At 26.8% G+C, this 58526-nt stretch overlaps 2 protein-coding genes across 2 annotated transcripts; one reads left to right on the top strand and one right to left on the bottom strand.

Moving 5' to 3' along the window:
* The first annotated feature begins 380 nt into the window (after positions 1 to 380).
* On the top strand, positions 381 to 770 carry LOC135926794 (uncharacterized). The gene has a single exon (XM_065462725.1). The coding sequence runs from the start codon at positions 381 to 383 to the stop codon at positions 768 to 770; it is 390 nt and encodes a 129-aa protein (XP_065318797.1).
* Positions 771 to 12316: 11546 nt separating this feature from the next.
* On the bottom strand, positions 12317 to 57398 carry LOC135927527 (arrestin red cell-like). Its single transcript, XM_065463554.1, has 14 exons — positions 57335 to 57398; positions 36517 to 36856; positions 24128 to 24158; positions 23315 to 23411; positions 20133 to 20242; positions 19812 to 19910; positions 19561 to 19688; positions 19129 to 19273; positions 16103 to 16187; positions 15823 to 15895; positions 14958 to 15101; positions 14464 to 14571; positions 13549 to 13839; positions 12317 to 13021 (listed from the first exon to the last, which is right to left on the bottom strand). Exons 2-14 carry the CDS (start codon positions 36822 to 36824, stop codon positions 12901 to 12903), a joined length of 1740 nt encoding a protein of 579 aa, XP_065319626.1. The 5' UTR covers positions 36825 to 36856; positions 57335 to 57398; the 3' UTR covers positions 12317 to 12900.
* Between the last annotated feature and the right edge of the window lie 1128 nt (positions 57399 to 58526).

Here is a 58526-nt window from a genome sequence, read left to right on the forward strand (position 1 = left end):
TTAATCCCCACATACTACATCTAGACGAACACTCCACGTTTTAAAATTTGTACAACCTATAACAGAACAAAAAAAAATCACATGCCTCAAGTATGAAAAACAACAAAGCTAGAGGTCCAATAGAAAGCCTTAAAGCACTAGGAGATGATGGAATACATCTCCTCACAAATCTGTACAATAAAATACTTGAAAATGAAGAGGTTCCCCAAATATAGAGGCATAGCTATCTAGTTCCTATCTTCAAAAATAAAGGGGATCCACACAATTGTCAAAATTACAGGGGCATAAAACTAATGTCACACTGTCTAAAACTATACGAAAAAATAATAGAAAAAAGATTAAGAGACATAATCGAAATAGGAGAGACTCTGTTTGGCTTTATGCCTGGAAGATCAACAAATGATGCTATCCACGCAATTAGGCAAATTAGTGAAAACAGTGAAAATAACAAAAAGCTACATATGGTCTTTCTCAATCTAGAAAAGGCCTTCGATAGAATCCTAAGAAAACTTTACTGGTGGGCGCTACGCGACAAAAAGGTTCCCGATATAAGAATAATACAGGTTACGTATATGGGTCATACAACAATGGTCCGTAGCACAACAGGTACTTCAGCAGGCTTCACAATAGCCGAAGAAGTTTATCATAGGTCGGTTCTCAGCCAACTTCTCTTCATTACAGTAATAAATGTATTAGCACAGTCTATACCTCAATTAGTTCAGTGGAATATGATATTTGCAGATGATATTGTGATACTTGCCGAATCCTAGGATGAAATGAAAGAAAGGTTAGTGAGTTGGATAAATATCCTAGAAAAGCACGGACTAAAAGTAAATAGAGAAAAGACGGAGTATATGGTGATAGGAGGAGATGAAACAGAGAGTATTGATATAAATGAATGGCAGATATCGGCAATTGAAAGCTGCAAATATTTGGGCTCCACTATACAAAACGGCACAATAGAAAAAGAGATAAAGAGTAAAATTAATTAAGGGTGGTTAAAGTGGAGATCTTTATCTGGAGTGCTATTTGACAAAAGAATCCCACAAAAATTAAAGGGGAAAATTTACAGTTCCATAGTACAGCCAACTATTCTATATAGTTTGGAAACATGGCCAACCAAGGAATCAGACGAGAGAAGTCTACAAACTATGGAGATGAGAATGCTGAGGATGATTGCTGGGGTAACAAGAAAGGATAAAGTGCGCAGTACAAGAATACTAAGTAGTTTAAAGGTAGTGCCCATTAAGACTAAGTTAATGGTAAACAGACTTAGGTAGTATGGGCACACAATGAGAAGGTCTATGAACTACATAGGAAATAAGGTTGAGAGTTAAGTGATGGGTAAACGTAAAAGTGGAAGGCCAAAACTTCAATGGGGCCATAAAGTTAGAGCCAATATAAAGAAGTATAAATTAGATAAAAGAGATTGTATGAATAACATAAAGTGGAGAGAGATGTTGAAGGAGCTTACCACCAGAAAAGGTAAAAGCTAAAGAGAAAAAAAAATAGATGAAATTAATTATTTTTATTAAGTATCTATGAATAATATACAAAAATTTTTTTAAATATATTATTCGAAAATATGAGTAATATATTTTCGAACATAAGTGGATTCATAATTGTTTGTTGTGGCGATAACACAAATTTTAGCCCTTAAAAGACCCTTTCAACAGAAACTCGTGTAGAGGGAACCGCAAGTACTATAAGATTAAGTTTATATAATTCAGAATTTTCAAACTTTTTTGATCAATATATAAAAACTGATGATTAGATTAATTGACTGAATCAAAAATTGGTTATTTAAATATTTCGCATACTAAAATATAGAAAATAGGAATATGTCTCTAATGTTATAAGAAATAAATACAAAAAAATTATGAGATCAAAGCAGACAAATATTGTAAAATTATGATATTAATAAATTAATTAATCTAACTCCCCAAAAAGCATCACGGGTACGTAAACGCCTAAAAATTTCCAAGATTTTTTAGTTGATAGCAAACTAGAATTCGATTGTGAAAAAGACTATCATCAATTTATAAAGACACATCATATGGATATTATTGGTTTAAGAATTTACATTCCCTCACACCTAAAAAATAATATTAAAAACAGATTTGAACAAACTTGCATTTCAAGACCACAAAATCTATTATTAATAATAAAGGCTATACTACTAATGCTATAAAATTTACTCAAGTGCCAAAATCTATAAATAATATATAAAATTAAAACCTTATAAATTTGGTCATTTTAAATTATATGGGAAGATCCTTCTATCAAACTAGGGAAATGGTTATATTATACTTAAATTAAGTAAATAAATGCAACTAAAGAGAATGATCTAATACTATATGAAGCAGTTATTTGAATTAATTTAAGTCATAGTTAAAAATTAACATACTTCTTATGGATATTAAAAAAAATTTGATCATTTAATAATTATAAATAACGACACAGATATTGTAAAATATGAAATACACCAAAAGGAAAAGAATGTAAAATTATTTATTTTATTTTGGTTGAAACCAGTTTAAATTTTTTTTTATAAAGGTTCTTTTTACTCCTTCAAAAATTAATTATATCGGTTCAGTTAAGGTTCAGACATTTATAAAGGTTTATAATGGTTTAACGATCGTTACTTCACTCCGGGTCCCTGAAATAAATAAAGTAGAATTTTTAACACGGGAGAGTTAAAATGTATTACCCTAGCCTCTGTTCCATTATGCCAATAAATATTTATAAAAATATAATTAAATTACAACTTTAATTAATTATTACTTAAGGTTGTAAATTTAAATTAATAAAAAGAGATTTTATAGGAGCCAAAAACAATAGATGTTGTGAGTTTTTAAAAAATAAAAAACTACGGGTTATAAAAGGATACCTAAAATATAAGGGTTATATAAAGAATGAGGTGGGAGATATGCCCTAATACTAGTATACAATATTAACATGTTTTAAAAGTGATAATGGGGTATGGGATCTTGTTTTAAAACGCGTTTTATTTTTTTTTTAAAATTTATTATTATTTACTTTCAAAGTTATTTTTTCTTGGGCTTATAAAGTAGATATATCCAAATTGGTATCAATCGATAGCAATAAAAAGATCTATCCAGTTGGAGGCCAACTTCTTACTCCTAATAGGTAAGTGAAGGCGGCCAGGTTTTTTCAACACAAAATATTGATATGGGTATCAAATAAAAAATATTTAAAATATTCTTTGACTAAATAATACTATTCACTCTTGGTCTTAATAGGTGGGACTTGGTATGAGGGCTATAATGTAAATTTGATATGGGTATCAAATAAAAATAATTTTGATTGTGGGTCAGGAATTTCTCTCTTTATAACAAATTTTCAATATAGGTATAAAATAAAAATTAAAAATATCATTTATTTTCACATTTGGTCTGGGAATAGGGGGAGGGGGGGGGTTAGAGTTCAAAACATAAAAATTAAGTTCTAGGTAATAATATTTTGATTTTAAGTCTAATTATCACACTAAGTGAGCGGTTCTTGACCTTGGGGGGGGGGGTCTGGAATTTAAAATAAATATGAAATAAATACTCATATTGGTATTAAATGAAAGCTAATTAAAAAAATCATCTTAAATATGTTAATATTTTATGGATATTCCAAGGCAACAAAAAATAAAATTTATCTCGGGGTCAACAATTAAATTATTATGATTCTAGGAAAATCTTAGATATAATATGTCATAATTCTTATACTCAAGCGAGCATCATAATTTGAGACATAATTAGTTTGTGATGAAGATCAGAAATGTGAAGCGATAAAATATTTTGTAACGAATAGAAAATTTTCCCAGGACCATGAGCTCATCTAGCGATTATCTAAACATTAATAGCAATAATAATTGTCATTATTAGCCTCTTTCATAATTAAAAAGAATTACATTTTGTCAGGTTAAAATGTATTTATAAAATTTAATTATTATATTTTAATGCTAATTAACTTAAAAATTAGAAAGAATATAACTGTACTATCATGCTAAACTGGCAGATAAAAATGATAACAAAAGATTTTTTTTAAACTAAATTGCTTGATGAATAAACAAGCTTTATTTCTGCTCAAATTAAATTCAAATTTTATGATATAATATTTTGATAGCTAGCAGAATTTAATTATTGTAATATTATATATAATATAATTAATTATAATATTTGTGATATTTAATAAATTCTTCCATTGTATAATAATATTATAATTTTTGTAATATCGAATAAATTCTTCCATTATACAATTTTGCACGCGTAAAATTACATTTATTTTATTAAATTATTCTTGGGAGAAGTTAATAATCCATTAAATGAATATAATATTTAATTATATTCTAATTAAATTAAGATAATTTAATTAACTATGTCAAAATTTTCTGGTAAGACAATTTTATAAATAAATATTCCATTATTAAAAAAATAATATATATATTGAACAGTTATGAAGAAGTTTGAGTATATGATATATTACATTATATTACTAATTCTATTGCTCCTAATATAATTAAAGGTCTTATCTTTAAAAGCCAGTTTGAAATTTTCCCTATAACATTTATTGAAGATGATATTCACATAAAATGTAACAACAACGTACATGGATTCTAACAAATATAGGCTATACCAAACATTAATATCTATTCCTTTTACTGATTGCAAATTTAATATGTACAACATGTTATCTATAGATATGGGTAGAAGTAAAATCAAAAATTCTATAAGTAATATAAAGAGAAGTTTAAAATTTTTGCGTGTTTCTAATTTTTTACGAATTGCCTTTTCTTCCAACACCCTATTAGTAGATAGAATGGCATGATCACTACAAGTATCACCATGAATAATATTTCCTTGTGAACTAGAATATACCTGTGATAGGTGTGGATTATTGTTATTATCATTGTGTTTTACTGAATGATTTAATATATTAGATTCACTACTAGCTATGGCTTGATTGTGGATTAGTTGAGAGGCTAAGAACAAGTTTAATTCATTTATATTTCTTTTATTTTTATCGTGATTAATAAATTCTGGCTCTTTTGTTACGTTCCAAAGAAACAAATGCTTGGTACGCTCAATAACAATTAGCTTAAGTATAACTGTTATCCCAAAAGGTAAGTATTTTGTAAAAATTTCCCTGCTTACGAAAATCCAACGTATTTTAGGCCATTTTTGTATTTTAGAAAATAAATATATTTCAATCAATCCTAGCCTGTCCTGACCAATGGACCCAGTATCATGCGATATAATTAGAGAAGTAAAAGGTATCGACCATAAAGTGCAATAAAGTATCACCATCAGCAAAGCCCATTTAGCGCAAATTGGAGAACACATTTTTTTATAAAAAAAGGGGTAAGATATAGCTATCATATGATACATGCAAAATAAGAAAGATACGAGAAAACTGCTTAATCTTAAGATTTTGGACAGTGGTAAATGTATTTGGAATAAGTATATACTCCAAGCGTAATTTCTATTGGCATAATTTTGCTTAGAAATCAGAAAATCAATTAATGGCCAGGGAATCATCAAAATGCAATTAACTAAATTTATTCCGAATAGATATTTCATTAATATTCCGTTGATTGAGTTATGTGGCTCGAAAATAGGATGGGAGGCTACAACATAGCCTAAGCTGTTTCCGATTAATCCAAAAATAAAAATTAAAACATTCGCATAATGGAAGATAATATTTCCTCTGAGTTTAAGATATAATATGTTTTCCAAATTTACAATTTGATTAAATTGTGTTAAAGTAAAATTACCTATAGTATAATCATGATTGGTTACTCCATATATATCACTAGCTAAAGGATTGTTAGTTATTGTATAATATTGTGATATGTTGTGAGTAAAATTATGAGCCATAAAATACCTGGATAATATTTTGTTGAAATCAGTATAAAAATATCTTTTGAAATAATGTCTTCATTCAATTGATTTGATGAAATCTAAACGTAATCAAAAAATTTATGCTTATAAATTTAGATATTGTATTTACGAATTTCTAATGTATATTGAAAAATGAGCAATAAAATTTAGGATTGATAATGTTTTAAAAAATCGTATTTTAATTAGTAAAAAAAATCATTATCATCTATCACCTTAATTACTATTAAATAATGCCTATTTTTACATACAAGAAAATAATTTAAAAAATCAATATGCAATTAACCAATTATCTTTATTTTGACAAAATTTATAAAAAAATATATATATTGTATAATGAATACAATATTCACAATCTAGGATTTGATTTACAACTATATAATGTATATTTTTATTTAAAATTATGAGTTCAAAGTTTTTATTATACCACCATAATCAAGGCTGAGAACCTGAAAGCCAGGATTTATATATCTTAATATCATCGCTAAATTTGGCGGCGGAATATTTCTAAGAACTAATTGTAAATTATATTAATATTTCTTGCTTTTTTTAGTAGCAATTGAGTACTTAGACCAATATAGTAGCCAGTAAAAGGAAATAATGTTGGCAAACCTATGATTTATTATGCTACTGAAATAATTTACTCCAAAAATTTTATCGATGTTCCATATTAATTATAATTTTAATCCGTTTTTATTAGCAAAATTTGAAAAAATGGCCAAATTTGGCATCATGCATGATAGAATGGAAAATAGCAGATTTGCGCTATATTTATTAATTCTTCAATCATTTTTTTCACATACAAAAAGGTAAACCGTACTATAAGACAAATAAAATATATATCACGCATTAAGCTTAAAATCAACAAAATTTCTGGAAGTATTAAATCTAGAACTTATATCAATAATTGATACATTGATTCTTCAATTCGTTTGGTATATAGTTTAAAGAAAAACGCATTACGACAAAATAAGATAAAATTGCCAAGATTGGATACATGCGAAAACAAATATTATGGAAGCACTATTTTTGGGAGAGCTCATCAGTTTTTCTAGTCAATAAAAAAAACTAGTTAAATAACAAACCTTTAAATGTAACCAAAAAGTTATTAGAATTACTAAAATTTGTATCAAATTTAAGATTGAACAAAGAATCTAAAGAAAGCAATTATAATAAAAAAAAATATCTAAAAAAAATATTACCATCATTTATAAAATCAACTTTTTATCCTAATTTTAAAATTTGAGGATTTAACTAAAAAGTCTAACTCGATATTTTAGCCAAAAGAAAATTATACAAACTTGGAAACATATCTGACAGGACATAACTTGCGGCATCTTTGGAAATGTTATATCAAAATGGTTTGGTTATGGTAAAATTTAAAACCATAGAAGTATAATTTTTTAATGCGTGTTATTGTTTAGTAAAGTAATTCGCTTAACCTCTCCTAGAAGCGTTCCGTTTTATAATTGTCATTTGTAAAAAAACATTGTGAAAATTTGATTATAAAATAAAATGATTTGTTTTTAAATTTCTGAGATTATTTTATTTAGAAAAATATTGAGGGGGTTTTATCAATTTAAAAGAAAATTTTCATCTATATATCAATATAAAAGTATTATGAGAAAACAAAAATTTTATTTGATCATATTTCACAGGGAGGGGGGTTTAGCCTTTGCCCCTTGTCTACGCCACTGGTCAGAACACTTATGTAACAACGATTTTATAAACTGTAAAATCCAAACTGATATGATTATTCTTATCATATTCTCCCTAATTAATAATAAATCGATTTTAATTACGGATTTAAGCATTTAAATTATTTCATCTAAAACCGCATACAATTAAATTAAAGCCTAGATAGGGTTCTTCTAATTAGTCTTCGAAGAATGATTTTAAAATTATTGGTGGATGTTTTAGAGAAAATAACTTAAAATGTTTGTATGTCTTTCTACATAGGAACAAATTAAAGGCATAGACATTTCTTCCGTAAATTTCTTAAATAAACTAGTTTTTATAAAAAATATTTAAGATTTATGACTATTTAGCGGAATTTTATAATTTTCTTAATGTCGCGGGATGATATTTAATTAGTCAACAAAATAGAAATAATTTAAAAAATATAACAAAAACAAATGATGCATTGTAATTTTTTTTACATTGTTATCAAATCAAATGAGTAATATATTAAAAAAGTTAACCAAATGCCAAAAAATTATGAACCTTTAACGACATGCTCTATTATATCTTATTTATTTAAATAATATTATTACACAAATAAATTGTAAATGTCCTGAAACACTTTTTCGCGAATATTTTTTTACTGTGGATGTTGTTTATCGCTAAGGAATTTTAAAGCTATATAATATTGCAAATTCAACCGATATTTTTTTCACAAACTTTTATAGCTAGGACAATGTCGCGTAACTTGAAATGCTAACTGGAGTGCAGGGACTTCTACCTGGGGAGGGGGGGGGTAGATCAATCAAGATCACCATTGAAATTAGAGGATGTAGTTAGTTATAAAATAATTATCATTATTGGATAGGGATGAATGGTATATTCTTTTTTTTATTATTTTAGTTTGGTAGAAGGTGATTAAACGTTTTGAGAGGGTTGTTATCATTTATATATGGGTATACAAACCCCTGTTAAAGTGAATACATTATAATCTTCAGTCCTTTTCTTATAAAAGTTAAAATAGGAAATGGCATAGTAAAGTCTAGATCCTTTTATATTTTTTGATATCTAATTTATATAGAGAATTAATAACCTTACAAAATAAATTTAATTGTAAAATTTAAAAAAAAAAATTTTTTTTTTATTGAATATGTGAACGAAAAAGAACATAGCCATATCATAGTCTAAACCAATAAAGTTTATTTGTTAAATATATAACAGAGGTGAATAATAGTTTTGAAAGAATCATAGAGCAAATATGACTTGGACAAAAAGACCCAGACGAAGATTCTACGGACAAAAAGACTGGTTAAAAATAACCATAGATAAAAAAGACATCGGACAAAAATACCCCAATTATAGAAAAATTTCACATGTTATAATAAAAGTAGAATGCAATTTCCTCGTTTTAAACGTTGCCCTTACAGTAGGATGAAATTTGTCCCACATAAAAAAGGACCTTTAATACACGGTGGGACATATTTCATCCGGAATGATTTTCTTATTTTATTTATTATACAGATGTTATGAATATATCCCATATAAAAAATAATATTATTTAGTCCAAACTTAAACTCCAGGACATATATAGTGATGGGTAATTTTAATAGCACTAAAAATCATTTTATTGACTTTCATTTGATAACCTTGTCTAGATAAAAAAGGTTCCCTCATCCCCCTACCTTTCATGACATTAACATGATTAATTTTAAAACTGAAAAAATAATGCTTATGCACTTTAAATTCAATTGAAGAAAATTAAAATTTTTACTTAAAATCATCTTTTGGGAATTCAGTGAAAATTTCTTTAAGTGGTTTTAATTTTGAATAATTATGGTGGAAAAAAAATATGCACCAACCTACTTGTATTGTTATGAAGCATTACATATTGGCTTAAAGCTTCAGAATTAGTGCTTGTCAAGGTTTGGCAAACCTCGTTCTTAAGGCTACATCATAATATATGATTTAGATTCCTATTTATTTTTTGAAAATAAACTAATATTTTATATTTAAATAAAAAGAAAAGATATCTGTAAAGATCTTAAAATAATAAGATTCAAAAATATTTTGAATTGGGGAAATCCCTTATTTCACTTAAATGTAATTTATTTTTGAATTGCCATCCAAAATTGACACTCTAAGCAGTAATGTTGTAGACTTTATTTGGCTTCTCTGTTTTTGGTCAGTGACTGCCAAAACCAGGGTTGTGCATTTAACCGATCAAATATGGTCAAATTCAAATAAATATTTTTTTATATTGAATATCATTATTTTCGTTAATATTTTTTAATCAATTTCTCTTTTAGTAAGATTATCAGCCGAAACAGACCAATTTATTTCTGAAGAAGAAGTAGATCTAGGAATTGTTAGTAAATGCCACTTCTCTTAATGACCATGGTGGTTAAAGCTTATTCAATTGCTTGAGGTTGGAATCTGATTGTGGAAGTTATTGCTTTCCCCATAATTTTCTAATGCCGCTTTTACATCTAAAATTTGAAATATTTTGATCATCACCACCTTGTATGACTAATTCTTGAATTATATCACCTGCTTCATTAAATTCAATATGAGTAAGATGCTCCCCAATATTAGGGACACAATAAATAAGAGCCTTGTGATTACATGTATTTATATCGCTTTTTCTTTTTCAAACATATTTTTATCTTCATTTTCTAGAATATTTGACCAGGTCAAATATTCCTCCGTTCAATTGACTAAATTTTACCGGTCAATTGGCCGACTTGCCAAAATTGATTGATGAATTCATAAATATTAAATCATCAGACAATAAACATTAATGCAACCCAGATCAAGATTTAACTAATAAACTCAATGATTAACATATTGATAAAGCTGAGTTCCTCGTGCGCGATTCTTATGAGATAAGAAGAAAAGCATAGGACAGGATCACAAAAAAAGTATATTCCATTAATAAATTTTATAAACCAGATCTAAATTCATTAATCATTATATAAATTTATTATTAAAAAATTACAAACTCTATCATTAAATCAATCTTCCACCTATTTTTAAAAAAAATATTATTCAATAAATGTTTCAAAATAAATTAGTCATTATTAGGAATTATCGCGATATTAAAATCGCTATATATATTTCGCGAAATAATTGTCGTTATATTGTCTTCACGATAATAACTTGACTAATTTTCGCGAAAATGGTTTAGCGGTAATGTATTCGCTTTAAAGGTTTCGCTATAAAAAATTCGCGATACTGTCTTCGTGATAAAAATTTCGCTATAAATTCCATTCGTGAATAAAAGTTTAACCACCATATAGTTTTATGATTTGGATTGGTCTTTTATAATCTCTTCTTCAAGAATTGTGGTTAGACCTATAAATTTTTCCTTATTAGTCCATTCTATAAATCATTGTCTTAAATGGTAACAGAAATTTATATTAGTTTCATGACCTTTTCTCAATGCAAATTGCTAAGAATTATATTATATTATGTGGTCTTTAAAAACCATTATCAATTGAGGCATATGTATGAATTAATTAACCTTTTTTATCACTTGTAATTCTTTAGAAGCAAAATTTTTTATATCAGCAATAGAAAATATTATATATTGTAATAAATAGATTTTGTATTAAAAAATATTATTTTAGAAATGTCATTGTTTTTATTATTTATATGCTAGTTTATTTTGTATGCATAATATAATAAATGAAAAATTTTAAATTCGGAATAATTGCTCAGAGTTAGCAAATTTTAAAAAAAGTAGAATATAATAATATAAAACCCGGCTGAAGGCCGGGCAATAGTGGGCCGAAGACCTGCAATAGGGGGTATGGGGGTGAAGCCTCCATAAATATTTTTTTTAGTTGAGCCCCCTTAGATTGTAAAGGCTAGCGAAGACGCCCCTGTTTGCGATACTGCTCAACTTCTCTTTAGAATCAACTAAGTACATTCTAAATACCATTTTATTTTCTTCTGATCATAATCGAATATCACATATTTCAATTTTATTATTTGTAGGAATATCTGATTCTGACTTATATTTCTAATTTTTTAAGGTTTTGGGCTCAGATATGGTTCTAAAAAGGTTTCAAATTTATCTATATGAATTAAAAATGAATTAGCAGCTACATTAATCAGTACAAAATGAATATTAAATTTATTTAATGCATGAGCGATATCAATATAATCAATCAGCGAGAACCAAATAACTTATTTTTAGATTCTTGCCCACGATTTACTCGCCTCTTAAGGTTCCATTGTTTAAGATTTCAGAAAACTTGAGATTTCTTTTCAACAATGAATCTTCATTTATAATTTTCATTTTAAACAAAGGTATTCACATTTTTATAGAGAAATAAAAAAGAAATTCTATAATTTCAAGCTGTTTTTAATAAATATTTTAAGTTGTTTTTTTGATGGTCTCTAAATTTTTGTTCTCAATCAAAATGTAACCAGAAAAATGTCTAAGAGCCCATGTTATATTTACACACTTCTTAATATGCAAAATGTTATATTAATTCTTATGAAAAATCCTAGGAGAATATTAAACATCAATTTAAAGGTTTTTATATCTGCAGTATTTCGTTAGAGGGTTATTATAATTCCCTCTTTTATTTTTCAATTAATTAAAATAAATATAATAAATAAATATTACTTTAAAAAATTATATAAATTTTAAAAAAATAGCTAAAAAATATTGAATATTCATGTTTTGTACTTTTCTAAAATATTTACAATTTAAAAACAATGGCAATGGAATACTAAAATTGAAACTCTAAAAATTCTCTTTAGCAGTAAAAAAACCCCTAACTTATATAATGTAAGTTTAAAAATAATATTTGGCACAAGAGTCTAAAAGATTGATTAAAATTATAATAACATTAGTGGTGTGATTTTTAAAAAAATAGCTAAAAATTAAGTAAAGGGTCAAGAATTAATAAAGAAAATACAAAGGATATTTTATTTATACTCTACTACAAAGACAATTAAAAGATACATGCAATTCATTTTGTCAAGATATGGTTATAAAATAAAAATAAATTCTGAATGTATAATTCTTTTAGGCATCAAGATTTATCTAATTCTATGTATTGAATGTGCGGCTGAGGTTACAACTGTAATACTTAATTCATCCCTGGGTGATAAGAAGGAAGAATTGGTGTATAAAATAAATTTGAAAAATCAAAAAATTTATTTAAAAGGGATTAAGATATATAAATTTGAAAAGGATATTTTAATGATGTGCTATTACAATAAATATATTCTATTTACAATATATATTATTTTTAAAAAACGTTTTCTGAAAAGAGGAGAAAAATAAATATTCGATTTTTCATTCGTTATTTGGATCTTTATTTTGAACTTCTTTTTCTTTTGCGTTTAAATCATTTAAAATGTCATTTTGTAAACGAAGGCGGGAAAAATCTTCGAAAATTATATCATCATGAACAAGGCTTTGAGAAAAAAGGTTTAATTTATTTTAAAAAAAGAAGATATTATTTTCATATTTATAGGTTCATAATCATAGTAAAATCAAATATAATTATGATCATGAAAAAAGGAACATTTTAAATAGTTATCTATATCTAAAACTGTAAATGTTAATTCAAGACATATATGACCGGTTGGTTTTCCCTTTTCTCCTGGCTCATTCTACTTTCAAATAAGTTTAAGAAAGTTGAGGCAGAGATATCTTCGCATTAAAAATAAAGTGAATATGCTTATAAACTTTAATTAAATTTGATCGATTATATGAACAAGCTTTAATTCGCATTAAAAAAATAAAGTGTATATGCTTATAAACTTTAATGATTGATTATATGAACGAGCTTTAATTAAGAATTTCATGCCATTTCGATTATATGGCTCAGCTTTAGTTAAGAATTTCATGTCGTTAAAAACTTAAATAGATTAACAATATATTCAATCATAAAATTGACATTACATAAAAAATTGAATATATTTATATTTTCCCCCAAACCTCTTTTGATCTAATCGTTTTTCTTCTTCTCCTAGCTCTATAAGATCTGGCTCTTCAATTAACTTGGAAACTTGGTTCTGCTCATTGGTTCGTATTGGTTTATTTGATGATATTTCATTTCCGTCGGTAAGACTTTTCGTATTTTTAGAATATTTACTGTCATAGTTAGTAACTTGCAGTGAATCAGCAGGCTCTGTTTCCTCCACCGGTTTGGGATGAGTCAAGACAAAGCCCACCTCCGCGCTAACATCTTGGCCGAAAGAAACTATCAATTTAACTTTCACAGCATAACTAAGTGTTTCAAGTCATATATATTTAAAAAAAGAAGAGTAAATAATTAATCCATAATGAAGAACAGAAGGCAATTGAGGAATAATATATGATCAAAGTAATTAAACTTTTTGAAGATGACCATTTCTTTACTAATTCAATCTAAAAATTTGCAGGTGTAAAAATATAAGGATGATTTATGACAATTATTCCCTTTTTTGTAGAATTATATTTATTAAAAAGATAGGGTTTGGAAAAATTAATGTTTAACAAGAAATAAAAGTTGACAAGATTTTATCGCAAGTATAACTTATAACATTAAAGAAAATATATAATGTAAGGAAAACATGAAAATAAATTCCCGAATTGTATAGTATATTGAGTTGATACTAAAAAAGAAACTACACCATAGTCTTAACTTTAATTTTAACCAAGATTAAAACCTTAGAGGACATCTAAGGATATAAAATGTCGGGGAAATCAAAAAAATATCTTTAAAAAAATACTATATAAATATTTATTTAATAAAAAAAATCAAATTTTTTGTTGGATATTTTAAATACACCCCAATAAATTACAAAAAAATTACTTTCTGGCATCGAAAATATCGAAATGATAAATAAAAAAGATTTTTAAAAGAAAAACTTGACAATAATCCCCAAATTCTCCTTTTCCTTGGCTCGATTATTGTTTCCATTATTTTCATTGCTATTTTGGTCATTATGGGTATTAAAAGCCCTTTCGTCTTTGAATCTTGAAATAAAAAAAAGTATTCATAAAAATATTAAATTTTTTGATGATTGCACAAGGAGTCTTTTTAAAAATAAATTTAATTTCTATCCCTAACTAAAGATATTCATCCTAGAAAACTAGAATAACCTAGCTAAAAATATTTGAACAAATATCATTATTATATAAAATGAATGTAGGTTAAAAAAAACCCGCTTATTAAAATATTTTAGAAGAACTTAATTCAACTGATATATTAATTTTAAATTTCTTTCTTTTCTTCTTTAACCTCTCCCCGTTCAATCGTTTCTTAAAACCTTATAAACTTCTAACATTCAAAAAAAACCCCAGAAATTACATTTATAAATGAAAATAAATGCTGGCTCAATGCTATGCTTATATAATTATACATGGTAGAGGAGGCCAAATTTGTGTCTTCATGTTTTAGCTTGCCGTCTAGAGCTAATCCTCTCTTGTCCCTATTCTCGCTTAGCAAAGGGGTTAAATAGTAAACCTTGGAAAGATTACAACATGGCCCTAAGGGAAAACCGTCGCTGTGTGTATGATAGAATAATTTATAATTTATGGGCCTATCGTAAAATATTTTATTATAGATTAAAGGAATTGTATTATATAAAATAAAAATTACCCCAATAAATTTAAATGATATATTAGCTACGATTTATAAACCCTCCAGAGAAAATTATCGAATATTAAAAAATAAATTATAACAAGATAGAAAGAGATAAATTGCGTAAACCCAATAAAAATTGAGAGATATGGTTTAGGGTGATTTACATTAATAATTTGCGTGAATAAAATCCACAAATGCATTATCACGAATGCAATGCAACGCTATTCCCCCATCCTAAATGTTTACTGCTAGGGTGCGGTGCGTCAGTCAAAATTTTATTTTAAAATTAATTTATTATTGAAATTTATGAAATAGAGTTTGGACGCAAAATACATAAAAGCTTTCAAAAATATTTTTTGACTTTAGATGCACTCTTAGTATAAAAGACTGGCAAATCTATTAAAATAATGAAAAAAATATATTTATATTTACTAAAAAATTTATACTTAACTATATGATTTTTTATATTTATTGGTAAAAATAAAATAAAACACAGACGATTCTGTTATTATAAATTATACTTATAAAAAAATATATTTAAAATACTGACAATTTTGAATAAAATACTGAAGAGCCTTTATTAAACATATTCCATTCTTCCATTACTTCAAATACTCTGAGAAAAAAATTATAAATCGTACTCGCTTTCAAGTTCTGCTACGTTACACTTGTATTGAGCTGTCGAAAATAAGCAAATATCGGCATATTGTCGCACTTTACAAAAATATCATAAAAATTTTTTTTTTCATTTCTAAGAAAGAATAAAGTAGGAAATCAATAAAAACTACTTTTAGTTGTTTTTAAATGATTTTGTGGTCTTTATCAAACCTATGCTCTTTCAATTTAATTAATGTTTAGGTTTGAAAAAGAAAAGTATGAGAATAAAAATTTTTTATAATAAAGATTGATTGTTTTTCAAACCTGCTATTTTAATCTTTTTGACCGTTTTGTTAGAGTTGTTGGTTATTTGAACGTTTACAGCTAGGGGTTCCCCGTGGTAATATTTCTATTATTTTATATTCAAGCATTAATTCTTTTTATAAAAGGTTCCAAAGCAATGATATAAAAACATATGTATTTAATAAAATAGAGTCCTTTATCCAACTCAACTATATAATTAAATTGAATGATAAAATATTCTTTATTGTCACGTATTTTATTAATTCAATCCCGATTATAAGTTTTTATTAGATCTTATTATGTAATATTTATCTATTTTTATTCAGTCGAAAAAAATTAAGTCCATCAGATTATTAAAATTTCAATAGTCTTAATTCGCATGTATAAAAGGGGGGAAGCTAAGGTAGTTAGCCTGGCGAATGCCAATGGCCAACCATTTTATTTAATTAGTAGGAGTTTTTTGGTTTCCATGTTCTAGTAATAGGCATTCTTAGCTCCTTTAAAAATACCATACCATCCGAAGGTCGATAATGGTGTTACAATTATTGGCAGGAATATGGGAGCTATATTTGTCACGCTTATACACATACTTCCTTTAGATTACACCTATCAAAGTTTGTAAGGTTGCGAGAAATGTTTTCATATTAAAAATAATAAAAGTTATTCTATTCGGGCGTTTGTTGTGCACATATATCTATCCAAGGGGTTCCAAAGTCGATGGGATTCCCTAGAATTTAAACCTCTTTGAATGGTGTCATTGCATGTACCTGGCTTTAGTATTTGAGAGTTTGAAGTAAGGGAGACATGTTTAGCAGTGCTATTAAGCAATTCAATCTAATTTTAGAAGAAACTAAGGTAAACTTTAATCAAGACTCCAATTTTTAAAAGGGATTATATTAGTGCTCGAATCTATTGTAAAAAGTTAAGGAAAGAAGGATCAAAGAAATGGTCCCACAAGTCTCGTACCGAGACTAAGAGGGTAGTTGTCGGTCGTCCCGAAAAGATAAATGTACTAATGGATTGGAAAATTAGTTTTTTATTCATAAGAGTCATGCGAATCGGCTAAAAGTCGGGTTCAACATTTTTTTCAAATAGGGCCAAGCATTTAATAACATATAATAATGGTTTCCAGTTTTATTATAATAAAACGATATATAAAACATTTCGATTAAGTGATTAAACATAAAGGGACTACTAGTACACATCCATACTGTCCTATGGGGACTATCTTTAGTATTACAATGTGAATCACGTGTAGATTTGTCTCCAATGGACAAATTTTACATATAATTGTAATTAAAATATAGGGTTTGTTCCATTTTTTAAAATAAGATTTCATTACCTTTCTTTTACTGGAAGCTCATTTTTGCTATTAAAAATTTCAAGAGATATAATATATCTACGAAATTCTTTATAGCAATTAATTTCCATTGCCACCAATTTTTATAAATAACGTATGAGTTAGCGGCTTCAATAAAATAAAATAACAAAAGATTACACCATGTTTTATTCAACTATTTATATGATAGCACTTTATATGTATAAAGAGAACACCACACATAGCATTGTTATAATAGTTAATCAATCTAGGGATGAGTATTTTCATTGATACCCCCAGCTTGTTCTTCCTGGAGGAAATTTTGTCACCAGGCTAATGATAGTTTTTTGATATAAAATGTATAGATTTATTATCTTCCCATTTGAGGCACACTATATTATTCATAAATAACTTTGAATTCATCAACCCTAATCATTTTTTTATCATTATAACTTTTGGTAATAAATTTCTTTGTGCATTGAATGCGCCACATCCATATCTAAGTTATATAAATCTTCAACAAAGGATAGCGTAAAATAATTATCAAAAAATAATCTGTGAAATTTGTTTTTCATTCCTCCAATCATATTTTACATCGACTTCCCGGTTTTCAATAGTGCAATCTCTTTTTCCTGTGTAAATTTGGAATTTGCTTGTATAACTATTTTAACAAATAATCATAGTTACAATAATATTATTTTATATCTAGTCTTGGCAGCGGTAGCCCAGATTTTGCAACTTTTTTTAAGTGTTTTGGGGAAATACCGCTTTATTGCACTTCGTTCTATGAAAAGACAATATGCATAGTTATAAAAATCCATGAACTTGATCTTAGATTCACATATTGAAAAAGCCAATAAAATCTTTGGCATGACATTAGATTCGATATATAATGCACTTGGGAATTCTTCTTGAGATTTTTTATTCAAATTATTTGTGATTATCAATTAAAATATCAAAAAATATACTCAAAAAAAGGTAATCGGAAAGGGTTAAAAAGAACTATCCTTTAATGAAGAAAATAGATAATCACTAATAATAGGTACTATGGGGGGGGCAGGGGGATTTTGTTGTAATTTATAGATTCCTATTTAAAATATTATGTGGAGTTGGTCAAGTTTATTTATTATTTATGAATAATTAGAATCGAGCCTTAAAGCATTGAGTTGTTGAGATAATATAAATGGTAAGAATTGGAATTTTAAGTTTATGTTAAGAGAGTCGATTGAATATCATGCCTAAGGAATTGCAGAATTGTGTCTTAAAATATTGAATTTAATAGATATGAAAGTTATGCATTTGAATTTTAGGCTAATTTAGGCATCTTTTACTTGGTAGGATGAATTTGTTTTATCTCATTATTTGTGAATTTTTGGATGAGTTTTAGGGATTGTGGTAGACATATGAATTCTAAGTTAATGTAATGTAGGATGTTGTGTTAAACAATGAATTTATTCGTTTATATGAATGGTAAGCATTTAAGTCTTGCATTATATGCTGCTGGATACGATAAATTTGTTTTTGTGGATTGTAGGATAATGAGTCTTAGTAGGATATTGAATTGTGTTTGAATAATGTATTTATAATGAGTTATAAGTTTATATTAAGCAGGAAAGTGTGAATTAGTTATAAGAAATTAATGTATATTATGAATGTATTCAGCTTGTTTAATTAGCACCATCCAAAATTTAACCCCAATAATAAGGTTTATAAAAATTATTATAAATACCTTTTTATCCAAACAAATCTCCATGTGCAAAGGGCCGGGGCTCATCATAAAATCTTTGGACACTTCAGTGTGAGGCTGAATTCCCGTATAAAATTTGTTGTCAGGAGCGTATATCACTTTTCTGATGGCTAATCTTACGGTTGATCTTGTAAGATATAAAAGAAAAAACTCTCAAAATAAAAGCCTTCATGCATGATATTTAATTTAATATTAAAAACAGCTATTAAAATGCCTATTTGAAATGATGATTAAATTTCCCATTGTATAGATATATTTTATCTAAATTAGAACTACAAGATAACTCATTATCTCTTTATGATTTTAACTTAAAACGATTTTTATACTTAGACTAAGACAAATAATTAACAAATTATTCATATAGCTCTCCTCATTTCCCCTTCCAAACTTCACTTAATCATTTCCTTAAAATACTTTTTAAGCGGTTTCTCTTCCAAACTAGGTGAAACAAAACATTTGAGCTCGTAATCAACACCACAAGGTTTGCCCGTGTCATTGGGAGCTGGTTGGAGTATTACAGAGGCCGGGGCTAATGAAGGGATCTAACAAAAAATGAATATTCAGTTCATACTTTCAAATTTAATATAGGTTAAGACTTTTGCAAATTTTTGGCATAATGGATGTAGCTTAAAATAAAATTACAATCCTTATTTCATTATTTTAACCTCGAAGAAAAACGGATAAGCATCGGGTCCTAATTTCTTGAGTAATCTTTCCTGAAGACGGGTTAGATTTTTATTGTAATCTGCTACCGGAGGATAAACCTATCCACAAAAAAATGTATTCAAAAAACAGATTGATTGTTCAAATTATTTTCAAAAAATTAATAACATATACTCTATCTATCTAATAAAAAAACCATTAATATCGCTCAACACAATTTTAAAATAAATTTATTTCGACCTCCATTATATGAGCTAATCATATAAAGCATACTTTTTGCTATTTTGAGTGATAATAGAGGAATATGATAAAGCAATTTATACCTGAGCAACAGCTAAGTATAAATCTTTGCGAAATGTTAAGCCCAATACGTCCAGATCCTCTCTACCGTATCTAAAAGCGGCCAATATAGATGCCCATACTTTGCAGTTACCTTTATAAATATATACATGATAGATACCAGAAATCTGTGTGGCCCGGCCTAATTCAGACTGGGTATGTGCAAAATATTTTTCGAGCGAGTAAATTGATTACCGAGTAGAGTTAATTTTTTTTAATTTTGAGAAATGCAAATTTATGAACTTTCCTTCATAAAATTTTTATTGGTAGGTCGGGTAACTAGCATAAAATTATATCAAGGGGTGGGCTTATAAAAAAAATTTTTCATAAATTTCTGGAGTTTAGACTGCTAATTTTTAAGTATATTTTCTATAAATAACTATTTCGTCGACCTCGACATTTTTTCAGGTTATAATAAAATATCAATAAATATAAATATAATTAAATATTTATTTTAAAAAAAACCAGAAATTTAATTAATATCTTATTTTTTTAAGCTTGTTAGAGTATGTGAAATATAATTCAATATGATGTAATATAAATTAGAATAGTTAATTTCAGATATTCTTTATAATAATTTAGAGCCCTGCGCGATCTGCTCGCAGAATTCAATCTGAACGAACTCGCGTCGGTCTAACTTGGGCAGACATTCTCTCGAACTTTGACCTTATATTTTTTATTTTCATTTCTCATTATAAGATATTCACTTTAAACTAATTCTAATTGATAAATTCTAACTTTTGTAATTAATTTACAATACTGATTAGCTAAGTTTTTCGTTTAAAAAACTAAGTTACATATTTAAGTTGAGACTCAACTTAATGATGAAGACAACTTTTTAGTATATAAAACAAGGCTTACCTTTTTGGAGATGGTCAAAGTTAGGTGATTTAACAAAACTAAAATGGCGGAGCTACTATTGGGTGGGTCTTTCCCCATAAATTTTATTGGAGGGAGTCAGGCCGGTTTATTGAAGATCTTTGGCCAGGTGCCTTAAAAATAATATGGATTTAATATTTTCTAAAGATTTTTATAATAGTCATTATTTTTTTTAAAAAATATATTTTATAGGGATGTACCGATATTTTTTATCAGACCGGATCGGGCCGGTATTTCGCCCATTTTAAAATATCGGTTATCGGCCAAAATTATAAAATTTCCCAATCCGATCTGATAAAAAATGGCGTTTTTAATAAAAATAAAATGTTATAAAATTTTTAAAAAGTTATATCTAAAAAACAATTTATTTTTATAAATAAAATCGAAATTCATTTTTAAGTTAATTTTTTTAATAATAATAATTTTGCCATATTGATATTTTTTGGGCATTCTGTTAATAAAAGTGTGCGATAATCTCTTCAGAATCTGTTTTTAGTGAAACTGGTGATATTGACAGTCCTCATCGCCGCCGGCTGACCTTTGATAAATTGGAAATTTTGGTATTTCTAAAAAGAAATCTTCGATATATTAATTTTAAATATTCATTTAAATATTTATTTCAAATTTCATAATATATATGTTTATTAACTTATTATATAAATTAGTGATTTATCAATAAAAATAATTTATATCAAAATTGCAATTGAATTAAATATAAACTATAACTGATCATTATAATATATTTAAATGATATATATGTTATGGTATAGTTAAATTATAGATGTTATACTAATAAATAGTATATTAAAAATTAAAACCATTGGTATCTTTACAGAATACAAAATTAGATATGATATCGGATAGGTAATCGGCCGATATCAATTTAATATCAGGAATATCGGATCGGCCTCCAAAAAGTGGTATCGGTAAACCTTTAATCTGTATATGCAAAATCTTCAAGCAGGCGTAATATTTTTTGGCCAAAATCTTGAGTCACTCTTTTAAAAAATAAAATAAATCGAGCCATTTAGCAACACTAGCCGATACTCGAGTTTTTAGTTGAAAAAAGGACTCCGACTTGCGAGCAAATACCTGAGCTCATTTCTTAAAAATTACAAATATGTATTTTTTATGACAAAATTAATGGTATAAAAAGGAATATGAAACATTTATTAAATAAAATGAAACTGATATAAACCAAAATTATGAAAAAATATCAAGCATCTTCATCTAAAACTTGCAGATGAAAGATTTTGTTTGTAAGTCAACTCAAAGAGCTCATGAGCCGACTAATGAGTTTGAGTTGCTGGTCAACCTTCTCAGTTCATTTGTCCAAAAAAACCAATTATTTTTATTATAAATGTTAATTTAATTCACCCAAATAATTTGCTATTGATTTGACCCGACTCCATCCGAATTTGACTCATAAGATTTTATTAGGTTCGGTGTAACTTGATCTCTGTCGAAGCGGATGCCGAGTATTAAATTTAAGATAAAAAAATTAAGTTAAAAGAACTATATTAAAAATATATTTGTTTGAATTGAGTCGGAGTTTATTTTTCTAAAAAATAGTCTCGAGTAGCTGTTAAGTCTAATCGATTTAGCTTTTCCAATTTATATTCTATTCTTCCTTTCTCCGTATTTGAATATTACGATTAAAAATGAATTAAAATTTAAAAAATTAGGTGGTGTCAAGTGACAAGAAGAAACCAAAAAAGTTATTTTTCAATGAATTCTTCGTCTGGTAGAGAGCTAAATTTTTAAAATTTGGGCAGCATTTTAGGAGAAAGAAGTATGCGTCTAAATCCTGATATATAAGATTCTTTATATTTACACCATAAATATAATTTCATTAAACTTAATAAATATTTTATATTCCTTTTCATATATATTTTTAATAAATCGAAAAAATAGATAAACAAATTACAAACTATCTAAGATTGTAAAAAATATATTTCAAAATATTATTGCTAAAGATATGAGTCCCCTCAGAAGTCTGGCTCATTAATTGGTTCATTGAGCCGTTAAAGTCTCAGCCATTTTTACCAGTCTGATAAAGTATGGAGTGGTATAAACTCGATTATTTAACAACACCATTTAAGCCTATGCATAGTATATAAGATTTTGCAATTATGTACATTTTTTAGCCAATTCTTTATCTTAATATAAAAATCAAAGATGATATTTTTAAGAAAATTTCAACCCTCTTTAATCTTAAAATCTTCTAAAAAATAAGGTGATCTAAAATTTAACTTTGTATAATGTGATAATTTATATTATAGATGACCTGTAATGTATTCAGGATCAATTAAAATAACGCCATCTACCGGATCAGTGTGCGTCAAATGATCGACAAAATCTCTTTTACCTAAATAAGCTGTTATCTAATTTTTTTTTTAAATAAAGAATTATATAGATTTGAATATAGAAATTTATATAATTATTTATAAGATATATTTTCGATACAATTTTTAAAAACATAAAAAATGGGAATTCATTTTTAAGTCTAAAATTTTGTGATGAATATCTTGGTTTTTCATAGAAATTGTCATTTGAGATTAATTAAAAATACTTAAACTATAATTTCCCGTATAAAATTTTCCATTTTTTTAGGAAAAATAATAATAATTTTATTATAACTTTTTTCACAGGGCCTCGAAAAAAGAATCTAGATACAGATTGTTTATAAAAAGGGGATCTTAGATGAAGATACTAATGAAAGTATATTAATAGAAGAATTTTTTATAAAATGAACATTATGCATTAGCTATTAAATTAGAATAATTAAGTATAAAATAATATTTTATATAATTTATGATTCAATATTTTTAATATAACAAAAACCGTAAAATGAATTGTATCAGAAAATGTATCAATTATTCGATACATATAGCTATAAATGTATCTAGGTAACAGATACCCTTTATAAATAATATCTTTATAGATACAGCTTTTAGGCATCTATATATATTAACAACTCTATGTAAGGCCAAATGATAGTTAACAATTAATCATGTTGTATTCGGCTGTATTAAAAATGATAGCAAAAAATTATGTCAATTTTCTTAAGGGAATATATATAGGAATATGTATAACATACTTTATTGTTAGGACTTGATTTCTTGAATACTCTTTAAAAAAATAACGATATAAATGAATAAGGTGAATATATTAAAACAATCTCCAATTTCAAATCTTATTAAAATATGAACAAAGTTTGCAGTTCTAGATCTTTCACTTAAACATTTTTTATAGCCTTTGAAAAATGTAAAATGGCATGTCTGGGGAGCGGAAAGCGTGATCAGCATGTCTAAATGTAAATAGAACATGGATAAAAAAAATATTACATTAAAATAAAATGGTAGGAAGGAAAATTCCCAGGAAAAAATTATGGGAATTTATATAATGCTCATTAAGGATGTACTGATTTTTTTTAATCGGATCGGGCCGATTAATCTTTTATTTTAAATTTTAGTTATCAGCCGATATTACATTTTTTTAATGTGTCTTAATTTAATTCAGCAGTGATATTTAATTTTTATAAAAAAATATTTATTAAGTTAAGAACATGAACTAATAATTAAAAATATGATAAAAAGATAAATAATACAATTTATTTTTATAAGGATATTTATGATTTTAAAGCTAAATAAATAATTTCTAAAAAAATGAAACAATTTGATCATGAATAGACTAAATGGACTATTTTCTACATGATAGAAAGACATTTGGAATAAAAAAGGTTGCAACGATTTTACTATATAAAATATTAGGTTAATTAAAATTTGATAATAAAAATATGCTAAAATGTCATAAAAGCAGAGATGTGATCATATGTGATTTAAATATTTTTACATTAATAATTAAACATTTGAAACTAGGATGAGAACAAAGAAGGGTGCTATTATTATACCAATTATGAGCCAAAAGATGCAATATGTGGTTGTAGCAATGTATAAAAGGAACTTTTTTATTCATTTATTTTGAAGTAGGGTTTGCACTCCTCCATTTCGGTTTATCATATTCGTTGAATTAATATTACTTTCAGCAGAAAGACACTGTAAATTAAAACTCCCTATTAAATTTTCTTGGACTTCTCCAGAAAAAATATAAATAATTATGCTTAGATTTTCACAACCTGATGCATCTTTTGTCACATCAGCCTAAAGACAAAAAAAGGCATCTCACTTTTGTTATATTTATCTGAAATATAATCAAGCACCATATCTACCATAATAGATATTACTCCGTTTTGAATCTGGGTGATGTAAATCGAGTATTTTTGTATATAAATTTCGTAATTTTATTTAATTCAAGATCTTTTTGGATGGTGTATAAAAACATTGGCATAAATAATCCAGAAAGAATTAATTATGTTTTCTACATTTGCAGCATCCGTAATTTTTGTTGAATCAGTCCCACGGAAAGATAGCTCTTGTATGTTAAAAAAGATTTAAGATCGTAAAGATTACTGTTAATTTATGGGGTTACCAAATTTGTTGTCATCTCACTATTTTATTTATAATGCTAAAATATTCACCGCTGTTTTGTTATATATGGCTTAGATAATATTATTTTGTCTATTATCTTAATCAAATTATTTTTAAAAATCGGCCCAAATCGAGCTGTTTACCCTGAATTCATAGTGGCACGATTGCGATTTAGCCGCGATCATATCGCATTCATAATTACCGATCGCGCGATTTAAATCGCGAAAGCAGATCGCTGCGATTTTTTGAAAACACAAATCATTTTGTATTTATCGCGTTTATTTTGAAATATTGCTTTGTTAAATACATATTTTGGTGAATTTATCTCAAAATTTTAGATTTAGCGCTATTTTTAAATTATTTGAAATGAATTCAATGGCTACATTTTTTGATGATGTAAAATCAAAGAATCCTCAGGTTAAAATTATGATTTAAATTAAAAAAATTTTTTAGAAAATAGATGAAACAGTTTTTAAAGTATCAGTTAAAGAATATGAATGTTTGTATACTAAACATAATAATTTATATATAAATATTTACAAGAATAATATTTGGGAATTATTAGCCCACCAGTATAATATGCCTAGTAATAATTTTGCATATATATATTATATTTATAAACCTTTTTAGGTTCATCTCTCAAAGCTCTTTGGAAAAATCTAAGAGATTGTTTCTTAAAAGAGTGAAACAAGCTTCACAAACTTAAAAGTGGGTCAGAGGCTGGCCATCATATTTCATGGCCATTCTACCAGGATATGCTATTCTTGGTAGATACTGTAACACCAAGGTTACAGCAGTCCTCTTTAGATAAAGTGGACTCTACTCCTACAAATGTCAATGAGATATTAAATGAAATATGAGGGGAGTTATATGAATGTAAAATATAGAATTTTAATTGATAATGTATTTATTATTTAGGTGATCTCATTGACAACGAGAATATAATAGATGATAAACTTATTCCCAAACGTCCTGTAGAACTAAACCTTAATGATTCTGGTAATTAATAATATCTAAAAATAAATATTATTTATATTGAAGAATCTATCTCCTCTGTTGTATCACCTCGTTCATATTATAATTGTCGTAAGAGAAAGAAAAATGATTTTGGTAATTTTATTATTTGATTTATAGAAAATTTTTAAATAGATGACTTTAAGAAACTAATAAAATTAGAAGAAGAAAAAACATTAATAACCATGGAAATGCTTAGAAATAAACCAACTACATATGGAATATGTCTTATGTTTAAAGAAAAATTAGATGGTTGTACAAATAAGAAATGGATTCAACTATAATATTTGATGCTATAAAAGATTTTAAATGTATAAAAGATTTGAATTGAAAAAAATTTTTTGTATATATTTATGTTATATGAAATAGATATTTTTATGTATTTGTATTATTTGAAATATATATTTTGTATGTATATTATTTATAGATATCTTATTTATTTAAAATAAATTACACAAATTAGCCTTCTTAGTGATATATTTCTACACATATAATTTATAATGAATTTAGACTTTATTAAAACTAAATTTATTTTTATTAAAATATATGAAAAATACAAGATAAAATATAATTTAATTTATATAAAAAAAATTATATATATTTATAATATAGGATTTTGATATAAATAAAGCATAATAAATTTCTATTATATTTTGCAATATTATATGTAGATTTAATTGATTGTTGATTAAATAAATTATTTAAAGGGGTTGATTTTTTTGAGGGTTAAAAGGAATATATTTTTCCTTATCAATAATAATGTTATTGAGTAAGGTACATGTTTTTATTATATCTTCTGTTAGCTCTAATTTGGTATCCATTGGTCATCCAAAGATCATCCATTTAGCTCTTAGAATACCAAATGTGCATTCCACTTGTATTCTAGCCCTAAATATTCTATAATTAAGGCCTCCTGTTGGAGTGAAAGTTTACCTTAAGATAATATTGAAAACAAATTTTATTATATATAAAAAATTAATAATTCATGATTATTAAGATACTGGCCATTTCAATTAAGTTAATATTAGCCAAAATAATTGCTTTAATATATTATATAAATAATTCAATATATACTATATACCCTTATAAGGTTTTAAAATATAGGACTTCAAAGGATAAGCATCATCACCCACAAAATAATGTGGGAAAATAAGGCTGGAATTGGGCAATTTTTTTGCAGGAGGCAATTTAATCTCTCCACTTTCTATCATTTTATATATTTTGGAGTTAGCAAAAACTCCTCCATCAGATTCACTGTCAACATCAACAGTTATAAATTTTCCATTAGCATACACAATTCCTTGTTTTTACAATATTTAAATAATATATTTTTTTAAAAATTATATTTTTGTAATTATCAAGTTTTCATTGCAATCTTTAATTAATGCAGAAATATTTATTTAGCATAAATAAAAAACAAATTCACAAACTTTGTAAAACAACAGAGAAAAAATGTTTGTAATTATAAATTCCACTGCCAGAATGAGGTGGTTCTTATTCTGCAGTGTTTACCATCAATACTACCTATACAATTTGGTAGATTCCACTTTACTTCAAAGTCCTTTTAAATAATAATTAACATAAATATAATATTAACTATATTATACCTTCACTATTGTCTCAAAATCAGAGAGAATAGGTGGTGGCATATGTTGGCTTACCTAAGCTTGCCATATAGCTTTGGTAGTTCTCTTAACAATTTGTTGGATAGTAGATATACCCCTTTTGAAAGAATAAGCTAGGGTAGGATACCTACATCCTGTTGCTAAATACCTAAATAAAAAATATATTTAAATAATCAATTGCTTTACTATAAACAAATCATAAGCTTTTCTTCAAAAGTAATAGGATCCTTTATAAAATTTGATGATGTTGTAGGCAATATAGATTTTATATGCTTAATCATATAATAAAAGATTTCCTAAATTAAAATGAATTATAGATAAAATAGAATAAAATTACTTTTGTCATTCTCATATAGTTGTAAAATTTAGGATCATTTTTTAAGAGTTTAAGAAAGAGGACATAAAATTCGCCCTCTTTTCTTTTATTAATATCAAGAGTGTTTAATCTTCTCCTCTTCAAGATCATTTTGTATAAAAATAATAATTTGAGGATAGTTACCATTTTGAATCAATAAAATCGCTTTGCACTATGAATGAAAATCGCTGCAATCGATCCTGCGATATCGCGGTGAAATCGCAATCGCTCTTCACTATGAATTCAAGGTCACTCTTAATATTAATAAAAAAAAAGAGGGCGAATTTTATGTCCTCTTTCTTAAACTCTTAAAAAATGATCCTAAATTTTACAACTATATGAGAATGATAAAAGTAATTTTATTCTATTTTGTCTATAATTCATTTTAATTTAGGAGACCTTTTATTATATGATTAAGCATATAAAATCTATATTGCCTACAACACTCAAATTCTATAAAGGATCCTATTACTTTTGAAGAAAAGCTTATGATTTGTTTATAGTAAAGCAATTAATAATTTAAATATATTTTTTATTTAGGTATTTAGCAACAGGATGTAGGTATCCTACCCTAGCTTATTCTTTCAAAAGGGGTATATCTACTATCCAACAAATTGTTAAGAGAACTACCAAAGCTATATGGCAAGCTTAGGTAAGCCAACATATGCCACCACCTATTCTCTCTGATTTTGAGACAATAGTGAAGGTATAATATAGTTAATATTATATTTATGTTAATTATTATTTAAAAGGACTTTGAAGTAAAGTGGAATCTACCAAATTGTATAGGTAGTATTGATGGTAAACACTGCAGAATAAGAACCACCTCATTCTGGCAGTGGAATTTATAATTACAAACATTTTTTCTCTGTTGTTTTACAAAGTTTGTGAATTTGTTTTTTATTTATGCTAAATAAATATTTCTGCATTAATTAAAGATTGCAATGAAAACTTGATAATTACAAAAATATAATTTTTGAAAAAATATATTATTTAAATATTGTAAAAACAAGGAATTGTGGATGCTAATGGAAAATTTATAACTGTTGATGTTGACAGTGAATCTGATGGAGGAGTTTTTGCTAACTCCAAAATATATAAAATGATAGAAAGTGGAGAGATTAAATTGCCTCCTGCAAAAAAATTGCCCAATTCCAGCCTTATTTTCCCACATTATTTTGTGGGTGATGATGCTTATCCTTTGAAGTCCTATATTTTAAAACCTTATAAGGGTATATAGTATATATTGAATTATTTATATAATATATTAAAGCAATTATTTTGGCTAATATTAACTTAATTGAAATGGACAGTATCTTAATAATCATGAATTATTAATTTTTTATATATAATAAAATTTGTTTTCAATATTATCTTAAGGTAAACTTTCACTCCAACAGGAGGCCTTAATTATAGAATATTTAGGGCTAGAATACAAGTGGAATGCACATTTGGTATTCTAAGAGCTAAATGGATGATCTTTGGATGACCAATGGATACCAAATTAGAGCTAACAGAAGATATAATAAAAACATGTACCTTACTCAATAACATTATTATTGATAAGGAAAAATATATTCCTTTTAACCCTCAAAAAAATCAACCCCTTTAAATAATTTATTTAATCAACAATCAATTAAATCTAAATATAATAGAAATTTATTATGCTTTATTTATATCAAAATCCTATATTATAAATATATATAATTTTTTTTATATAAATTAAATTATATTTTATCTTGTATTTTTCATATATTTTAATAAAAATAAATTTAGTTTTAATAAAGTCTAAATTCATTATAAATTATATGTGTAGAAATATATCACTAAGAAGGCTAATTTGTGTAATTTATTTTAAATAAATAAGATATCTATAAATAATATACATACAAAATATATATTTCAAATAATACAAATACATAAAAATATCTATTTCATATAACATAAATATATACAAAAAATTTTTTTCAATTCAAATCTTTTATACATTTAAAATCTTTTATAGCATCAAATATTATAGTTGAATCCATTTCTTATTTGTACAACCATCTAATTTTTCTTTAAACATAAGACATATTCCATATGTAGTTGGTTTATTTCTAAGCATTTCCATGGTTATTAATGTTTTTTCTTCTTCTAATTTTATTAGTTTCTTAAAGTCATCTATTTAAAAATTTTCTATAAATCAAATAATAAAATTACCAAAATCATTTTTCTTTCTCTTACGACAATTATAATATGAACGAGGTGATACAACAGAGGAGATAGATTCTTCAATATAAATAATATTTATTTTTAGATATTATTAATTACCAGAATCATTAAGGTTTAGTTCTACAGGACGTTTGGGAATAAGTTTATCATCTATTATATTCTCGTTGTCAATGAGATCACCTAAATAATAAATACATTATCAATTAAAATTCTATATTTTACATTCATATAACTCCCCTCATATTTCATTTAATATCTCATTGACATTTGTAGGAGTAGAGTCCACTTTATCTAAAGAGGACTGCTGTAACCTTGGTGTTACAGTATCTACCAAGAATAGCATATCCTGGTAGAATGGCCATGAAATATGATGGCCAACCTCTGACCCACTTTTAAGTTTGAGAAGCTTGTTTCGCTCTTTTAAGAAACAATCTCTTAGATTTTTCCAAAGAGCTTTGAGAGATGAACCTAAAAAGGTTTATAAATATAATATATATGCAAAATTATTACTAGGCATATTATACTGGTGGGCTAATAATTCCCAAATATTATTCTTGTATATAATATTTTTATATAAATTATTATGTTTATTATACAAACATTCATATTCTTTAACTGATATTTTAAAAGCTGTTTTATCTATTTTCTAAAAAAAATTTTTAATTTAAATCATAATTTTAATTTGATGATTCTTTTATTTTACATCATCAAAAAATGTAGCTATTTAATTCATTTCAAATAATTTAAAAAAATCTAAAATTTTAAGATAAATTCACCAAAATATGTATTTAACAAAGCAATATTTCAAAATAAACGCGATAAATACAAAATTATTTGTGTTTTCAAAAAATCGCAGCGATCTGCTTTCGCGATTCAAATCGCGCGATCGGTAACTATGAATGCGATATGATATATACTATATTTTGTATTTATCGTGGCTAAATCGCAATCGCGCCACTATAAATTCAGGGTTAGCAACACTGCACAATAATTACCAAATTTTATAAAAATTTAATAAGAACCTTTTTTATTTTAATAAATATTTACGAATCGGTATCAATCTGTTTCCTTAGATTTGATATATATCAAGCCTTTAGTAATCACTTGATTAGCTTCAGAAAATCCCGTTTTTTAATTATTTGCACCCAGATCTATATCAGAGACATAGATAATAATATTGTGATTGAACAATAATAAATAAAACAATTATAATTGAAATAAGTACAATTAAGCGCCTATATAATGTTATACACAAACACACATGAAAATAAAATATGAATGAATGATGATTTATTATTGGATAAAAATAAAACAGGATAGGAAGAAATTTATAAACAAGACATGTTTTTTGAATAAATATTTAAAATTTATTTTAAAATATAAAAATAATCAATTACAAAAATCTTTTTTTTGACAGAAAAATTTATGGGGGCCAAAAACTTTTTCCCAGGGGGTGGGGGTACTGCCCCCCCCTCCCCCCCCCCCCGTGGCTACGGCCCTGAATAAATATAATAATTTTTATAATGGTTTGAGAAAATTACTAATTATCAATTTATATACAATTATGTACAATTATATAAACAAGATGGGCATCGTCAAATATAAGGAGCAAATACAAATATGCAAGAAAGCTCTGTCCAAAAGAAATTACCAATAATATTTTAAATGAAGAAATATTTTGGACCAAAAATTCAAAATTTTAGGCTATTTTTTAACATTTAGCTATCTTATTGTTCTAAGTACAAAGAGATAAATGTACCTTGCCCCACGTGAAAAATGTGATGCTTAATTTGGAAAACACATAATTTAATCATGCCATGATTTTATAATTTTTTCGCCAGAAGTAAAAAAAAAATTAAAGATAGGTTTAAAAAAAGAAAAAAACAATCCAAATTCATATGCTCCCACTGCTGATTATTTATTAAATCCCCAATATAAGGGAAACCTCTTACTAGTAGGGAGTTTAATAAATCATGTGATATAATACTAGAATTAGGTATTTAATAAGGTGATGATAATCAAAATATTTTAGTGATATCATAAATTTCTGAAGTAAAAGCGGAGGAATATTTAATATGCAAAATATGTGGAAAGGCAGTAACTTTCATAAAAAAACAATCCGATTTCAGGCTCAAGTTGTCGGATATGACTTTGCCTACCTTGAACATTAAGAGAAGTGTCTAATATCTTATTAAAAATTCCTAGTTATACTCCTTTTCTAGAAAAATCGATAAGATCTCGAAAACTAGAAAATTGGCAAGAGTATATCATAACCTAATATTGATTAAAAATATTAAAGAAAATGATAATATTGAATATAAATAAGAACAAGACTCTGTCATGGAGAGTGAAGCATTAATTATAGAATTTAAAAAAATATAATATAATATTACTAGATTCATTTTTTACTATTATATATAAAATTGTCTTTAAAAACATTTATTTGAATTTGACCATATTTGACGGTAATGCACAACCCTGGTAATATTAATGATTGTGACAACTATGATGGGGCATAACTGAGCAATAAACGTCACTAGAAAAGAAACCACCCTCTAGAACTCAATAAAATCAAAATATCACAACAAATAAAACATATAATTCGAATGTATGTTTGCGTTTCAAGAGGTTCGAACTAAACAGATATTTTTAATTTTTACGAATCGAACATTTTTATCCGCACTTGAACCTAATCCGAACCGATATTCGTCTCGGTTCGGATCCCTGTTGATTACCTTATTAGATTAAATTGGACTGCAGTTTTTTTTCTGCATTGGAATATGTATTAATAAATTAACTAACTACACAATTTTATGCTATATTTTTTAAAAAAATGATATTGATTTGACTGTGAATACACGAATATTATTATATTACAACTTAAAAAACTAAGAGATAATATCGACCTAAAATTTCAAGATTTATGTGATTATCGAAGGCGATATTATATGTTGAGATTTGGTAGACTCAACTTGCACCTAGGCAAACAATTGTTCCAATATTAACGTGTATTACTTAGATATCCGTCTTAGGATATATTAAATATTTGGTTCAATCTTACTCAGAAGCTATAAATATATCTGAAGGCCATATCTGATGACAAATTAATTTCAGAATTTAAACCTTGGTATGAAAGATTAATTAATTAATAATCCTCCCAGAAACACTATAAGAGCATTGCATACTTTAAACTATATTTGTAGTACTTTCCAAATATATTAAAATTGGTATATATTTTGGCAACAATACCAATTAGTAAAAATACCAATAAAAGAACCTTTTCTTCATTACGGAGAATAAAAAACTATCTCAGAAATATACGACATCAGAAAATCGATCGAATGGACTAGCTTCAATTAATATACATAGAGATGTAATTCTCAAAAACAAATTAATGAAAAATTGGGGCAATCACTAGATTAATTTTATTTATAAATGTTATTTTGATTAACTTTTTAAATCATCATATTTAATTTCATATTTTAATGTGATTTATATTAGAAGTCTGCAACGGGAGGGTTTTTAGACAGCCGAACCATGTAAGTGGGTGGGCGGGTTAAAAATTTACAATGTCTGGGAGGGTTAAAAAATTTTCAAATTTTATTTATTATTTAAAATCATTTTAGGTAAACTAAATAAAATATGCTAAATAAAATTTCAACATTTTTAAAGTTCTGACAAATGAGGACATTGTGGTCAGAAGAAATTAATGAAGGAAAAAAATATATCGAAAACATGTTGGATTTAATTTGCATGGTAGGATATAATATCGACGTGGATAAAAATCTGATTTTACCCGTTTCCCCAAAAGAAAAGAGAATTCAATAAAAGGGTATTAAATTATAAATGCAAATGTTCGAAATAGATAGCATCCATGTAAAAATTAAATCACAACAGATGGGAGAATGAGATTGGAGAGAGCACCATATCTAATGACAAAATAATCTTAAAGTAACGAGTTTAGTATAATATAGCAAGATTTTAGGCTGCTTAGCAATTAATTTAAATTTTTAAATTACTTTTTATTTAAGGATTTCATAGAAGATTTACTTCAAATGGATATCCTACTTTGGTGAAATAGAGATGAAATAGATTTACCAAACTATCAAGATTAGCTAGAAAAATATTAGCAATTCCAGCAACTAGTGCCACTCCTGAACGAGGATATAGCATTGTTGGAAGTAGAACAAAGTAGAAGGAGTTTGAATCCAGAAAATGTGGATACATTATTATTTAGCATAATAAATACAAATAATATCAATTTTCTATTTATATTAATTTCATAAATATTTTATTTGATCAAATCTAATATACTAATTTCCTGTGTAGCGCTGAAACTGAATCATATTTTTTTATTAGAAGCTTAAAATTATTGAAAAAATGGGAATATTTAAATTTATAGGGGCAGGCATGTGCTAAAATTTTTTTTATAAATAATAAAAGGGTAAAAAAATTAGACTAATGGGCAGGCAAAGAATTTTAGTTTAATAAGGGAGCGGGTATATTTTTTAAAACTATGGGCGGGTTGGGCAGCGGGTTAAAAATTTCAAAACAAATGGCGGGAGGGCTTTGGACTAAAAATCCGCTCATTGCAGACCTTTAACTTATATATCGGGAAAGAGAGCTATAACATTTGGTACTAATAAATTTTAAATGTTCCCAAAAAGATCATTTCAATATTTAAAAAATAACCCCCCCCCCCCCTTTAAAGGGCACGAGCCTGTTCGTGATTATGCATCAAATATTGCCCTGGCCTTCTAAAACGGAAAATTTCAAAATGTTTCGTGTTTTTCCAGTTTACAGCTAGGAGTTTTTTGCATAGAAAATAATTTTTTATGAATTCGTTAAAAGATGATAGATGGTAAACAAAAATTAATCTATATATCGGATCGGTTAAAAAATTTTGAAAAATCGTGCTCGTCAAAACCTAAAATTTTTAATTACTTGCCATATGGCAAAATTGTAAAAAAGGGTTAGGTTATCCGATATGATGATAATGTTTTAGAATGGCCAGTATAAAAAAATCAATTTTGCAAAACAGCTTTTGAAAAATATTTAGAATAAGAATAAGAAATCGAACCTTTTAGCCCGGGTTTCAAACTTTATTTCTTTACTATATAAAAATTGGCTTCAATATTATTATTTAATTAAGAAGGTATTAATAATAGATTGAGTGGTAAACAAAGCAAATAAAAAATAAGCTATAACCAAAATACATTTTATATAAATAGATATAGTGTTGACCAGATTGGATGGAAAACATTTTTAATATTTTTCAATTTATTGAAAATAAAATTATTTGACTTGCAAAAAATTGTTAAAATAACATATTTATATATTCTTATCAATTTTTACAAGTTAAATAATTTTATTTACAAACGAATTAAAAAATATGAAAATGTTTTGAATTCTGCACAACACTGTAAATTAAGTATTTAGTTTTTCAGGTTATATCAGGCTAAAGAAAAAATTTTATTTAGTGAATTAATGAATTCTCAATAAAAAAATTTTTACATAAACGAAACATAATTGTTAATATAATTTTCTTAAATTCTGAATGTCACTTTTTGATTAAAAATAACAATGTCTAATTTCTCATTAAAAATAGTCACATAATTTTTATAACATGTCTTTCCTCCTAATTCTCTAAACATTAAATGACGAACAACTTTAATAGGTTTCAAATATTCTTTTTTCTAATCAAAATAACGAGACAATATACCAAGTTTTTAAAGAAACCAGACTTAACTTAATAATTATATAGATATATTACAATATAGTTTTTTTTAACCTGGTCCCAGGCGGAATATGATTATTATGAACATGTTTATCCAAATCTTGCTGTGCATCCTTGTTAGAGGAATTGGTAAATCCTGCCACAAATTTATCCCCATGTTTCAAATTCTTAGCGTTATGGTTTTCTTTGAGGAAATGGTCATCGAAGGTTTTGTTGTGATCGTTACCGGAATCATTGGAAGAGCATTTAAATTTTTCGACCAGTGAGAGTTTTTCGTTGGTGGAAGTGGGCGAATTAAGAGTGTCATGGGTATTTGGTGATGTGAGGAAATGTTCTTGGTGATTGTTAAGCGATGAATTCATTTTGCTTTAAAGAGGAGGGAAAGAGAAAACCCCTGAAATATAAGTGGTGTGTTAGTAAATTTTTTTTAAATTAAATTTTACATGTAAATTTATTTATATTTTTGGAGAAAGGCGGGTTGTTTATAAGTTAGTTATAAATCTATGATAGACAAGAGTATCAAGTCAAAGAAGTAAAATGTTTTCCTTTTGTTATTTAGAGTATATTTTTTAATGAAAAATTTCCTATAATACATCTAATAAGTATGCGCCTGTAAATAGAAAATATTCAATAAAAAAAAATAGTAAAATGAGGGTAAAACACAATAAAAATCGATAAAAATAATAAATTTTTATAACTTTTAATGTCTTTCATAAAAATATAATATGAAATAATTGGTTCTAACAGTGTCTCAGGGTGCTTGCTTGTAAGGAAGAGGAATAATAAATTTAATCTGATGACAAATAAATAGCATAGATTAAGATCTTGAGCAGGAAGGAGAGGATGGATGTTGATTAAAATTAGATGTTATTTTTCGTATAAATTTCGATGAATGGATTTGTTTAAAATTATGTCCAAATTTTTATAATTACTTATACTCAATTAAAAATTTTGAAGAAAAAAACATTCAATTGATTGTCAAAATTTATTTGGCAATTTTAAACATAAAATAAAGACATTTACATTTTTTTATTTATAATAAATCCATGCAAAATTAGAAATAAAATTTGTTATTATTTAGAGAAGGAAAAGAACTGAAATAATAAAGGATAAGAAAGGAGCGGATAGATGATATCTTATATAAACTTAAGTCCCCTGTTGGGTAAGTAGGCCTTTTCAAAGAAGAAAATCGAATAGTGCATTATTGGCATGTGTATGAATAATAAAATTTACTATACTATAAACTGATGATAAAGAACATGCGATCATGTGTTAACAATATTAAATTCATATTAATTTTAATTTATAATTCCACTGCCAATTTTTAAGACAAATAATTTTTAAGTTTTTTCCTTATTTTTTGACAGAAAATTGTTAAAACTTAAGAAAAGCCTTACATCACCTGTAAAATTGATCACTTATCAATTGAAATGCTAAATTATTAAATTTTATTATAAAACATATTAATAATTATTCAGAATAATTCAAATGTGAATTATTCTTTTTATTCGAATAGAATTCTTTTTTCGTATTCGAAGAAAAACGAATAATTTACAATTCGTATTCGTTACTATCTGATTCGATTCGAATATTTAATTTTTTTAAAAGGCCAACTGGGTAATAATTAAGGTTTAAAAAAGCGAAGTTCTACTAAATAATATAATTAAAGTATTAAAAATGTTATAACGCGAAAAAATATTGTGGCGAATTATAAAATGTTTTAAAAAGTGAAAACAAATTAATTTTAAAAAATGATCGTTTAACAAAAGTTTAAAAAAGATAAAATTTCAAAGAAAAAGGATTTATGAATAATTTAAATTATTTACGAAATAAAGGTTAAGGATACTATTATTTGATGAATAACTTTTTACCTTCATTTTATATCTGATTTTTTTAATATTAGTATTAGAAAATAAATTTAATAATTCTTTATCAATTTATTATATTGCTTAACAAATAAGTTACGTCCTGAGTTACACCGTGATTAAAAAGATTTTTAAAAAAGAAGATGATTATAATTTCAGACCAAAACGGATAATAAGAGCGCTCAATTCATTTAAAAAGTTAGATACAATATATTTTGTCTGCCAAAATAGAATAGGCTGTTTTATAAAAAAAATTTAAGGAGGCTAATTTTTATCGTAATTGATGTTACAATATATAATAATAACGAGAGTTATCGGTAGTGTGACCATTATAAAGGAAATATAATATATGTTAATAAGGGAAGACATGATGAGAATGATTGTGCTAATCATGATCATGCCTGTAATCGAAAAATTCCCAAAGCAATAGTAAATAATATTAATAATGGTAATGGTGGGAGAGGAATAATGTAGGAATGTATCATAACGAAAAATTGGAGCATTTAATAGGAATATTTAAAATTTACAATGTTATGCAAGTGCTGGGCAGTATGGCCACATTGGGAAATAGTGCATAAATTAAAGGAAACCAATAAAATATGTGCATTGCAGGATTCCGCAATAAAAATCCTTAGAAAGGAATACTATAAAAAGATAATTAAGAGGCACTATTTATAACGACTGTATTATCGAAAATGCAATTTGTCATACGCGATTATTTTTAAAATAAATTTCAGAGACCTGCAGAAATCGAATTCTTGAAATCGAAGTGAATCTTACTGGCCGTGTCTGCAGGTCTCTGAATTTATTTATTTGGCATATATTAGGGGATTTCAAAAAATTTTATGCACTTAAATCATTTATAGAGAGCGTCTTTTAATTTAAAAACTTGACTTTGCCAGAACCTGAATCCAGCATAATATACAAATGGTACCTAGCATGTGTATTTCAGAAAATGTCGCTATGAATTTCTGTATAAAATTTTAATTTTATATAAAAATTAATCAAAAATACGATTTCGCATAATCAGGTTTTAACATTTTTTTTAAAAAAAGCGCGTTATAAATGATTTAAATTTTAAATTATAATTTTAAATAATATTTTTAGGAAAACCGGTAGTGCTATAGGCGGAATCAAAAAGGTAAAACTGTAGGTATTCTTATTTCATTAAAACATGCATTGGCTATGATTAGTTATTTTTTAAAAGAGTGTATATGTTAGCGTCAATGTGTTTTTTTCCGGCAATGTGTTCCGGCATGTTCAGAAATCTTATGGATTGTAGATAATTTCAGGTTAACTTTTGAGTCATTTATATTTTCAATCAAAAATTTAAAAAGTTCATGATATAATTATATTAAACTTACAATGAAATACATTTCTGGTAAAATTAAAATTTTAAATTTAAAAAAGTGTCTCAAAAAATTATTTGAAGTTAAAAAATTGCCGCTAACATATATAGATAGCACCTGCCTTTTAAAATGTTTCTTGGACAAATTAAGTTCCTTATCATACTGGTTAGTGGATGTGTTTTGCAACTTATAATGCATTGGTGGTAAAGTTTACACGGTATATTCAAGGTAATGTATGGGGTAACATGTTGCCGTAATATATTCGCGATATTTTATAATAAATTTTTAAATATATTTTTTTTTCCCTAATTAATAAATAAGGTATTTTGAATCATAAAACTAATAAATAATGTATGAAGTCTTAAATAAATTTAAAGGAATTATTTTAAAACGAGTTAATAATGAAATTTACTTAAGTTATCTTTAAAAAAAATGAAATAACTCATAAAAATCGATAATAATATTTGATATTACGCCAAAACATTATTATATAAAATTGGGATGATATTTAGGATTAAATTTTAATAAAAAATAAATAGGGTGTCTTCCAAATATTTTTCCCAATAGAGTATAAATTGTTTTTTTGGGTCTGATTACTTTCCCAGCCTAAATCGGTTAGTTCCGCAGTGATTCCATTTTATTTTTTAAATTCTCTTTTTAATATTTATTAGTGTCCATTTCATATTCTAAGGCAAAGTTAATTCTAGTTTACGAGTACAAGATAATTAGAACTTGTAATTTTCTAAAAAAATAGTCAGGCAATGAACAAATTTAGTTCCATTGTTCACTGGCACTTATTTTAAAGTTGGGGTGGAGTTTTAAAGACCAATTTATGGAATGGTCATAATAAATATCTACTATTCTATTTATCATAATCTCCTAAATTTTATACATTTAAAAATGATAAAAAATAAATATAGATGTTAGGCATATTTAATTTTTCTATAAAATATATATCCGTTTTTTAATTCTCTTTAAAAGATGGATGCCTCCTAAGAACGCTATACAATGAATTGGACGTGTTCTTAATGGCGAAACTATTTTACAAATATTGCTAAGCTGAACTCGAATTTTTTTTAGCCTGTCTCCTAATTATTCTTTGTAAAAAAAAATATTTTTAATAAAAATTATCCGGCCTGAAAAATATTTTGTACAAGCTGCTTCGAAATAAATTAGTCTAATTCAAAGGTTCATAGCAGGCCAAAATTATTATTTGTCTTGAAATTTAAGCTCTCGAAAAAAAATGAAATGAGAAAATAAAATATACATCATTTATTTCCATATTATCAGGAATTTATTAAATAAAGCTTATTAGTTGATATGAAATAAAATTTAACCAAGTAAAAATAAATTAGCCAAAAAAAACATTAAAAATAAAAGTAAAATACAAAACAATTAAAATGTAACATTTAAAAGAGTAATTAGAAGCCCTTCACAATCTAAAAATAAAAATCTACAAGACAGATCCAAAAATTACTTGATATTTATCGGACCCGATGTGGTTTCAGGCCAGGCTTGATATATTTTTGAGACATTCTCATTATTTATCATTTAATTGATAGTTATGCATATTATGTGTTAATTCATACTAAATAAACAGAAATTTTTAAAATCATTGATTTTTCTTAAAAAAATATATAATTTAAGAAATTTGAGGGAATAAGATTATAAAATAAAAAAGATAATTAATTATATTGTATTATAGTAATATTCATTCCATTCATTACCTTTAATAAATAATTATCTAATGTAACTAATATAATGAGAATACGATGATTGATAATATGTTAATACAAATTGGTATACAATATTTGTCATTTAAGCAAAAGTCTATACAGGGCCGTAACCACGATGAGGTCCCACCCCCCAAAAAAAAATTTTTGTAATTTATTTTTATATTTTTAAAATAAATTTTAAATATTTATTCAAAAAACATGTCTAGTTTGTAAATTTCTTTCTAACCTGTTTTATTTTTATCCTTCATTCATATTTAATCATTTTCATGAGTTTGTGTATAACATTACATATATAGGCATTTAATTATCACGTTTAAATTGTACTTATTTCAATGATAATTATTTTATTTATTATAGTTCAGTCACAATATTATTATAATATAACCAGTTATTTAAAACAGCGGTGAATATTTTAAAATTATGAATAAACAATCATTTATTAATTCCTATTTAAAGTTCAACAAAATGTCAAGCAACATCACAACCTCTACAAACTACATTCCTGAAACTGATCCTGCTCATAGTTAGTATAAATTTCGATTATGTTTTGTTAGTGAGGAATTATTTGACCCTGATTTATATGAGCAAAAACAAAACTCTATTGGGTTGGCAATACCTATAAATTGTCAAAAAAGTTCTCTAATAATTCAAGTTCAATTCAAATCCCATGTGACCTTGGCCAGAATGAACCAAAGCAAATCAAATTAAACAATTACGTGAAAAAATATATTCATGAAGATTATTTAAAAAATCATGGTATAGACATAGAGGTCGAGACTGGTTGGAGTACAGTGTAGAAGCTGAGGCTGCTTTTTGTTTTATGTAGGAAATACTTGTGTAGCCCAAGTGATGAATTTAGGATTCAGAAATTGGAAAAATGCGCTGCAAATAAGGGATTGCTAAAAAAACAAAAGCTCATTTAAATTCAATAACAATTTGGCATGATAAAAAATCGAAATATAAATTAGCTGAGATAATAACAACTTTGGTAAGACAACAAATTAACCGTAATCGTTACTATCTTAAATTTGATAGGATGTACCAATATTTTTATCGGATCGGGCCGATATTTCACCTATTTTAAAATATCGTTATCGGCCAATATTATAAAATTTTCCTATCCGATATAAAATCGCGTCTTTAACAAAAATAAAATGTTATAAAATTTTAAAAAAAAGTTATGTCTAAAATCATTTATTTTTATAAATAAAATCGAAATCCATTTTTATGTATATTTTTTTATTAATAATAAACATTCTGCCATATTATTTTTTTCGCGCACTCTGTTTATAAAAGTGTGCGATAATCTCTTCAGAATCAGTTTTTAGTGAAGCTGGTGATATTGACAGTTACCATCGCCGCATACATCTGATAAATTGGAAATTTTGGTTTTTCTAAAAAGAAATCTTCGATATATTAATGGTAATATTATTTAAAATATTTATTTCAAATTTCATATATATTTGTTTATTACTTATTATGTATATATATATAGTTAATGTATTACTTATATAAAAGTGATTTAACAATAAAAATATTTTATATACTTTTAGAATTGCAATAGAATTGAATATAAACGCAACAATCATTGTATCAAAAAAATCTAAAATTGAACTTAGACAAAGGCCAATATTTAATTTTATGTGATTTTTCAGAAAACTATAGCTTTATACTTCAGGATGAAGTACAAAGTTATCATTGGAATAGAGCTCAATCCACTGTTCACCCTTTTGTTATATATTATAAAGATAATTTAGCCAATATTTGTTGCCTAAATTATGTAATGATATCCGAATCTTTGCAACACAATACAATAGCAGTACATTATTTCCAAAAAACATTGGTAAATTTTTTAATTAATAAAATTTGTATGCCAAATAAAATTTTTTATTTTTCCGATGGATCTGCTGCACAGTATAAAAATCGTAAAAATTTTATTAATATTTGCCATCATGAGATGGATTTCGGGATACAGGCGGAATGGCATTTTTCTGCTACAGCACATGGGAAAAGTGTTTGTGATGGGATTGGTGGCACTGTTAAAAGATTAGCCGCTAGAGCTAGTTTACAAAGACCTTACTCAAAGCAAATAACCACATCATATGAATTGTACGAGTTCGCTAAAGAAAATATTAATGGCATATATTTTGAATATATGACCCAAGAAAATTATGATCACGAAGAAATATTACACAGGGAAATTCCAATTCAATAGAAAGTAATATAGAATATTTATCATATAATGATGAAAGTATCATTTTTGGAGAGATATCAGGGAATATAACATGTGTTTATGATTCTAATTGGTGGTTAGCCTTAGTTTTAGGGAAAAATCAAAAGGAGGAAGAAATATATATAAAGTTTTTACACCCATCCGGACCTTCTAATTCCTTTACATTTCCAAGTATAGACGACACTCTCTACTTGCCAAAATGTCATATCTTAACTTTAGTTTCACCGTTAACTGCTACTGGCCGTAGTTACACATTGTCGTCACAAGAAAGTAAATGCGCTACCGAAAAATTAGAATCTTTTAAAAGTGAGTTATATATTAGATTTTAAAATTTATAGGCGCCATATATGAAATGCTAAAGATTCTGATTCATATATTCAAGAAGTATAAATTTGGTTAATATATTTTATTAATATTAATATATGTTATATTAGCAAAAAATTTTATAAAAAATTATAAATAAAGTAATAAATTGAATTTCTTTTATCGATAGGCAATTTCTATAATTGAATGAAAGCCCCATTTATTGTTATTTTCACTTACAAGATAAATACTCCTTTAAATTATATCAAATAGTCTAAGAAAAACCATTAAAAACTGATTTAAATATAAATTTATGCAAAGACGCCCCCTTTCGGGAAAATATTTATACACTTTTATAAACATTTTTATCGATTTTGAGAATGAAGATGGCCTCGTCCCAGACCAATTTTTTTTTATAAATATAAAGGAAGAGTTCAGTGTTGTCTACTAAATTTTTTTAAAAAATTGAAGGTCGTATAATTTCTAAAAAATCGTTTTTAGTCCTTATATATTTAATAAAATGGCCGGAAATTAAAAAAAATTTTTTTTTTTTATCTAAAAGTAAAATCTTTGTACGTAATTTTGATATTAAATTTGTTATTTACAATTAGATAGTTTTTAAGATATGCTTAATTGAATGAAGGCAGATAATGGTAAAAATACGTCATTTTTGCCACTTTGAACCCTAATATCTCCAAAAATATAAATGTTACGAGGCTAAAATTTTGGCTATTTCTTAACTACACTAACCTTTCTTTGCTTACTAAATTTTAAAAAAATCGAAGGGGGTCGGCCGAAAATCTCATTTTTTTGCTCATTTGACATGGAATGACCCCATTATAACATATTTAAATGACATAAGTTATGGTATAGTTAAATTATAGATGCTATACTAATAAAAAGTATATTAAAAATTAAAACCATTGGTATCTTTGCAGAATACAAAATTAGATATGATATCGGATCGGTAATCGGCCGATATCAATTTAATATTGGAAATATTAGATCGGATTGGCCTCCAAAAAGTGGTATCGGTACACCCCTTATTTGATTTGATGCTATTTCTTAGCATACAGGTGCTACTTTTTTGAGGGACTGGTTCAACAAATATTACGGGTGCTGCAAATGATGAAAGCATAATTTATTCTTCAGGACTATTTATAACAATGTTTTCACACACCATGCAAAAAGATCCTGAATTAAATAAAATAAAATTTATACCCAAAGCGCCCAATATACATCACCCCAGATTTAAAAAGAAGTAATATCTATTATGGCAGATATGGTGTTTGAATATATTTCAGATAAATATAATAAAAGTGAGATGCTTTTTTTGTCTTAAGCTGATGAGATAAAAGATGCATCAGGTTGTAAAAACCTGACCATAATTATTGGCTATATTTTTTCTGGAGAAATCCAAGAAAATTTAGTAGGAATTATAGATTTACAGTGTCTTTCTGCTGAAAGCATTACTAATTGCATTTTAAAGTAACTTAATGAGTTAATTATTAATTCAACGAATACATTAAGCCAGGCATATGAAGGTACAAACGTTATGTCTGGCCGAAAGTCAAACCCTACTTCAAAAAAAATTAATAAAAAAGTTTCTTTTATACATAGCTACAACCACAGGTTGCATCTTGTGGTTCAAAATTGGTATAATAATATTGTTATTATTTCTAATTTTTTTAATTTATCCAATGTATTGAATAATTTTTTCAGACGTTTTAACGTATCCTGTAAATATACAGGTCATACTCTTAAGAGACTTTTAGACCAGAGGTGGATTAATTTGGAAACATCTCGCATCATTTATGAGAATTTTGAGGCTATTGGTGAGGTATTATTTTACTTTTCTAATAGAACTCTTAATTCAGAGGTTTCCACTCATGATTCAGTCGAAGCTTCTAGGCTTTTATCTCAATGCGTTAATATAAATTACGTTATATTAGCCATTATGATTTATGAGGTATTAATAAAAATAGATCCACTAAATAAGTATCTACAGTCAGTAGGTACTGATCTAGTCTAGTGGATGCTAAAAATTGTAGATTCCGCAATCAATATATTAAAAAATAAAAGAAGTGATAATTCTTTTGATTTGATTAGAATTAAAGCTGAAAAATTTTTAGCAAAATTTAATCTTACTCCCCAGAAATCATCAAAGATACGTAAAACACCTATAGTCGAGACCAAATTACAATTTGACTGTGAAAAATACTCCAATTGTTCTTTAAAAAGTATTGTGAAATTTGATTACTTTGTTGATGTTTTTTTTACATAGATTTACACAAGATGATTATAATCTTTTATCATGTTTTAATATATTGCCTCTCTTTGACCCTGATTAATCAGATAAAATAGTCCCATTAGAATCATTAGTAAATTTAAATATGGAAATGTTATATCATGAAATGAAAATCGCCGGGGTGGCCTAATGGGTAAGATGTACGATTGGAAACACGAGTATGAACAAAGACGCAGGTTCAATCCTGGTAAGGAACAAAAACTTTCAAAGTTTTTCTTCGATGACTGATGTGTAAAGACATATGGTATGATGAATTTCGGAGCTTAGAGATGACACCCCGGTCACCGACAGGCCTGGACAGCCGGGTGCTAAGGATACCTGTCCAATAAACAAAATGACAGAAATAAATGGAAATATGAATATGAAAGCTAGGGCATCCCTCCATGCGACGCGCAGGGTGTAGACCTCCATCCTGTGAAAAGTAAAGTAAAGGTCAAAGCAAAGAAGACAAGACTGGCAAGTTTGAATATTGGGACGCTTAAAGGTAAGACGAGAGAATTGGCATCAATGTTGAACAAGAGAAAAGTTGATATAGCGTGCATACAAGAGACGAAATGGAAAGGACAGAATCTTTGATGATTGGAGATGGGTATAAATTGTACTATAATGGACTTGTTAGCAATAGGAACGGTGTCGGCATCATCCTCAGTCAAGATCTAACCTCCTCAGTTGTAGAAGTCAACAGGATCTCTGATAGACTAATGAAGATAAAACTCTGCATTGGTCAATCAATACTACACATCCTTTCAGTATATGCTCCTCAAACGGGTTGCAAGGAAGAGGAGAAAGATGATTTTAGAGCTATCCTTGATGAAGCTGTAATGGAAATCCCTAAGGATGACCTAGTCATAATTGGTGGTGACTTAAATGTGCATGTGGGGAAAGCAAGATAGCTAGAAAAGGCATCATGGTGGTTTTGGATATGGAGAAAGAAATGATGAAGGAAGGAGAGCCCGTATGAAATTTGCGCAAGCCTTCGACCTTGCCTTAACCAACACCTACTATAGGAAAAAAGACAGTCAACATATGAAAGTGGTACTAGGAAAACACAGATAGATTACATGCTAATCTCTCGCAGAAGATTAAAAGATGTAATAGACTGCAAAGTCATCCCAGGAGAAGATATCGCCGCGCAACACAAGCTACTAATCATCGATTTAATCTCAAATAAATCCACTATGCATCAAATGGGGCAAATTAAAAACAATGACAGATGCCTTTGCAATCAATGCAAACATTGAAACAATAAATTGCTCACAAGTCAGTGAAAAAATCTGGACAGACCTTTCATCCAGATTAATAGACACTGCAAAATCGACGCTAGGCTTGACAAGAGGAGGCAACAAATCACACAAAGAACTATGGTGGTGGAATCAAGAGGTACAAACCACTATACAGGAGAAAAAAGCCCTTTATAAAATATGGTATAAATCCAAAAATGCAGATGACAAGTCAAGATACAAAAAATCCAAGAGATTAGCTACAAAGGCGGTGGCTAGGGCCAAATCATGGCATATGACATGTACGAAGATTTACCATACCAAATAAGGGCAAAATAAAATATACAGATTAGCCAAACAGCGAGAAAAGAACTCTAGGGATATAAACGGAGCTCCGAAAGTAATCAAAAATATAGATGGGAAATTGATAATAAAGGAAAAAGAAATAATGAATAGATGGAAAGAATATTTTCAGGAGCTTCTCAACTTTAATCCCCACATACTACATCTAGACGAACACTCCCCATGTCAAAACCTTGTACTACTTAAAACAGAACAAGAAATAATCACATGCCTCAAGCATATGAAAAACAACAAAGCTAGGGGTCCAGACGATATTCCAATAGAAAGCCTTAAAGCACTAGGAGATGATGGAATACATCTCCTCACAAATCTGTACATTAAATACTTGGAAATGAAGAGGTTCCCCAAAAATGGAGGCAGAGCTATCTAGTTCCTATCTTCAAAAATAAAGGGGATCCACACAATTGTCAAAATTACAGGGGCATAAAACTAATGTCACACTGTCTAAAACTATACGAAAAAATAATAGAAAAAAGATTAAGAGATATAATCGAAATAGGAGAGACACAGTTTGGCTTTATGCCTGGAAGATCAACAACCGATGCTATCCATGCAATTAGGCAAATGAGTGAAAAATACAGGGAAAAGAACAAAAAGCTACACATGGTCTTTCTCGATCTAGAAAAGGCCTTCGATAGAATCCCAAGAAAACTTATCTGGTGGACGCTACGCCACAAAAAAGTTCCCGAAAAATATATAAGAATAATACAGGATATGTATATGGGACATACAACAATGTGGTCCGTAGCACAACAGGTACTTCAGCAGGCTTCACAATAGCCGAAGGAGTTCATCAAGGGCACAGTCTATACCTCAAACAGTCCCGTGGAATATGATATTTACAGATGATATTGTGATACTTGCCGAATCCAAGGATGAAATGAAAGAAAGGTTAGTGAGTTGGATAAATATCCTATAAACGCACGGATTAAAAGTAAATAGAGAAAAGACGGAGTATATGGTGATAGGAGGAGATGAAACAGAGAGTATTGATATAAATGAATGGCAGATATCCGCAATTGAAAGCTGCAAATATTTGGGCTCCACTATACAAACAAACGGCACAATAGAAAAAGAGATAAAGAGTAAGATTAATCAAGGGTGGTTAAAGTGGAGATCTTTATCTGGAGTGCTATTTGACAAAAGAATCCCACACAAATTAAAGGGAAAAATTTACAGTTCCATAGTACAACCAACTATTCTATATAGTTCGGAAACATGGCCAACCAAAGAATCAGACGAGAGAAGTCTACAAACTATGGAGATGAGAATGCTGAGGATGATTGCTGGGGTAACAAGAAAGGATAAGGTGCACAGTACAAGAATACTAAATAGTTTAAAGGTAGTGCCCATTAAGACTAAGTTATGGTAAACAGACTTAGGTGGTATGGGCACACAATGAGAAGACCTATGAACTACATTAGGAAATAAAGTTGAAAGTTTGGAAGTGATGGGCAAACGTAAAAGAGGAAGGCCAAAACTTCAATGGGGCCATAAAGTTAGAGCCAATATAAAGAAGTATAAAATAGATAAAAGAGATTGTATGAATAACATAAAGTGGAGAGAGATGTTAAAGGAGCTTACCACCAGAAAAGGTGAAAGCTAAAGAGAAAAAAAAATATCATGAAATGAAAATAAAGGATTATTAGCTACAGAAGTTAAAGAAACACATAATTTTTAAAATATAAATATTATGTATAAAAAAAATATCATCATGCATAAAGAATTATAAATGCTCCTCAGCAGCCATCATCATTGGGGTATCAATGGCTTCTTGTGAGGCCTCGTTCTATCGAGCACTAGAGAGTCGAGGAAAGATCAACGTAATTAGTATTTATGTTAAAATTTAAAAATCATCGATATTATAGTACTATTTTGTATATTCAGATTATAGTATTATTTTTATTCATATTAAATTAATAAATTTTAAATAAAAATTTCAATGAATGAAAATATTGCCACCCTCTCCCCCAAGTAAGCAGCTGGCCCCCCTAACTAAAAATTCCTGGCTACGGCCTTGAGCCTATATTGAAAAAAAAAATTCGTGTGCCTAAATGATAGTTGTTAAAATCGCGCTACAGGGAGTTTTTTTAATAACAGTAGCTAATAGTGTGCTATTCAGAAGATGAATGTTAGCAAAAATAGGTCATTTTGAAAATTTTTGCCCCCACCCCCGAGATTGTATATGACGGCTCTGGCGATGCTTTACGAAAATATCAATGGTGGCTTCCTTTTTAGAGAGTGGCTATATGCCACGTTACTTCGCTACTTTAAAATTTTTTATAATAAATATCATAGGCGTATCCAGGATTTAGCTGGAGGGGGGGGCATTATTAAGTGGGCTTTTTCCTTAAATTTTATTGGAGATCTTTAGGCCCACTTATTGTAGACCAGCTATATTAAATTTTTATAAAAACAATTTTGGGTTTATCATTTTTTTAAAAATTTTTTGAATTATAGTCGTAATTTTTAAATGTTATTAACTTTTACTAATTTTTCTTACAAATTCTTCTTTAATATATTGTATACATTTGTGATGGTGGGAGGGGGGGGGGGGTAGAGAAATTTTTTAACTTAAAATGATATTTAACCAGGGCTAGTCGGCGCAAGTGGTTTCTCGGTTTAGGGGATTTTATTTAAAAACCAGATATGTTTTGAAATTCAAATTTAATTATGGGGCCATGTAATATATAACTTTGCAGTAGTGTTATTTGTAGAAAACTGAGCCAAGTTTTAGGTCTAAAAAATCGACCCAAAACTGACTCGAGTCGTGAACACGAATCTTCAACTTGAATCGACTAGTGGACGAGTATTTCAAATTAGTTATTAATTAACAAAATATTTATTTTTACTTTAGACTTCTAACTTAAATCGTGAATACGAGTTATATACTTGATTCGACCAAAGAATGAGTAGTTCCTATGAACTCGAGTAGTCAACTTGAGTCGACTATAGGACGAGTAGAATATTAGGAATGGGGAAGATCGAAGCAAAATTGAATTTAGTCTAGGAATTGTAATATATTTTTGGAATAATTAAGGCTTTTATCAAAATTGTGAATAAACATCAGAATAATTTAATATACCCATACATTTTACCCCAACAAGATATTTATTATAAAAATAGAGGGGGGGGGAGGGTTTGTTACTACTCAAAACCTATCCTTACTGTGATGTATTATTTAATTGCCGGCTTTTTTTGAATGAATGAGCTCTAGGATGCTCATACAAACATTTAATTTATTTTTGACTATTTTTTTACCGGGTTAATTTTTATACCACAAATTTTTATTAGCTGGCTCACTATTTTACAAAAAAAATTTATATTTGATTACTTAACAGCTTTTTAAAAAGTCATAATATGCCCTTTTTCAAAAACTTAGTGTCCCTCTTTAATCCAAATAAGCAGGATAAAAGCCGTGGTGGATTTGGAGGACATTATGACGCTAATAAATTCATTTTAATTTTTTTTTAAACGCTCCTTTTTTAAACAAAAAGCATTCTTCTACTAAAACGCACAATTATATAGAAAGCGAGCATTGATGTGATTCTGTTTCAGATATATCTATTACGATTTTTACCACTCCCTCTTTTGTATGTAAGTCTAACAATTTTTTTAAAAAAGAGATTTTTCTTAGAGGAAGAAAATCATCTGATTTATATTTTATTTCTATAGACTTTGTCCTAAATATATAAAAAACTAATAAACGTGAGTTTTGAGATATACGAAACATGTCCTGAATCTTCTATTAAATTTTCGAAGATGATGTCAAATTGTTATTTATAACATTTCTTCAAGAGCCAGCCAAGAAATCTGTTCTGCCTTAGAGGGTGAGCCAAAAAATTGGCTCAGCCTTAGAGTGCGAGCTGAAGAAACTGGCTCAGTCTTGTAGCTCAAACCAAAAAAATCTGATTAAGCTTTGAATGCAAGCAATTAAATCTATTAGTTAATCGGTTTGGTTTTTATTTTAAAAATTAATATAAGTGTTTAAATTTTAAAATGATAAAAAAAAACATATTAAAAAAATATGTTTCCGTTGATATCTTCAAATTAGAGGATGTAAGTTTTCATTGAAAATTACATATTACAGTGAAATGAATGGTAAAAAAAAGATTTTATTTTAATTTAAAAAGAAAAATAACAAATTAATTTTTTTTTAATTAGGATGTTATTTATAAAGAATATACAAAATTGTGAAATAATATGTAATCAAACGGTAAGATTATTATAGTTTGTGAGCCAAAATTAGATTGGTTATCTTTTATTTATCTATCATATGATTGGTTACTTTTATTTATTTATAATTGTTTTAAATGAATTTTTTAAATTTTAATATTTTTTTAAAATGACTTTTTTAATAGTAAGATAAATGTTTAAAATATTTATTTGAAAATAACATTTTTTTGTGGACCAGGTTAATATAAGCATAAATACCCAGTCCATAGAGCGTCTTTGGCGATACCTTAAAATAAAATATGTTAAAACTGGTAAGTCCTAGTTCATGAAAAATTTATTATAAATAGATAGAATATATAATTTTTTATACATTTTTATATTTTAAATTTAAAAAAATAACTATTTTAAAGAGTAGTATTTAATTGTATAAGAAAATATGTAGCTAGAAAAAAAGCTTATAAGTATTGATATAAGTGGCCATTGAGAAAGAATCATTAGTTAAAAAATATTATAATTCATAAAAGTATGCAATCTATGTAAGAAAAACAATTAGAAAAAGTATCTAGATTTTTTACCCAATTTACTTTTCCCTTTATTTAAATTTTATCCTATCCTATCCATCTCATTTTCATTTATCTTTTTACAAAAAATGGCTAAATAATTTTCTATAATAAAAATATCATTCAACAAAAAAATATTTAAAAAAAAATTAAATTTATAAAATTCAATCAATTATATGACAGATAAATAAATAAAAGATAACCAATGGTAATTATGGCTCACAAGCCATAATCATACCATAATTTATTTTCCCAGATTAAATTTAATTTTTTTAAAAAATATATATTTCTAAACAAGACCCACCAATTTTTTTTATTATTGACCCACCTAGAAAATTAATAACTTAAAGATGAATAAATGCAAAAAATCTTAATAACTTCCTTTTTACTCCTGTAGTCACTTACAAACTGCTATTTTTTGCCATTAACCTATAAGTTAAAAATATTGACAGTCAAGTTTGGCATTTTACCAACAAAGCCAAAGAATTTTGATATATTTATCAAAAAATTTAATTGAAAACCTTTAAATATAATTATATCTAGATAAGTACACTTAGAATAAAAATTATGATTACAATCAAAATATAATTTACCTTTTTTGATACCCATATCAATATTTTGCACTGAGCCCCTGGTTCATGCTCAAAGCCAGCCTGAGCACCAAATTGGGTCAAAATTTTAAGACTAAGCAAATTAACAATACAATACCCATCCTTATTTTTCAATAGTCAAATATAATAATTATTTATTAAGTTCCAATTCTGAGTGATAATACACAGATTTAGAGTTCAAGGCTTTGACAATTTTTTTCAAGTGTTTCAAAGTTAAGCCAATTTTTTTAGCTTGGAAAAATATAAAAAACAATAACTAATTTGAAATACTCATCTTCTAGTCTACTCAGGTTTATGACTTGAGTTCAAAAGAATTATTTGTCCTTTAGTCTAGTCAAGTTTATGACTCGAGTTCATAAGAACTACTCATTCTTGAGTCGAATAAAGTATATAACTCGTATTCACGACTCAAGCTGTAAGTCAGCAACCCTTCAACAAAAAAAAGAAAAAAGGGTCAGGTTCGGGTATAGGAATAAAATTTGAAAAGGATCCAGGTTGGGAACATAAAATAATGACTCAAAATAAGATTTTTTTTTCATTCATTTATTATTGTACTTCAATATATAAATATTCACAATTTACAAATGAAAAATTTAAAAACGAAATAATTTATATTTTAAATGGCACAATCATAATTTTTTTTCTTCTTCTTTTTAGCTTTCACCTTTTCTGATGGTAAGCTACTTCACTTATCTATTATATTATTAATCATGCTATCTATTTTTATCTTTGTATTTCTGATCGAATTCATTTGTATTGATCACCGGTGTATCATTTTCGAGGCCATTGATCTCCCACCGGTGTATCAAATCAGTATCGACAAGATATCCTACCTGAGTATTCCCAACATGGAGTTATCAAATTGACAGATATCCCAATCCTGATCTCCCAATATATTTGTATTTCTGATCTATTTCATTTGTATCAATCACTGTTGTATCACGAGGCCAAAGTATCTTGATCTCCCCCACCAGTGCATCAAATCAATATCGACCAGATATCTCATCTAAGTATTCCTCATACTGAATTATCACATCGACAGATATCCCAATCCTGATCTCTCCCACTGGTATCAATACCGATGGATCTCCCACCAGAGTATCATTATCAAGTCCATTGTAACTTGGTAGACATTGAGCTTGAATGGCCCCCAAGGTCACCATCATCCCATCATCCTAGCGCTGGCCAAGAAAACGTTATCATCTGACCCACAAATTCAGCTGGCCATCTTTTTTGGTTTATTGGACAAGTATCCTAGCACCCGGCTGTCCAAGCCTGTCGGTGACCAGGGTGGCATTTCTCAGCTCAGAAATTTATCATATCATATGTCTAAAGCCATACACCATCAAAGAAAAACCCGAAAATTTTTAGCTCCTTACCAGGATTGAACCTGGGACCTTCGGTTTACAAGCCTTCATCATACACCACTGCACCACCCCGATATAATATCTTCTAAAATATCATCCTTGAGATTTCCATGTAAAGTAAACAATATATTTCAAAGATGAAAATTCACGTTCTACCCTTACCTAAAATATAGTTATCTTTATAAAATTATTGTACTTGTGTAGCCGGTACAGCCATGAAGTTTCTAGATAAGATATAATATTCTGGATATATTGAAGAATTTTCTTCCCAATATTTTTAAAATATTTATATCCTTATTTATTTTCTTAACTTCTGAGAACTTTACTATTAAAGATGCAATAGGCATTTTTTAATCCTCCTTTCTATCTGATGATAATTTGATTTTTTTTCCTAATTTCAAGATCAACAATGTTGCTATCATTATCATTATTATCACTACAACCAGTAGGTATTGTTGTAGCCTCCAATATATTGTAAATAATGGAGTTTTGCGTATGCCATAAATCCTTAAGATGGTCTTTAGCCATTTGTTTTTGCTCAATACTCAATAAAACTTAATATCGAGGGTCTAAATATAAAGAAGCGTATACAACACAATTTTGTAAATATTTTTGCTCTCGAATTTTCATGTTTTCTAATATTTTGTATAAAAAGACTGTAAATCTTTCTAGATATAATCGGCATCTAACCCATATGCCATAAAAATCAAATAAACATAATTGTTTTGATTGTAATCTTAATATTGTTATTTTTAAAGGAACTAATACACTAGTAAGGTCCTTTATTTGGCACCAAACATCTTCCGATAAAATGACTTCACATCCTATAATAAAATCATTACAGAAATCTTTCAAACTTAATAATCATTATAGCATCATAAAAATTGAGAAGCAAAGTGTTGTGCATTATCATTTAAATTAAAATATTATTACACAATTCATTTTAAAAATAATCAATGTATTTCTATAACATAGCATATTAAAAAATTTACATAGTAAAATATTAATACCTACACTAATAATATCAATCTATAAATAAAATGAAAGTTCAGGAAGAAAATTGAAAGAAAAATGTGAAGATAAAATTAATGATTCCACAAAAAAAGTTATTAAAATTTAAACAAATTTATATTATTTTTTAAAAAAATATTTTTATTTTTAAAATTTTTTATGACACTTAGAACCCTTGGACCCTGCACTTTTAAAAAGGGTCCAGGTTCAGGTTAAGTTAAAATACAAGGGTTTAGAGGGTCCAGGTTCACAACCCTGGTCTAAAGTAATAATAAATGTTTTATAATAACTAATTTTAAATAATTGCCCTCTAGTGGGAATTTGTTTGTTAAATGATTCTACAATACTAAATCAAAATATTCATCCTCTAGTTGACTCATATTAATTACTTAAGTGGAAAACTTGGGTTCATGACTTAAGTTAGTAGACTAAATTACTAATGACTATAGACTGAGAGTACGATGAACTCAACTTTTTAATAACACAACACTGCAGTCTCTGACAATTATAAAAATCATTATATATATCTTTAATTAGGCTCTTATTTAGTAAAGTTTCTAATGGATAGCCAGTCATGTTATACTTATATATAATCAAATGCATACTTATAATTTATTGGTCTATTAACAATTTAGAATAAATATAATCATATTTATATATTGAAATAATATGATCAATTTAACAAAATAAAATATTGGAAAATCTAAATTTAAAATAAATTCAATGTAAACATAATTGATATAAGTAGTTAAGGTTAAAAGTCGCTCTTATGATCAGTTTGCTAACATATAATCTATATATACTATTGGAACTTAAAATCTAAAAGAAATTGATTACTAATAGAAGTCAGCCTAACCTGGCCTGCAGACCATGCAAATTTTTTTTAGGTCAGTCAAATTATCTAAAATATTTTTATAGGAATCTATAATTAGGCAAATTTATGTTGATTCCTTTCATTAAAAATTATTATGTATTTTATGGGTCAGACCAAATGACCAAATTAAAAATTTCAATAGGCTAGTTTAAAATGCACCAACCTCTAATTACTAATAAGATATATTTTTGTAATTCTGTACATAAAACAAAAAAAATGTAATTTGTAAAAAATATATACACATTTTTTTACAAAATATATACACATTTTTTTACAAAATATATACACATTTTTTTACAAAATATATAAATTATTAATGAATAGAAAATGTTTTAATAAAAATAATAGTTTTAAAGAATAAGATAATTTAATTACATTTAATGAACTAATATAAGTGACCAATGTGTGGATATATTATTTCTATAATTATCTGCTTATAAATTATTAATAAATTTGAACAATAATTTTTAAGTAATGTAAAATTTTATAGGCAATATATCATGAAAAAAAAGTTTAAAATAATGTAATAGGTTAAAATTTTATTCTAAATCTTATCACTAAAGTTTTTTTTCATCTAATAATTATCAAATATAAATATCATTTATTCATAAATATTACATATTTCAATCCCAAAGTATAATGTTTTAGGAAAAACTTATGTAAAATATATTTTTCCTAATTAAGTATTCTTATTTATTAAAGTTTAATCAAGAATGGTTTGTATATTCTTTATTTTATATTTATTAATTTATATATAAACACAGTATTCTTATTTATAAAAGTTTAATCAAGCATGGGCTGTATATTCTTTATTTTATATATTTATTAATTTATATATAAGCATAAATTTCATAAGATAGGAATATTTTAAACATATAATAAAAATTTTGCCATACCTTTCAAGAGAATATTAAAAATGATTTGCACTATGATCGTAAAGTCATTTGATCGTAAATTTAGTTCATCTTTCTGATTGGTCTATTTAATTGCGGTAAATTTAAATTATTTAGTAATATTATCATCAATAACATATATAAATATTTTGTTAAATTTAACAATTATTTAATAGATCATCAAACTGTAGAATATTAAATTCATTCCTTTTAGAGAATCACAATAATAAAATTCTAATTTTTAACCCATGAATTTATCAAGATTATGACAGAATCTGATACAGAGTATATGGATGGTACATTCTTTACACCAAATATTTATCAGCAACTTTATACTGTTCATGTTTATTCAAAAAACATATTTTGATTGTAATATATGCCCTTTTATCAATCTAACAAAAGAAAATCTATATATCAAACTTTTCATTATCAGAGGCGTCGCTAGCCTTTACAATCTCAGGGGGCTCAACTAAAAATGTTTTATGGGGGGGGGGGGGCGAGTTTTTTATTAATATATTATACTTTTTTAAAATTTACTAACTTTAAATAATTAATCTGAATGTCATTTATTATATTTTACATGCAAAATAAACTAGCATATAAAAATAATATAAGACATTTCTAAAAATAATATTTTTTAATAGAAAATATATTTATTACAGTATAAAATATTTTCGATTGTTGATATAAAATGATTTTGCGTCTAAAGAATAATAAATGATTAAAAAGGTTAATTAATTCATATATGCCTCAATTGATGATAGTTTTTGAAAACTACATAATATATTATAATTCTTAGCAACTTACATTGACAGAAGGTCATGAAACTAATATAACTCCCTATTACCGTTTTAGACAATGTTTTATAGAATGGACTATTAAGAAAAAATTTATAGACTTTTCAAATCTACAATTCTTGAAGAAGAGAATATAAACGACCAATCCAAATCATAAAACTATATGATGGTTAGAGATTCCTCTTAGATGACATGATGGAAGCTAGATAAGTAATCGAGAAAATTATTGTATGATATTAAACTTCTAAAAGATTATCTTCCATTTTCAATGTTATATAAACAACTACACAGTTGATCTATTGCTTATCTAAAAGGTGCGATCATATGCTCACAGCAGCTGTAGTAATAACCTCAAATTACATAGCCACACAAATAATAGATGCTGGTAATTTGCAGTC

This window comes from Gordionus sp. m RMFG-2023, chromosome 3 (assembly GCF_954871325.1).
Source record: "Gordionus sp. m RMFG-2023 chromosome 3, tfGorSpeb1-WG-v2, whole genome shotgun sequence".
NCBI lineage: Eukaryota > Metazoa > Nematomorpha > Gordioida > Chordodea > Parachordodidae > Gordionus > Gordionus sp. m RMFG-2023.

Coding starts and splice junctions, on each gene's coding strand:
- LOC135926794 (XM_065462725.1), top strand. CDS start 381: ATGCCTGGAAGATCAACAAATGATGCTATCCACGCAATTAGGCAAATT.
- LOC135927527 (XM_065463554.1), bottom strand. CDS start 36,824: ATGAATTCATCGCTTAACAATCACCAAGAACATTTCCTCACATCACCA. Junction 15,896..16,102: donor CAAAAAGATTAAAATAGCAG/GTTTGAAAAACA, acceptor ATTTTTGTAAAG/TGCGACAATATGCCGATATT. Junction 15,102..15,822: donor GTAGCAGAACTTGAAAGCGA/GTACGATTTATA, acceptor TCATACACACAG/CGACGGTTTTCCCTTAGGGC.